Source organism: Nerophis ophidion, linkage group LG24, assembly GCF_033978795.1.
Source record: "Nerophis ophidion isolate RoL-2023_Sa linkage group LG24, RoL_Noph_v1.0, whole genome shotgun sequence".
Taxonomy (NCBI): Eukaryota; Metazoa; Chordata; class Actinopteri; order Syngnathiformes; family Syngnathidae; genus Nerophis; species Nerophis ophidion.
In genome coordinates, this window is record NC_084634.1 from 6674903 (window position 1) to 6746991 (window position 72089).

Sequence of the window (72089 nt, forward strand, 5' to 3'; positions counted from 1 at the left end):
AATAATTTTTTGCCTTAAAATTCAACTTTTACCTTGAAAATCATTGTTTACCTTGAAAATCATCTTTTACATTGAAAATCAGTTTTTACCTTGAAAATCGTTTATTCTACTGGAAAATCGACTTTAACCTTGAAAATCATTGTTTGCCTTGAAAATAAACTTTTACATTGAAAATAATTTTTTCCCTTGTAAATCACTTATTACCTTGAAAATCATTTTGAACCTTGAAAATCCGTTTTTGCCTTGAAAATCAACTTTTACCTTGAAAACCAACATTAACCTTGAAAATCAACTTTTACCTTGAAAATCAGTTTTTGCGTTGAAAATCAACTTTTACCTTGAAAATCAACTTTTACCTTGAAAACCAACATTAACCCTGAAAATCAACTTTTACCTAGAAAATCAGTTTTTGCGTTGAAATTCAACTTTCACCTTGAAAATCTAATTTTACCATGAAAATCAGGTTTTTACCTTAAAAATATTTGTTTTCCCTTGAAAATCAGTTTTTACCTTGAATATTAGTTTTTGCCCCGAAGACCAACTTTCACCTTGAAAATAATTTTTTGCCTTAAAAATCTACTTTTACCTTGAAAATCAGTTTTTACCTTGAAAATTTGTTTTTGCCTTTGAAAATCAACTTTTACCTTGAAAATCAGTTTTTGCCTTGAAATTCAACGATTACCTTGAAAACCAACATTAACCTTGAAAACCAACTTTTACCTTGAAAATCAGTTTTTACCTTGAAAATCAGTATTTGCCTTGAAAATCAACTTTTACCTTGAAAATCAACATTAACCCTGGAAATCAACTTTTACCTAGAAAATCAGTTTTTACCTTGAAAATCAGTTTTTGCGTTGAAATTCAACTTTTACCTTGAAAATCAAATTTTACCATGAAAATCAGGTTTTTACCTTGAAAATAATTTTTTGCCCTTGAAAATGAGTTTTTACCTTGAAAATTAGTTTTTGCCTCGAAGACCAACTTTCACCTCGAAAATCATTTTTTGCCTTAAAAATCTACTTTTACCTTGAAAATCAGTTTTTACCTTGAAAATTAGTTTTTGCCTTTGAAAATCAACTTTTACCTTGAAAATCATTTTGTGCCTTGAAATTCAACTTTTACCTTGAAAACCAGTGTTGACCTTGAAAAATCAACTCTACCTTGAAAATCAGTTTTTACCTTGAAAATCAGATTTTGCTATGAAAATCGACTTTAACCTTGAAAATCAGTTTTTGCCTTGAAAATCAACCTTTACCTTGTAAATAATTTTTGCATTGAAAATCGAATTTAACCTTGAAAATCCGTTTTTGCCTTGAAAATAATTTTTTGCCTTGAAATTCAACTTTTACCTTGAAAATCAAAATTTACCTTGAAAATCAATTTTTGTCTTGAAAATCAGTTTTTACCTTGAAAAACTGTTTTCACCTTGAAAAACTGTTTTCACGTTGAAAAACTGTTTTTACCATCAACATCTGTTTTTGCCTTAAAAATCAACTTTTACCTCGAAAATCAGTTTTTGCCTTGAAAATCAACTTTTACCTTGAAAACCAACATTAACCTTGAAAATCAACTTTTAACTAGAAAGTCAGTTTTTGCCTTGAAAATCATTTTTTGCGTTGAAATTCAACTTTTACCTTGAAAATCAAATTTTACCAGTCTGAGTTAAAATGTATTTGTTTTGTTTGTGTTCCGCAGAAGTCCTGCAGCAGTTTGGTCGTCAAGAAGAGCCGTTTACCAAGTCGCTGGAGGGGAGCTCCACTTTGAAGCAGGAGGAGCCACAACCCCCCCACCTTAAAGAAGAAGAGGAGGAATTGTGGATCACTCGGGAGGGAGAGCGTCTTCTAGGGCAGGAGGAGGCTGATCTCACCAAGTTTCCACTGACTATTATTTCTGTGAAGACTGAAGAGCATGAAGACAAACCACCTGAGTCCTCACAGCTTCATCACAGTCCAAGTGAGGAGAAGAGAGATGTGGAACCTTCCAGAAGCAGCTCCACACAACACATGACAACAGAAGCTGATGAAGACCACTGTGGAGGATCACAAGCAGACAAGCTCTTAGCGCCACTATCAGATAGTGAGGACACAACGTCCGCCATTAATGTAAATATGGAATCGCACATGAGAACACACTCCGGAGAAAAACATTTTAGTTGTTCAGCGTGTGATAAAAGATTCTCCAACAAAAGTAACATGCAAAAACACATGAGGACACACACAGGAGAAACTCCCTACAATTGTTCCGTGTGTGCCAAAGGCTTTGTCATAAACGCTGACTTGACTCGACACATGCGGACGCACACTGGAGAAAAACCTTTTATATGCTCAAACTGCGGCAAAAGGTTTTCCCAAAGTGGAACGTTGCTGTCACACATGAGAACGCACACGGGAGAAAAACCCTTCATTTGCTCAAGCTGCGGCAAAAGTTTTTCTCAAAGCGGAACACTGCTGTCACACATGAAAACACACACCGGAGAAAAGATTTTCAGTTGTTCAGTTTGTGATAAAAGATTCTCTGACAAACGCAATATGCAAACACACATGCGCACGCACACGGGAGAAAAACCTTTCAGTTGTTCTGTTTGCGCGAAAGGCTTTGTGGTAAACTCCAAGTTGACTCTGCACATGCGGACTCACACGGGAGAAAAACCTTTCAATTGCTCAAACTGCGGCAAAACGTTCTCTCAACGGGGAACCATGCTGTCGCACATGAGGACACACACAGGAGAAAAGCTTTTCAGTTGTTCGATGTGCAGTAAAAGATTCTCCAACAAACGTAATATACAAACACACATTAGATCGCACACGGGAGAAAAACCTTTCAGTTGTTCAGTGTGTGGCAAAAGGTTCTCTAACAAAAATGATATGCAAACACACACGAGAACACACACAGGAGACACCCCCTATAGTTGTTCTGTTTGTGCGAAAGGTTTTGTCAGAACCTGTGATTTGAATCGACACGTGCGGACGCACACAGGAGAAAAGCCTTTCAATTGCTCGGACTGTGGGAAAAAGTTCTCTCAAAGGGGAACAATGCGGTCGCACATGAGAACGCACACGGGGGAAAAACCTTTCAGTTGCTCAGTGTGCGACGAACGATTCTCCAACAAAAGTAATATGCAAAGGCACATGAGAACACACAATGGCGAGTAAATGTTCCTTTTTCGAAGTCCTCATCGGATTAACTCCTCAAGAATCACAAAAGGTCTGATGCACAACTTTTTCTTAAAGGGGAACATTATCACAATTTCAGAAGGGTTAAAACCAATACAAATCAGTTCCCAGTGGCTTATTTTATTTTTCGAAGTTTTTTTCAAAATTTTACCCATCATGGAATATCCCGAAAAAAGGCTTTAAAGTGCCTGATTTCCGCTATCTGTGAAGCCACCGTCCATTTTCCTGTGACGTCATCCAGTGATGCCAATTCAAACAAACATGGCTGATAGCACAGCAAGATATAGCAACATTAGCTCAGATTCAGACTCAGATTTGAGCGGCTTGAGCGATTCAACAGATAACGGATGGTTGGAGTATGGAGGCAGATAGCCAAAATGAAATCGAAGAAGAAACTGAAGCTATTGAGCGAATAGCTATTGACGCTTCTCAGCGATCGCCTTCCAACCAACGACTGAGTGAAGCCGGATATCCATACATTTCTGTGCCATGTCTGCCTTAGCATGGCCGGTAAAATGTGCAGGAGCAACTTAAATCCGCCGATTGGTAAGTGTTTGTGTGGCATTAAATGTGGGTGGAGGGAAACGCCGGATGCAAATATAGCTACAAATGTACATACAGCTAGTCAATTAGCTGGCAGTCATGCCGCGACCAAATATGTCTGATTAGCACAGAAGTCAATAACATCAACAAAACTCACCTTTGTGATTTCGTTGACTTTATTGTTGGAAATGCATCTGCAGGATACCCATACATTTCTGTGCCATGTCTGCCTTAGCATCGCCGGTAAAATGTGCAGACCAAATGATCGGGACTTTCGCATTTTGTGACACTGGAGCAACTTAAATCCGTCGATTGGTAAGTGTTTGTTTGGCATTAAATGTGGGTAGAGGGAAAGGCTGGATGCAAATATAGCTACAAATGTACATACAGCTAGCCTAAATAGCATGATAGCATCGATTAGCATGCCGTGCTAATCGATGCACACTCCACGTAAGACAACTTGAATCCTGATCGTGTTGTTACACCCTCCGACAACACACCGACGATGCAAGATGTCTCCAAGGTACGGAAAACAGTCAAAAAAACTGAAAATAACAGAGCTGATTTGACTTGGTGTTTGTAATGTGTTTGAGAAAATGGCGGATTGACTACCTAGGTGACGTCACGATGTGACATCATCGCTCCGAGTGCGAATAATAGAAAGGCGTTTAATTCGCCAAAATTCACCCATTTAGAGTTCGGAAATCGGTTAAAAAAATATGTGGTCTTTTTTCTGCACCATCAAGGTATATATTGACGCTTGCATAAGTCTGGTGATAATGTTCCCCTTTAAGTCCGGACTTTACCCTGGCTGGACCCAGTTGGTACCCAGCCAACCCACCTTATTTTCTTTCAGTTACAGGTAGGAGAAGAAATCATTAGATGGATTTTAATGTTGAATACAGTGATTTTAGTTATGATTCTCAGCCATCCATTAAGGATAATTTCAATAGTGTAACTGGTTAGCGCCTTTACTTGTTATATTAGATCAGGGGTCTCAAACTCAATTCAACTGGGGGCCACTGGACGCAGAGTCCGGGTGAGGCTGGGCTGCAAGAAAAGATTTCTTAAAGGGGAACATTATCAGCAGACCTATGTAAGCGTCAATATATACCTTGATGGTGCAGAAAAAAGACCATATATTTTTTAACCGATTTTTTAACTGAATTTTGGCTAATTAAATGCTGGAAGCGATGACGTCAGAATGTGACGTCGTCGAGGTAATACAGCCGCCATTTTCATTTTCAACACAACAAACATCGGGTCTCAGCTCTTTTTTTTCCGTTTTTTCGACTACATTTTGGAACCTTGGAGACATCATGCTTCGACGGTGTGTTGTCGGAGGGTGTAACAACACTAACAGGGAGGGATTCAAGTTGCACCACTGGCCCGAAGATGCGAAAGTGTCTGCCGCCAGACCCCCTTTGAATGTGCCGGAGTGTCTCCACATTTTACAGACGATGCTAAGACAGACATGGCACAGAGATGTATGGATAACCTGCAGATGCATTTGCAACGATAAATTCAACGAAATCACAAAGGTGAGTTTTGTTGATGTTGACTTATGTGCTAATCAGACATATTTGGTTGCGGCGTGACTGCCAGCTAATCAATGCTAACATGCTATGCTAATCGACACTAACATGCTATTTACCGGCGGTGCTAAAGCAGACATGGCACAGAGATGTATGGATAACCTGCAGATGCATTTGCAACTATAAAGTCAACAAAATCACAAAAGTGAGTTTTGTTGATGTTGACTGCCAGCTAATCGATGCTAACATGCTACGCGAACCGACGCTAACATGCTATTTACCGGCGGTGCTAAAGCAGACATGGCACAGAGATGTATGGATAACCTGTAGATGCATTTGCAACTATATTACGTTTCCTTCCACCCACATTTAATGCGAAACAAACACTTACCAATCGACGGATTTAAGTTGCTCCCGTGTCAAAAGATGCGAAAGTCCTGATCGTTTGGTCCGCACATTTTACCGGCGATGCTAACGCAGCTATTCGGCCATGCTATGGCTATGAATAGCGTCAATAGCTATTCGCTCAATAGCTTCAGTTTCTTCTTCAATATTTTCATACTCCAACCATCTGTTTCAATACATGCGTAATCTGTTGAATCGCTTAAGCCGCTGAAATCCGAGTCTGAATCCGAGCTAATGTCGCTATATCTTGCTGTGCTATTCGCCGTGGTTTGTTTACATTGGCAGCACTGTATGACGTCACAAGGAAATGGATAGTGGTTTCAAAGATAGCGAAAATAATGCACTTTGAAGCTTTATTTAGGGATATTCCGAGACCGGTAAAATTTTGAAAAGAACTTCAAAAAATACAACAAGCCACTGGGAACTGATTTTTATTGTTTTTAACCCTTTTGAAATTGTGATAATGTTCCCCTTTAAAAAAAAATGTTGCATACTCCTCCGCATGTCTAGTTGTGTAATGACGCTTCAAATTGTATCCCTTGTATTTTATTTTGTATTTCTCTGTGCAAATAAGACAGGTCATCTCCTACTATTCCCGGAATTGTCTTTGCTCACCACTAACCTTTCTCTTCACTGCAGGCTTTGAAAAAGACATGTTTGGGGTTGTGGAATATATTTGTATTCAGCCGACGCACGGAGAATAATGTTATTTCCGCAATGTGTGTCGTTCCGTTTTTCCTCCATACAGCAACAGGGCGGTCGGCGGATAATAGCCGGGAAAGTACAGGGATAGCGAGCGCAAAAAAGTGACGGCTCCCGAAGTGTTATCCGGCGTCATATAGAAATATATGTAGTGTTCATTGTGTGAGGTAATGCAAATTAAACAATAAAAAAAACAAATAACGGTTTGAATTGGTCCAGGTTATTGGGGACTGTTATTACTGACGGACAGGTCAGTAACATCGAACATCGAATTTTCAAGGTAAAAACTGACTTTCAAGGTAAAAGTTGATTTTCAGGGTAAAAAATGATTTTCAAGGCAAAAACTGATTTTCAAGTTAAAAGGAATTTTTAAGGTAAAAGTGTATTTTCAAGGCAAAAACTGATTTTCAAAGTAAAAGTTGATTTTCAAGGCAAAAACTGATTTTCAAAGTAAAAGTTGATTTTCAAGGTAAAAGTTGTTTGGTGTGTTCGGGTCCCCTTTTTTTCAGGAACACTAATACCAAAAGTCACAATGTCCGATAGAACTCTAAAAAAACAGGTGTCATGAATACATTTTACTGTTACGCTTGGGTCGCATTTCACTGCGCGGATTGTTCTCCCAAGATGCAGCAGGAACTCTGCAGGCAGGGTGCAGGTAAGACGATGATTCATTCATGCCTTTTTAATGAAAATAGACCTGAAGAGCACCTTATAATCAGGTGCGCCCTATGGTCCGGAAAATACGGTACTATTTATAATAAAATGTACCGGCATCACTCGTAATACTGCCCAGCCTGACTAATAAACCAGAATTTACATCGTTGATGCTTTAAAGGGGAACATTATCACCAGACCTACAGGTGCTGGTCATATTATTAGAATATCATGAAAAAGTTAGTGTGACTGCAGCACATGCTCGTAAGAAAACCCTTGTCTCCATGGCAACGTTTCTGTCTCTTTCCCTTATTAGCCGCTTTTCCACCAATGCAGGGGTAGGCAACCCAGAATGTTGAAAGAGTCATTTTTAACACAACGCCGTCAAGCGGCATTCATATAAAACTTGCGGGCCGCACTAACATTAAACTTTCATATTAATGTGGGGGCCGCAAAATAAAGTCTTGTGTGTCTGAGACCCCTGTATTAGATGCTCTCATTTTAGCGGGCCTACTGAAATGAGATTTTCTTATTCAAACGGGGATAGCAGGTCCATTCTGTGTGTCGTACTTGATCATTTCGTGATATTGCCATATTTTTGCTGAAAGGATTTAGTAGAGAACATCCACAATAAAGTTTGCAACTTTCGCTGTTAAAGGGGAACATTATCACAATTTCAAAAGGGTTAAAAACAATAAAAAATCAGTTCCCAGTGGCTTGTTGTATTTTTTAAAAATTTTTTCAAAATTTTACCGGTCACGGAATATCCCTAAAAAAAGCTTTAAAGTTCTTGATTTTTGCTATTTGCGATGCGACTATCCATTTCTCTGTGACGTCATACAGTGCTGCCAATACAAGCATGACAGTTACCACAGCAAGATATAGCGACATTAGCTCGGATTCAGACTCGGACTTCAGCGGCTTAAGCGATTCAACATATTACGCATGTATTGAAACAGATGGTCGGAGTATGGAGGCAGATAGCGAAAACATAATTGAAGAAGAAATTGAAGCTATTGAGCGAATAGCTATTGACGCTATTCGGCCATAGCGTGGGTGTACCTAATGAAGTGGCCCATAGCATGGCTACCTTATTAGCATCGCCGGTAAAATGTGCGGACCAAACGATCAGGACTTTCGCATCTTGTGACACTGGAGCAACTTAAATCCGTCGATTGGTAAGTGTTTGTTTCGCATTAAATGTGGGTATCTAGTTTCAAATGTACATACAGCTAGCGTAAATAGCATGTTAGCATCGATTAGCGTAGCATGTTAGCATCGATTACCTGGCAGTCATGCCGTGACCAAATATGTCTGATTAGCACATAAGTCAACAACATCAACAAAACTCACCTTTGTGATTTTGTTGACTTAATCGTTGCAAATGCATCTGCAGGTTATCCATACATCTCTGTGCCATGTCTGTCTTAGCATCGCCAGTCAAATGTGGAGACACTTTGGTACATTCAATGGGGGTCTGGCGGCAGATTTCTTGCCAGTGGTGCAACTTGAATCCCTCCCTGTTAGTGTTGTTACACCCTCCGACAACACAGCGACGAGGGATGATGTCTCCAAGGTTCCAAAAAATAGTTGAAAAAAACGGAAAATAACAGAGCTGAGACCCGGTGTTTGTAATGTGAAAATGAAAACGGCGGCTGTATTACCTCGGTGACGTCACGTTCTGACGTCATCGCTAAAAGACCGATAAACAGAAAGGCGTTTAATTTGCCAAAATTCACCCATTTAGAGTTCGGAAATCGGTTAAAAATATACATGGTCTTTTTTCTGCAACATTAAGGTATATATTGACGCTTGCATAGGTTTGGTGATAATATTCCCCTTTAAGAGAAAAGCCCTGCCTTTACCGGAAGTCGCAGACGATGACGTCACATGTTTGATGGCTCCTCACATATTCACATTGTTTTTAATGGGAGCTTCCAACAAAAACAGTTTTTCAGACCGAAAAAAAACGACAATTTCCCATTAATTTGAGCGAGGATGAAAGATTTGTGTTTGAGGATATTGATAGCGACGGACTAGAAAAAAAATAAAATAAAATAATAGCGATTGCATTGGGACGGATTCCGATGTTTTTAGACACATTTACTAGGTTAACTCTGGGAAATCCCTTATCTTTCTATTGTGTTGCTAGTGTTTTAGTGAGTTAAATAGTACCTGATAGTCGGAGGTGTGTGTCCACGGGTGTGTTGACGCCAGTGTCTCAGAGGAGTCGACAGCAGCTATGGACGACACAAGCTCAGCTTTTCTCCAGGAAGAACTGACTTTTTAACCACAATTTTCTCACCGAAACCTGCTGGTTGACATTTGGTGTGGATTCATGTCTGCTTGACCACGCTCTGATCCATAGGAAAGTTTCACCTCCAGGAATTTTAAACAAGGAATCACCGTGTGTTTGTGTGGCTAAAGGCTAAAGCTTCCCACATCCATCAATTCTACTCCAATATTAATTGAACAAATTGCAAAAGATTCAGCAACACAGATGTCCAAAATACTGTGTAATTATGCGGTTAAAGCAGACGACTTTTAGCTGTGTGTGTGTGCAGCGCTCATACTTCCTAAAAACCCGATACATCTCGCGTACACGTCATCATTACACGACGTTTCGAAGATGAAACTCCCGGGAAATTTAAAATTGTAATTTAGTAAACTAAAAAGGCCGTATTGGCATGTGTTGCAATGTTAATATTTCATCATTGATATATAAACTATCAGACTGCGTGGTCGGTAGTAGTGGCTTTCAGTAGGCCTTTAAAGGGGAACATTATCAGCAGACCTATGTAAGCGTCAATATATACCTTGATGTTGCAGAAAAAAGACCATATATTTTTTTAACCGACTTCCGAACTCTAAATGGGTGAATTTTGGCGAATGAAACGCGTTTCTGTTTATCGCGCTGGAGGCGATGACGTCAGAACGTGACGTCGCCGAGGTAACACAGCCACCATTTTCATTTTCAACACATTGTAAACATTGGGTTTCAGCTCTGTTATTTTCCGTTTTTTCGACTATTTTTTGGAACCTTGGAGACATCATGCCTCGTCGGTGTGTTGTCGGAGGGTGTAACAACACTAACAGGGAGGGATTCAAGTTGCACCACTGGCCCGAAGATGCCAAAGTGTCTGCCGCCAGACCCCCATTGAATGTACCAAAGTGTCTCCACATTTTACCGGCGATGACAGACATGGCACAGAGATGTATGGATAACCTGCAGATGCATTTGCAACGATAAATTCAACTAAAATCACAAAGGTGAGTTTTGTTGATGTTGACTTATGTGCTAATCAGACATATTTGGTCGCGGCGTGACTGCCAGCTAATCGATGCTAACATGCTACGCTAATCGACGCTAACATGCTGTTTACCGGCGGTGCTAAAGCAGACATGGCACAGAGATGTATCGATGACCTGCAGGTGCATTTGTAACGATAAAGTCACAGTAATCACAAAGGTGAGTTTTGTTGATGTTGACTGCCAGCTAATCAATGCTAACATGCTATGCTAATCGATGCTAACATGCTATTTACCGGCGGTGCTAAAGCAGACATGGCACAGAGATGTATGGATAACCTGCAGCTGCATTTGCAACTATATTACGTTTCCTTCCACCCACATTTAATGCGAAAAAAACACTTACCAATCGACAGATTTAAGTTGCTCCAGTGTCACAAGATGCGAAAGTCCTGATCGTTTGGTCCGCACATTTTACCGGCGATGCTAACGCAGCTATTCGGCCATGCTATGGCTATGAATAGCGTCAATAGCTATTTGCTCAATAGCTTCAGTTTCTTCTTCAATACTTTCATACTCCAACCATCTGTTTCAATACATGCGCAATCTGTTGAATCGCTTAAGCCGCTGAAATCCGAGTCTGAATCCGAGCTAATGTCGCTATATCTTACTGTGCTATCCGCCATTGTTTGTTTACATTGGCAGCACTGTATGACGTCACAGGGAAATGGATAGTCGCATCGCAAATAGCGAAAATCAAGCACTTTAAAGCTTTTTTTAGGGATATTCGGAGACCGGTAAAATTTTGAAAAAATGCAAGCAGGCCCATAATAATGATAAAGTTTGAAGTATGAGCAATAATAATATGGGTGCTTGCAATGCAAGCGGGCCCATAATAATGATAAAGTTGGAAGTATGAGCAATAATAATATGGGTGCTTGCAATGCAAGCAGGCCCATAATAATGATAAAGTTTGAAGTATGAGCAATAATAATATGGGTGCTTGCAATGCAAGCAGGCCCATAATAATGATAAAGTTTGAACTATGAGCAATAATAATATGGGTGCTTGCAATGCAAGCAGGCCCATAATAATGATAATTATAAGTATGTGAATGGGCGCTTGCATTGCAGCAGGCCCATAATAATGATAAAGTTTGAAATATGAGCAATAATAATATGGGCTGCTTACATTGCAAGAGCCCATTCACATGCTGCTGAGCAGCAGTGAATGGGCGCTTGCAATGCAAGCAGGCCCATAGTAATGATCAAGTTTGAAGTATGAGCAATAATAAAATGGGCGCTTGAAATGCAAGCAGGCCCATGATAATGATACATTTTGAAGTATGTGTAATAATATGGACTGCTTGCATTGCAAGTGACCATTCACATGCTGCAAAGCAGCAGTGAATGGGGGCTTGCAATGCAAGCAGGCCCATAGTAATGATAAAGTTTGAAATATGAGCAATAATAATATGGGTGCTTGCAATGCAAGCAGGCCCATAATAATGATAGTTTTAAGTATGTGAATGGGCGCTTGCATTGCAGCAGGCTTATAATAATGATAAAGTTTGAAGTATGAGCAATAATAATACGGCTGATTGCAATGCAAGCAGGCCCATAATAATGATAATTATAAGTATGTGAATGGGCGCTTGCATTGCAGCAGGCTTATAATAATGATAAAGTTTGAAGTATGAGCAATAATAATATGGGCTGCTTGCATTGCAAGCGCCCATTCACTGCTGCTTAGCAGCATGTGAATGGGCTCTTGCGATGCAAGCAGGCCCGTAGTAATGATCAAGTTTGAAGTATGAGCAATAATAAAATGGGCGCTTGAAATGCAAGCAGGCCCATAATAATGATACATTTTGAAGTATGTGTAATAATATGGACTGCTTACATTGCAAGTGCCAAGAATGGGCGCTTGCAATGCAAGCAGGCCCATAAAAATGATCAAATTTGAAGTATGGGCAATAATATCGGCTGCTTGCATTGGAGCAGGCCCATGACAAAATACAAACTCACCAAATATGGACTACATTTATTGTACTCAACTTTTGCTGAAGCATACATTGCTTATTGCAAAAAGGACATACATATAAAACAATCACAAAACAATATTTATACTACAAAAGAGAGTAAAATGGTTCTAAAAGTGGTCCAGAAGATGTTTCAGATGTGAACCAGTAAGTATGAAGTAAGAGGGATTTAATGGGAGTAAAGTTATGAACAAATGTGTATATCATGGAGTTTAACCATGGAATCATTTACAATTAGAAATATGGAACTCTTTATAATATCGAACCCCTACATAAAACACTCTTATGAATAATTAAAAACTGAGTTATATATATATATATATATATACATACATACATATCTACACATATATATATATATATATACATACATATAAGATTGATTAATATATCCATATATACACACACATATATATATATATATATATATTTTGTTTTTTTTTATTAAATTTGTTTTACAATTAATTTAAAATCCTGCAGATTCATGTGCTGCTGCTGTTCTCACCCTCACACTTGTGTTTTTTACATTGGTACTTATAAGAGAATCGTTCACCACAAAGATCACAACACAACACTTTCTCTCCGGTGTGTGTTCTCATGTGTCTGACAAGTGTTGACCGGTCACAAAAGCCTTTGTTGCAGTTTGAACAGGCATACGGTTTTTCGCCGGTGTGCGTCCTCATGTGCACTTTCAAATTTTGACTAGTCACAAAACCTTTACCACAGATTGAACACGGAAAAGGTTTTTCTCCGGTGTGCATTCTCATGTGTACTTTCAAATACTGTCTTTGCACAAAGTCTTTACCGCAGACTGAACAGGTAAAAAGGTTTTCTCCGGTGTGTATTCTCATGTGTACTTTCAAATTGTGCCTTTGTACAAAACTTTTACCACATACCAAGCAGGAAAAGGGTTTTTCTCCGGTGTGTATTTGCATGTGTTCTTTCAACACATGCTTTCGTGCGAAACATTTACCGCATTCTGAGCAGGAGTAAGGTTTTTCTCCGGTGTGTGCTCTCATGTGTGTTTTCAGACAAGAACGGTAACTGAAAGTTTTGTCGCAGAGAGAACATGTGAAGCGTGTGTTGTCAGCGTGACATGTCTTATCATCTTTAGAGTCTTCATCATCAGTGTCAGGAGAGTGTGACGTTGTGTCCTCACTATCTGATAGTGGAGCTAAGAGCTTGTCTGCTTGTGATCCTCCACAGTGGTCTCCATCAGCTTCTGTTGAGCTGCTGGGAGGCTCCGCCTCTCTCTTCTCCTCACTTCCACCTTCGAACTCATCATCTTCACTCTTCACAGGGACACCAGTCACTGGGAACTCCTCCAACCATTTGACCTCATCATCTTCACTCTTCACAGGGACACCAGTCACTGGGAGCTCCTCCAACCCTTTGACCTCATCATCTTCACTCTTCACAGGGACACCAGTCACTGGGAACTCCTCCAACCATTTGACCTCATCATCTTCACTCTTCACAGGGACACCAGTCACTGGGAGCTCCTCCAACCATTTGACCTCATCATCTTCTCTCTTCACAGGGACACCAGTCACTGGGAACTCCTCCGACCATTTAGGATGCTCTCCCTCCTGACTGATGCTGCGTTCCTCCTCTTCCATTTTAATGTGAGGGGTCTGTGGCGCCTCGTCTTCCTCTTTAATGTAGGAGGGCTGTGGCTTCTCCTGCTCCATCCTAAAGCTCCACCCCTGTCGCTCAGGGAGATGATGTTCCTGACAGACGTCTGCGGGACACGAGAAGACAAACACGTGCGTTTGAGACGTCCAGCTTTGCTCAGTCAAATTAGGGCATTGAGTACGTTTACATGTGCTATAGGAAACCAAGTTGTTGTATGAACAGTGGGGGACAAACACGCCACTCTTTACAGCAGGGGTCTCGAACTCAATTCACCTGGGGGCCACTGGATGCAGAGTCTGAGTGAGGCTGGTTTTTACGGTGCGGCTGTTCCCCCGAATTGTGTTGGTCATTCTTGTTTGGTGTGGGTTCACAGTGTGGCGCATATTTGTAGCAGTGTTAAAGTTGTTTATACGGCCACCCTCAGTGTGACCTGTATGGCTGTTGACCAAGTAAGCCTTGCATTCACTTGTGTGAAAATCCGTAGATATTATGTGATTGGGCTGGCACGAAAAGGCAGTGCCTTTAAGTTTTTTTGGCGCTTGGTACTTCTCCCTACGTCCGTGTACCACTCCGTACAGAGGCGTTTTAAAAAGTCGTAAATTTTACATTTGAAAACAAATACCGATAATTTCCGATACTACATTTTAAAGCATTTATCGGCCGATAACATCTCTACAAATAACAGTTTGTATTGGTCCAGGTTATCGGGGACTGTTATTACTGACGGACAACCCTCGCCTCCATGGCAACATCTCTGTCACTTCCACTCATTGGCCGCTTATCCACTAACGCAGGGGTAGGCAACCCAGAACGTTGAAAGAGCCATTTTGGAGCCGAATAACACAACGCTGTCAAGCGCCATTCATATTAAACTCGCGGGCCGCACTAACATTAAACTTTCATATTAAGGTGGGGGCCGCAAAATAACGTCTCGCGGGCCAATTGCCGCGTGTCTGAGACCCCTGCTTCACAGCATTATGCACAGGAAAAGAAAACCAAGGGATGGGCGATATGGCCTACAATTTATACCGTGATACATTAAACATAGGAGTGATAATAGAATATTTTTAAAACGGTTTACAAAGGCTCCTAATTGAGTTGTTGACATATACAGTAACATTATTTACAATTATATTTTCTATTATTAATCTATTTGTTAATGTACTGTTAATACCTGGCTACTTTATGTTGTAACATGTTTCTATCTACACATCTGTCAAAATGTAATAATCACTTATTTTTTTGTTGTTTGTGTACATTACGTTAGTTTTGGGTGATACTACAAATTTGGGTATCGACCCAATACCAAGTAATTACAGGGGCAGCACTGCTCATACCAATGCTGATACTTCATATTTTCTACATGACTGGTTCTCTAACTTTTTTCACCAAGTACAACCTCTCCAAGCTCTCCCGGTACCGCCAGAATGACCAACAATAAAATACAGTAGCATAGTAGGCCTGAGTATTCATTAAAAACACAGTGGTTTTATTTAACAAGTATTTTCCAACATTTTTGACCAAGGTCCCAATACACACAATTTGAACAATAACAACTGTATGTGAATATAAAAAAGCAAAACACTGTACTTTAATCAAGTGATTATTTGGCATAGCATTAGATGGATCACTGTTCTAAATCATTGAATGATTACGTTTTTGGTCACAATTATCGATTATTATTAATATTTTTCAGAACCTATCGAAAATAGGAACCAGGGGAAAAAAACATTACATGTAAACATTTCTATTTCAAAGCTAACCAAGGCAGAAAGTAGAGAAAATGTCAACACAACTATGGAAAACATCCATCCATCCATCCATTTACTACCGCTTTTCCCGTTCGGGGTCGCGGGGTGTGCTGGAGCCTATCTCAGCCGCATTCGGGCGGAAGGCGCGGTACACCCTGGACAAGTCGCCACCGCATCACAGACCATGGAAACAATCAATGCGATATTGTAAAAATCACATTGAACTCGTAACACTAACCTCTAAAAAATGGAGGCGCAAAAATAAGGACTACGTAAGAAATGCTTAATAAAGTGTAAGAAAATATAGGAAAGCATGAAAATGTAAACATGGAAAAACCTGAAACGAACTATTTTCTGCGGTCTATGTAACATTTACGTTAAGGAACTTATGTTATGCAGTAATTATTATTTAAATAGCATTGGTTTGTCATGACGAAGACCTTGGTGAGGTTTGTTGTCCCGTAATGCGAAGCGACTGGACCGGACATGGCGTGAAGGTAATGACATCTTTTAATATTAACTCGAAAGTACTACAAAAACAAAGGGTATAAACAAAAGGCGCTCACAGCGGAGGTACAAAACTTGGCTATGAGAAGAAAAACTAGCACAAAGGCAGAATTATGGACAAAAAAAAACGATAACACTTACTCTGACAAGAAACAAGCATGAAAAAGAGCGGCATGGATCATCAGCATGAATAACAAGGGTGTAGAGGGTGATGTCGCCAGGCTGACTGCCTGGCAACAACAGGCTTAAAAGGTGATGTGGTGATTGACAACAGGTGCATGAGTCCAAGTGACTCAGGTGTGTGACATGAGGACAGGTGAAAACTATTGGGTCGTCATGGAACAAAACAGGGAGTGAAAAAACAGGAACCGACAGAGTGCAAAACCAAACAGAACATAGCCAATCTCAACATGATCACCAAGACATGACAGGTTTGGTTTAAAAGTGAAAAATTTAAATACAAAATGCATTCCAAATCATTTCGAGTGTGAATCAAAATTATATATGAACTGAAAAAAAACACGGGTGTATTTTTCAAAATTCAACACCCAAACTGTTTGTAAACTGACAACCTTTAGACCAGGGGTGCCCATTACGTCGATCGCGAGCTACCAGTCGACCGCGGGGGGTGTGTCAGTCGATCTCCAGCCAGGCTTTTAAAAAAAATAGACCTAAAAATTAGTGATCATCAATCTTCACCAAGACGTCACTTAAATGACATTCACGGTACCGGAGGGTCTTGTGAGATGACGCTGGCTGCTGCAAGATCATTATTATTAAAATATGACCGAGAGGAAGGCGAGAAACACTTTTTATTTCAACAGACTCTCGCGCCGTACCTTCCGTCAAAACTCTAAAGGCCGACTGCACATTTCCTATTTTCACAATAAAAGCCCTGCTTCATGCTGCCTGCGCTAACTAAATACAGAGTCTCGGAAAACTGGCGTGCACAAGCGATCCCTCAGAAAGCTGGCGTGCACATCACTTGTGCACGCCAGCTTTCCGAGACTCTTATTTTGTTAGCGCAGGCAGCATGAAGCAGGGCTTTTATTGTGAAGATAGGAAATGTGCAGTCGGCCTTTAGAGTTTTGATGGAAGGGACGGCGCGAAAGTCTGTTGAAATAAAAAGTGTTTCTCGCCTTCCTCTCTGTCATTTTTTCATAATAATGAACTGGCAGCAGCCAGCGTCATCTCACAAGACCCTCGGGTGCCGTGAATGTCAATCAAGCAAGCTACGGAATTTGCCGCCAATGTTTTTCTTGTAAAGTGTATGGAAGCTGGATGAATTAGATGCCAAATCCAACCACTTTCATGTGGTATTGTACAGAAAGGACAACTTTTTTTCTCCTCCATTTGAAAATGTGGGCGTTATCATCATTACTGTCTGATTCCAATTAATGCAAGTCATCAGAATCAGGTAATACACCAACTTATATTCTTGTCTTTGTGAAAGAAAGACATCTATATATGTTACACATGCTTGTATTATCATTAAACACATTTAACTTGTTTACAAAAATGTCTCTTTCATAAATAAATAAATATAAATGATATATATAAATGAGGTATATCCCCTCGAGTTGGTCAATTGAAAAGTAGCTCGCCTGCAGAAAAAGTCTGGGCACCCCTGCTTTAGACCTTTGAATGTCAGTTATTGACATATAAACTTGGAAAAGGATTATGTAGTTTACGGAGTCTGTTTATTATGTCTACAGCAGGCCTCAGCAAATATTTTGACTCGGGGGCCAAATTTAGAGAAAAGAAACGTGTCTGCGACAATTAGGAACACTTACACAAAAACTCACATTAATGTCTGATTGAATGCTAAAAACATGACGGACCGCCTTAAAAGAAAGGAATAGAATTGTACATTTTTTTACTGAATGAGACACCAAGAAAGTACATGACAATAATGTGGGATTTACAATATTAACTACGAACGATAAAACACTGAATATTGACAATATATGAACGTCACACCCCCTCTCCATCCACATATTTTACAATCAAGCGAAACTGAACTAAAATGCAACAAACACTCCGAAATATGAACGCGAAAGGTAAAAAAAAACAAAAAACACCTACAATCTGATATACACTATATTGCCAAAAGTATTTGGCCACCCATCCAAATGGGTGTCCTAATCACTTGGCCCGGTGTATAAAATCAAGCAATTAGGCATGAAGACTGTTTCTACAGACATTTGTGAAAGAATAGGCCGCTCCCAGTGATTTCCAGCATGGAGCTGTCATAGGATGCCACCTGTGCAACAAATCCAGTTGTGAAATTTCCTCGCTCCTAAATATTCCAAAGTCAACTTTATTATAAGAAAAATGAAGTTTGGGAACAACAGCAACTCAGCCACCAAGTGGGAGGCCATGTAACTGACAGAGAGGAGTCAGCAGATGATGAAGCGCATAGTGTGAAGACTTTCTGCACAGTCAGTTGCTACAGAGCTCCAAACTCCATGTGACGTTCAAATTAGCCCACGTACAGTACGCAGAGGGCTTCATGGAATGGGTTTCCATGGCCGTTCAGCTGTATCTAAGCCATGCATCACAGAGTCCAAAGCAAAGCGTCGGATGCAGTGGTGTAAAGCACGTTGCCGCTGGACTCTAGAGCAGTGGAGACGCCCTCTCTGGACTGATGAGTCACGCTTACCCACCTGGCAATGTGATGGACCATTCTGGGTTTGGAGGTGGCCAGGAGAATGCTACATTTCAGTCTGCATTGGGAAATTTGGTAGAGGATGAATTATGGTGTGGGGTTGTTTCTCAGGAGTTGGGCTTGGCCCCTTATTTTCAGGTAAAGGAACTTTGAATGCTCCAAGATACCAAAACATTTTGGACAATTCCATCATGGGATCGCACTTCAAGTTCAAATGTGAGTAAAGGCAGGTGGCCAAATACTTTTGGCAATATAGTCCATCTGATATATCACTAAGATTGAGAACTTTGTTGGAAAAATCTCCTTCCGCGTCTGTCCCTGACACCCGCATGTCAGGCTGGCTGCTCTGGAAACACTCTGTGGAAACGCTCCCCACCCACACTGCTTGGTGCCTCGTCTGAGCTGCTGTGACTTAGATTACCATATTAACTAATTAGATTACTAGTATTTAGTATATAATGCAAAAGCGCAGATTCCAACCATTGAAATACTTCGTTGGTTGAGGTGGGCGGGGTTGGGAAGGCGGGGGTGTATAATGGAGCCAGGAAGAGTTAGGGCTGCATGGGATTCTGGGTATTTGTTCTGTTCTGTTTATGTTGTGTTACTGTGAGGATGTTCTCCCGAAATGTGTTTGTCCTTGTTTGGTGTGGGTTCACAGTGTGGCGAATATTAGTAAGAGTGTTAAAGTTGTTTATATCACAACCTTCAGTGTAACCTGTATGGCTGTTGACTAAGTATGCCTTGCAATCTCTTACATTTAATGACAAAAGCAGCGAAATGCATGGTGTAAAAGTGGGCGCCATGACATGTTGTAGAGGACGTTAAAAGTATAGCCGTCACGGCACGCCCTCAATATTGTAGTCCGGGTGAAAATCGGGAGAATGTTAGCCCCGGGTGATTTCCGGGAGAGGCACCAAAATCTGTAAACCTCCCGAAGCCGGAGCCGCGGGTTGCCGACCCCTGGTATAGTTCAAGACTTACGGTCTTTAAAAAACAACACTGCACATAATAATTGCAGCTACACTTTCTATCTTAAAGAACTTATTTGGGAATGTCCTTTTGCGGCCAGCGGCGGGACTTGTGGGACTCGAACCCGGTAGGTATTTTTGTACATTTTTGGGACTTCTGCCGACTATTCTCACTTTTCTCCCCGCCTCTCCGTGGGATTTCGCTGGGCGCCCCCGGGCCTTTATTTGCCCAGGCTTGGTCTACAGCAGGGGTCGGGAACCTTTTCGGCTGAGAGAGCCAAGAATCCAAATATTTTAAAATGTATTTCCGTAAAAGCCATATAATATTTTTTTCAACACTGAACACAACTAAACGCGTGCATTTTTTAGTAAGACCAACATTTCTAGAGTATAATAGGTCTATTATTCTTTGTAATAACATTGTTATTCTGAAGCTAACTGTGGAGGGGGCGTGGCCTGCGGGCCTGCAGCGAAACGGGGTGTTGCCAGGACCGGCCTCGAAATCAGCGACAGGTGCGTAGATGTTCCCACCTGGGCCTTGTTATCTAATCACCTGTCGCTCTGTTTTTAAGCAGCAGCCAGGAGGAGAGACGGGTTTGGGGCTGGAGCCAGAGTGCGAGCGAGAACGAAAGGGAAAAAGACAATTGCTGGAATGCAACTGAGAGACTTATTGAAAAATTAAAAAAAATATTGTAACCCTGAAACAGGCTCTCATGTCGGTGCTTGGTGGTCTGAAGAGCCTCCAGGAGTGCAAGCCCTAAACTAAGCAATAATAATTAAATCACTTCTTACCCTTAATGCAACTTCTTGAATAAGTGCGGTACAAAAAAGGATGGATGGATTCAAATGCATGAGCATGTTTTGTATTTTCAACATTATTTTTAACACTTTGATTACAATTGGAAATATTCATTACTTATCGTGTTAAGCAATGTCAGCTCAGATTTATCTGAGTGCCAGATGCAGTCATCAAAAGAGCCACATCTGGCTCTCGAGCAGTAGGTTCCCTACTCCTGGTCTACAGTATAGTTCTGTAGTACATATTGTCGTTTGTGCTATGGCGCCATCTTGTGGTCGAGTTTGTTCACTGCAGGTGTTGTGGGTTGAAAGCGCGATTCCTTTTTCTGAATGCCTTGAACCGGACGTATAAATTCCGTGCTGTCTAATAGTAGTCAGTAGCTGTTCTTCTCGTATGGTTTCTTCAATCATCTCTACAAAAATTCCAATTCACTTAAGTTGTCTTTCGTCGTGTTTTCATGCATATTTGTACGCATACTTGCCAACCCCAGAGTCCCGAATTTTCCTTGAAAATCTCCCCATTTCCTCCCGGACAACATTATTGCTACACCTTCCTTCACTGCGCACCGTTTCCGGCCAAACAATAACGGTTACCTCGAAGTCAAGGATGGCAATAAGATCAGAAGAAGAAGTAGAAGAAGTAGAGACATCATGTCTCAGACATGGCGAGTAAAGCCTGGTCCATACCTTCCTGCAAGGCTTCTCGGTCAGTAGAAGCATTTAAGTCTCACCTTAAAACTCATCTGTATACTCTAGCCTTTAAATAGACCTCCTTTTTAGACCAGTTGATCTGCCGCTTCTTTTCTTTCTCCTATGTCCCCCCCTCCCTTGTGGAGGGGGTCCGGTCCGATGACCATGGATGAAGTACTGGCTGTCAAGAGTCGAGACCCAGGATGGACCGCTCGTCGGGACCCAGGATGGACCGCTCGCCTGTATCGGTTGGGGACATCTCTACGCTGCTGATCCGCTTGAGATGGTTTCCTGTGGACGGGACCCTCGCTGCTGTCTTGGATCCGCTTGAACTGAACTCTCGCGGCTGTGTTGGAGCCACTATGGATTGAACTTTCACAGTATCATGTTAGACCCGCTCGACATCCATTGCTTTCGGTCCCCTAGAGGGGGGGGGTTGCCCACATCTGAGGTCCTCTCCAAGGTTTCTCATAGTCAGCATTGTCACTGGCGTCCCACTGGATGTGAATTCTCCCTGCCCACTGGGTGTGAGTTTTCCTTGCCCTTTTGTGGGTTCTTCCGAGGATGTTGTAGTCTTAATGGTTTGTGCAGTCCTTTGAGACATTTGTGATTTGGGGCTATATAAATAAACATTGATTGATTGATTGATGTACGTACCCGTATCTGTTGTCCTATAGGCCAGTGTTTTACGACCACTAGTGTGCCGCGGGAGATTATGTCATTTTACCTATTTTGGTTAAAAATATTTTTTGCAAACCAGTAATTATAGTCTGCAAATGATGTGTTGTTTTTGAGAGTCGGTGCTGTCTAGAGCTTGGCAGAGTAACCGTGTAATACTCTTCCATATCAGTAGGTGGCAGCCGGTAGCTAATTGCTTTGTAGCTGTCGGAAACAGCGGGAGGCAGTGTGCAGGTAAAAAGGAGTCTAATGCTTAAACCAAAAAATAAACAAAAGGTGAGTGCCCTTAGGAAAAGGTATTGAAGCCTATGGATGGCTACGGAAAACTAAACTAAAACTGAACTGGCTACAAAGTAAACAAAAACAGAATGCTGGACGACAGCAAAGACTTACTGTGGAGCAAAAACGGCGTCCACAAAGTACAACCTACAATGTTCCCACAATGAAGGATAAACACAACTGAAATATTCTTGATTGCTAAAACAAAGTAGATGCGGGAAATATCGCTCAAAGGAAGACATGAAAACTGCTACAGGAAAATACCAAAAAAAGAGAAAAAGCCACCAAAATAGGAGCGCAAGACAAGAACTAAAACCGACACACAGGAGAACGGCAACAAAACTCAAAATAAGTCATGGCGTGATGTGACAGTTGGTGACAGTACACCTACTTTGAGACAAGAGCTATAGTGATGCATGCTTGGTTATGCTTTAAAGTCGTATCCAAAAATTGTGACAACAACTATTTACTGTCAACTGAGTTTCGTTTTCTAATGATTTCTGCCGGTGGTGTGCCTTCGGATATTTTCAATGCAAAAAATGCTCCAAAAAGGTTGAAAAACACTGTTATAGGCTGTTTTCATTTCCTTTAGATGATTACTTTTATTTTCTCTCTCAGGACAACACGGAGAAGCTAATGCATGCTTTTATTTCCTGTCGCTTAGACTATTGTAATGTCCTGCTCTCGGCCTTCCCAAAAAGAATATCAGAAGGCTACAATTATAACAACACCGGGCGCACATTACACCAGTTTTAATAATCGATGCATTGGCTCCCTATCTGCTTCAAGGTCAATTTTAAAGTTCTATTTTTATTTATTTTTCTATCTTAATGGCCTCGCGCTTTCTCATCTATTTGATTTAACGTCCCTCCACAGTGCAAACCCATTTCGAAGTCAGCAATCCTCGCCTCCATGGCGGCAAAGAGACCAAGTCTATCACTAGAGGACAAGGACTAGCTAAACATGCTCACCCACACACTGTAGGAGCATATGCTAACTGCTAAGCTAGAGCTCTTAAATGTAAACAAAGATGTATACAAATATCAACAGTAACGATACCAAGTACAATAACGATACCAAGTACAACGTACAGTAGGTGTTATAGCATCATTTGACACAGACTTCTCCAGGATTTTCCACTTTTTCATTATTTATCCATTACCTTTTGTCACAATGTTTGCAAACGCTGTCCTCCACACTGTCTTTTGAGGCCTTTTAAGGAAGATATTTCAATAGGATTTAAGACATCCTAAGGCCTTAAATTGAAATGATTAGTGAACAAAGTGAACAGTCCAGTTGTGATGGACTGAATGCCCTGAGAATAAAATATGTGGATGTTGTGCTTACTTGGACTGTGATGAAGCTGTGAGGACTCAGGTGGTTTGTCTTCACAGTCTTCGGTCTTCACAGAGACAACAGTCAGTGGAAATTTGGTGGGATCAGCCTCCTCCTGCTCTGGAAGACACGGTCCCACCTGGGTGATCCACACTTCCTCCTTTTCCTCTTTAACGTCGGGGGGCCGCTGGTTGTCTGTTGAGTAAATAAGTAAATAAAGATTAAGGGAGAAGAGAAATAGTTTTGACTGACACTGTTAACACAATGAGATTATATGTGAAGTGAAGTATATTTATATAGCGCTTTTCTCTAGTGACTCAAAGTGCTTTACATAGTGAAACCCAATATCTAAGTTACATTTAAACCAGCGTGGGTGGCACTGGGAGCACGTGGGTAAAGTGTCTTGCCCAAGGACACAACGGCAGTGACTAGGATGGCGGAAGCGGGAATCGAACCTACAACCTTCAAGTTGCTGGCACGGCCACTCTACCAACCGAGCTATACCGCCCCACAAGTGTGTGGCTCAACAACCAATGAAAACACAGGAAAGTCTTCCTTTTGTTCCAGCCACTAAAATTACTTCAAAAGTGGTACAGTGATTAAAAAAAAATCGCAATTCGAAAAGCCTTCAGAAATACGAGCCAGCAATGATCGAGGCATTTCTAACTTTGCACTCACTGGTATAAATTGTGGAACCATTTTTTTCTGCATTGCTTGTATTTGATCACATGATTTCTTCCCGGTGTCATGATCCGTGGCCTGGATCATGTTTTGTTGTGATCTGTTAGTGTTAGTTCCTGTCTTTTGTGCACCCTTGTTTGTTTTAGTAACCGTGGTTACTTATAATTTCTACCTGCGTCTGATTAGTGTTTGCCCGCTCACCTGCTGCCCGAGCACTAATCCGAGGCATTATTTAAGCCCGCCTTTGCCAGTCAGTCTGCCTAGCGTCATTGTTGGCTTCATGTCTGGTCCACGTAAAGATTTGTTTATTTCATGCCACAGTTTCGTGAGTATTCCATGTCCATAGTTTATGCTAAGAGTTTGCATCACGCAACAGGTAACGACAGTTAGTTTTGATTCCTCTTGATCTACCAGCTTCCACGCTAGGCGCTATAATTTGATTCCTGTTTTAGATGCTCACTTCCATGCTAGGCTCTACTTTGCCTTGCCATCCATGCTATCGGCACGCTTTTGGTGTTTCCTGTTTTTTCCCCGCATGATTTATGATGAATAAATTGTCTGGTTGTATCTGCTGCTTTAATGTCTTTAATGTCCTATGTGTTCTTTGATGTTTGATGTTTCCCTCTTACACACATGTAAGAGGGGTGTGTACTATGGCTACAAGTTGTTTTTTCCCCTTGGCCTCAGTCTGCACCCCCTCTCCAGGGCCCAGGCTAAGACCGATTTTTTTGTTTTATTTTAATCTTCTATTTTTTTCTCCCCCCCTTGTTTACCTGTATCTCATCTTTTTTTGTAAGGGGCGCTGGAAGCCGGCAGACCCGTCAGCGATCCTGTTCTGTCTCCCTTTAATGTTTGTCTGATCTTGAATGGGATTGTGCTGAAAATTGTAATTTTCCTGAAGGAACTCTCCTGACGGAATAAATAAAGTACTATCTAATCTAATCTAAATAATTTCCTACCTGAACAGTGTCCGGAATCTGTCTGCATCTTGGGAGAAGGAATCCCAGCATAACATTGCGACCCGATCGTTACACCCGGAAGTGAAAACCAGGGGTGGTCAACCACGCCAAGATGGCTGTTGTACAGCAAGTAGCTTGCAGATTATATGAGTACAAAAGAGGCTTAAATCTTTCTGCAAAAAGCAGATATGAGGAAAAAATCTAACGATGGAATGGAAAAGATTCCTGTGCTTGACCGAGTGATATCAAGGATTATACATCAGTCGCGTAAACAGAAATATCGAACTATTATACTACAGACATCATTCTACACGACAAAACTAGTAAAATCATGGAGGTCCACAACTTCTTTGTGAGTACCTGCGTCAAGGACATTGGTATCAAGACTCTCTCGGATAAATCACGCAACATTTTTGCTCGGGTAAGTTTGCATCTCATGATTAACTTTGCGTCTACTTCCATGTTTGTTGCTGTTGTATGTGCTGTTTACGACTGCCATGTTTTTCCCCGTCTTTATCAAAATATAACTATAGATGTCAACATAGTGTATGTTTTGAAATATTCATTTATGATTGTTTATCAAAATATAACTATATATGTCAACATTGTGTATGTGTTGAAAGATTCATTTATGATTGTTTATAGGGCTGGGCGACGTGGCCTTTTTTTTAATATCACGATATTTTTAGGTTATATCGCGATGTACGATATATATTATATTTTGCCTTGGCCTTGAACGAACACTTGATGCATATAATCACAGCAGTATGATGATTCTATGTGTCTACATTCAAACATTCTTCTTCATACTGCATTAATATATGCTACTTTTAAACTGTCATGCAGAGAGGGAAACCACAACTAAGTCAATTGACCAAAAGTGTATTTATTAAAGTTATTAGCAGCTAACGTAGCCCAGTCTGCTACCTCTCTGTTGGGCGAGGGCGTATACGTATGTGACGTATGACGTGACAGTATGTGACCTATGTAAGAATGTGCGCCTGCTTGTCTGTGAAGAGAGACAGGAAAGAGTGGGAAGAGCCTGTAGTGTAATGGCCGCAGCTAAAAGCAACTGCGTGAGAACGTATACTCGAATATTACGATATAGTCATTTTTTTTATCGCACAGAGACAAACCCGCGATATATCGTATACATCGATATAGATTAGATTAGATAGTACTTTATTTATTCCGTCAGGAGAGTTCCTTCAGGAAAATTAAATATTTTTCAGCACAATCCCATTCAAGTTTAGACAAACATTACAGGGAGACAGAACAGGATCGCTGACGGGTCTGCCGGCTTCCAGCGCCCCTTACAAAAAAGATGAGATAAAGGTAAACAAAGGGGGGGAGGGGGGGGGAGAAAAAAATAGAAGATTAAAATAAAATTTTAAAAATCGGTCTTTGCCTGGGCCTTGGAGAGGAGGTGCAGACTGAGGCCAAGGGAAAAAAACAAATAAATAAATAAAAAAAACAACAACAACTCATAACCATGGTACACATCCCTCTTCCATGTGTGTAAGAGGGAAACATCAAACATCAAAGACCACAGAGGACATTAAAGACATTAAAGCAGCAGATACAACCAGACACTTCTACATACAGCTATGAATAAAAAGTAAAAGAAACATATCCACTGTGGTGGCCTCTGCGGTGTTCCACGCCATCGTCCGCTGGGGTAGAGGGAGCGTGGTCAGAGACAGAAGCAGACCCAACAAAGCAACCAAGACAGCCGACTCCACTCTCGGCCAGTGTCCAGTCCGCATGGATGAGCGAGGATGCGTCCAAGGTGACTGAGGTGTCCGACACCTGCTCACCCAGCCAGGACACCGCGAAGCCTCTCCGTCCCAGCGCTCAGTGCTAGCTCCGCAGTCCTGTCCCCTCATCCGCATCTCCTCCAGTACATCCAAACATACTCTGGTGTGGCAGACACCCAGCAGCTGGTCTCCATGGCCAAAAGGCTCCCGGGAGGCAGATCCAGAAGTCCACAAAAAAAGCACCACAGAGGTCACGAAAGTGCCACCCCTTGTCACACAGTCCCAAAGGGTCCCGGACCAAAAGGCAAAAAAATATAATAAGACATCAAAACAAGAGGGAAACACAAAAGGATGATACAAGAGCACAGAGCTCCTGCCTACAGCAGCCACTACAGCAGCGCCATCTTGGAAAAATATCACCCAGCCCTAATTGTTTATCAAAGTATAACTGTAGATGTCAGCATTGTGTATATGCTGAAAGATTAATTTACGATTGTTTATCAAAATACAATTATATATTAGGGATGCACCGAAATGAAAATTTGTGGCCGAAGCCGAAGCCGAATAAAATTTAAACGCTTGGCCGAATACCGAATACCAAATAATGAATGCAGTTTTTCAAAAAAAAAATTATATTGCATAAATAGCCTAGAATAAATATTTAGACATGGTTTTCAAATAAAGTATTTTTTTATTGAATATTGACATTTTTTTAATATTCCAGTAGCCTTTGCTTTTCAAAAAAAAAGCACAAAGTTTTTCATTTATATTAGGCCTTCAAACAAAACATGCATTCCAAAAAAATAATAAAGTGCATTAAAGTGGATAAACCCACAACAAATGAAGTATTGTCCTTTTGACAAAAGTTTGCTTAGCCACAGTAGATATGCTAATAATGTAAACAGAAGGCTTAAGTAAATCTCAATTAAGTGTGTGCTTGTAACCTCATACACTTATACAGGTAGCCTACACAACAGGCTAATAATGTCAACAGAGGCCCCACTAAATCTCAATAAGTGTGTGCTTGTAACCTCATACACTTACACAGGTAGCCTACACAACAGGCTAATAATGTCAACAGAAGGCTTAAGTAAATCTCAATTAAGTGTGTGCTTGTAACCTCATACACTTATACAGGTAGCCTACACAACAGGCTAATAATGTAAACAGAAGGCTCAAGTAAATCTCAATTAAGTGTGTGCTTGTAACCTCATACACTTATACAGGTAGCCTACACAACAGGCTAATAATGTCAACAGAAGCCCCACTAAATCTCAATAAGTGTGTGCTTGTAACCTCATACACTTATACAGGTACACAACATATCCCAACGTCACTGCACGTTGGTTGATTGCGTCACCGCGTCAAAAACTTGCGTCACACGCCACTATTCGGCCTTGTTTTTAACTCATTCCACCGAAGGCCGAATCTGGCTTTTTTTACCATATTCGGCCGAATATATTCGGTTATATTAGGTGCATCCCTATTATATATGTTAACATTGTGTATGTGCTGAAGGATTCATTTATGATTGTTTATCAAAACAAAACTGCATATGTCAACATTGTGTATGTGCTGAAAGATTCATTTATGATTGCTTATCAACAAATAACTATAGATGTCAACATTGTGTATGTGCTGAATGAAAAATCTATGATTGTCTATCAAAAAATAACTATAGATGTCAACATTGTGTATGTGCTGAAAATTCATTTATGATTGTTTATCAAAACAAAACTGCATATGTCAACATTGTGTATGTGCTGAAAGATTCATTTATGATTGCTTATCAACAAATAACTATAGATGTCAACATTGTGTATGTGCAGAAACATTCATTTATGATGGCTGCCTTTGGTAAAAAAAACTCAAGTCTTTTAGGTTTTGCTCACATTTGCTTTCTTTTAATAAGCCGAGTTGGTGCTTTTTGAAACACTCGTAGCAAAAATATGTTTAAGAAATTCAGATAATATCAAGATAATACTTAACGGAAAATAACCGTTAAAATTATGTCAAACAAACCTTTAACTAAGTGAACACTGCAAACTTGTGCATTCATGGTTTCCTCGTAGCATCTTGCACTCTTCCGCCCTTCTTGATTACCTCTCCAGGAACTGTTTATCCTTATTGCGATTTGGGCATTTTTTCTTCGAAAAAGGCTAAGTGATGCCTAGTACCTATTGGAAATATAGCTAGCTTGATTACCACAGATATTTAATACGTGAGTCGATCGGGACGTCAGTAAATTCCAAGCAATAGATGTTGACATTTTACGCCAGGGGTAGGGAACCTATGGCTCTAGAGCCAGATGTGGCTCTTTTGATGACTGCATCTGGCTCTCAGATAAATTTTAGCTGACATTGCTTAACACGATAAGTAATGAATAATTCCGCTGGTAGTCATAGTGTCGAAAATAACGTTCAAAATATAAAACATTCTCATGCATTTTAATCCATCCATCTGGTTTCTACCGCACCTGTTAAAGAAGTCACATTAATGGTAAGAAGTATTTTATGTATTGTTGGTTCGCTTCAGAATAACAATGTTATTAAAAAGAATAAGAGACTTATTATACTCTAAAAATGTTGTTTTTTCCTAAAAAAATGCACACATTTAGTTGTGTTCAGTCTTAAAAAAATATTATATGGCTCTCATGGAAATACTTTTTAAAATATTTGGCTTGTATGGCTCTCTCAGCCAAAAAGGTTCCCGACCCCTGTTTTACGCCTAAACTTTATATCTCTAACGATAACCTTGTAATGGTATATATAGTCCTAACCATAACTTAAATATAATGAAAATAAATAAAAACATATTTTCATCCATCCATCCATTTTCTACCGCTTATTCCCTTTCTTGGGGTTGGCGCCTATCTCAGCTACGACCGGGCGGAAGTCGGTGTACACCCTGGACAAGTCGCCACCTCATCGCAGGGCCAACACAGATAGACAGACAACATTTACACTCACATTCACACACTAGGGACCATTTAGTGTTGCTAACCAACCTATCCCCATATTTTCAAAACTACCTAAATAACAGAAATACTCTGTTTTTGTCTTCATATAAGATCATTTTCTTCATTGGGTGATGATGTTGGCTGGGCCAAAAGGAACTCTTCCAAAAACATATTTTACTATGTGGTGTTTTTATACCTAATATCTCCATCAACTATTCTTCCTTAGAGCACATTCGCTTGGACATAATCTACGTCACCTTTATTTTATTTTCATAAATCAAGTGTTGACTACTTTGTTTATTGAAAGATGATTGACAATAGATGTTTATTTTATTTTTATTTTATTTTTCTACCTCGGTAGAAGCATTTAAGTCTCACCTTAAAACTCATTTGTATACTCTAGCCTTTAAATAGACTCCCTTTTTAGACCAGTTGATCTGCCGTTTCTTTTCTTTTTCTTCTATGTCCCACTCTCCCTTGTGGAGGGGGTCCGGTCTGATCCGGTGGCCATGTACTGCTTGCCTGTGTATCGGCTGGGGACATCTCTGCATGCTGATCCGCCTCCGCTTGGGATGGTTTCCTGCTGGCTCCGCTGTGAACGGGACTCTCGCTGCTGTGTTGGATCCGCTTTGGACTGGACTCTCGCGACTGTGTTGGATCCATTGTGGATTGAACTTTCACAGTATCATGTTAGACCCGCTCGACATCCATTGCTTTCCTCCTCTCTAAGGTTCTCATAGTCATTATTGTCACCGACGTCCCACTGGGTGTGAGTTTTCCTTGCCCTTATGTGGGCCTACCGAGGATGTCGTGGTGGTTTGTGCAGCCCTTTGAGACACTAGTGATTTAGGGCTATATAAGTAAACATTAATTGATTGATTGATTGATTTTCATTTATTGATGCATGTAAGTCAGACTGGGGAAGTGAAAGGCACAATAAAACTCCGAATTATGTTGATTACAATGTAAAATAAATTTGGTGACAGTGTGAGTTTTGTGTAAACATGTTGATACACATTGTTACAAACTGAGAGGAACATCAACCTCTCGTAAATATTGTGTGTCTGAAACTAACTTGTTTTCATCCTTAAAAGACAATTCATCTTCATATAGACAATCTATTTAAGAATAGTGTTAATAATGAAATATGACGTTAGTAAACATGTGAGAGTAAGAAGTAAACAAACCTGTTTTGTGTAACACAACTTGATGTTTCTTGAAAACAGCGTCCAGTAGTTGATGTTGTCGCTCCTTCTCCTCTTTTGTTGGACAAAGTTCCTCCTCGTACTCTGCTATGGTTCTTTCGCACATTTTTCACACAATCACAAGACTTTACACTCACACTTGATCTCTGCTGAGCGATGTGTTTTCATCCCTTCCGCTCGTTTTTGTTAGCTGCTAACACGCTAAGCTAACTAGCGAGCTAAGCTAACACGAGGAGCTGCAAAGTGGCTCAGACTAATGTACCCAAATACAAACAATAATAAAATATGTTTACTCTATCAAACGACATAAATGTGTACATGTCCGTACTGATTAAGAACACACGACTATAATAAACCCAACGACTTCTCCGTCAAACGCCATTTTGTTTTATCTTCGTCCTGTTCAGTTCACGTACAGGGTTGTCAGATCTCGCGAGACAAAGAGGCAACAAGCTTCTTTTTTATTTTTTTATTTTGCTAACATGATAGCAAAAATACTTTTTAACGATCTCAAAATAAAAAATTAACGTCCATTGTACATTTTCAAGATAAATATTTTCAAATTATCTTCACTATAGTCCTCAAACATTGAACAACATATCGAAAGAATACTCACATAGAGAAATACATATCGAAATAAATTAGAAAATGTGAGGGATAACACTTAAGGAATAAAACAAAACAAGAAACTAATAAAAATGCATCTATCCATCCATTTTTCTACTGCTTGTCCCTTTTGGGGTCGTTAATTATTTTTGATGTCTTTTAAAATATGGGATATTTTCAAGACCTTTTTAATTTTCTTTGTCAATATTAGTGAGTTTTATATATATATATATGTGTGTGTATGTATTTATATAAATATATGTATATATATACACATATATACATACATATGTATATAAATATGTATATATGGATACATATATATATATATGTATATATACATACTGTACACACACATATATATATATATATATATATATATATATATATACATACATATGTATATAAGTATGTATATATATACATATATAGATACATATGTATATATATATATATATATACAAATATATACATATACACATATATATATATATATATATATACACATACATACTGTACACACACACACACACATACATATACACATTGATTGACTAATATTGACAAAGAAAATTAAAAAGGTTTTGAAAATCTCCTATATTTTAAAAGACATAAAAAAATAATAATTAACGACCCCAAAAAGGACAAGCAGTAGAAAAATGGATGGATGGATGCATTTTATTAGTTTCTTGTTTTGTTTTATTCCTTAAATGTATCTTCTATCACTTGACCCTCTATTGTGTGCCCCACAATACGAAGGTCCTGGGTTCGATCCTGAGTTGGGATCTTTCTGTGTAGGGTATGCATGTTCTCCCCGTGACTGCGTGGGCTTCCTCCCACTTCCAAAGACATGCACCTGGGGATAGGTTGATTGGCAACACCAAATGGTCCCTAGTGTGTGAATGTGAGTGTGAATGTTGTCTGTCTATCTGTGTTGGCCCTGCGGTGAGGTGGACACTTGTCCAGGGTGTACCACGCCTTCTGCCTGTGTGCAGCTGGGATAGGTTCCAGCACCCCCCGCAACCCCGTAAGGGACAAGCGGTAGAATACGGATGGATGGGTGGCGTTTTCCGCGGCTGTTCACACCAGCACACTTGTGCTTCTTACATTGATACTTATAAGAGAATCTTTCACCACAAACATCGCAACCCAACACTTTCTCTCCGGTGTGTGTTCTCATGTGTCTGATAAGTGCCGATCGGTCACAAAAGCTCTTGTTGCAGTTTGAACAGGCATACGGTTTTTCGCCGGTGTGCGTCCTCATGTGCACTTTCAAATTTTGACTCGTCACAAAACCCTTACCACAGATTGAACACGGAAAAGGTTTTTCTCCGGTGTGCATTCTCATGTGTACTTTCAAATTGTTTCTTTGTGCAAAACTTTTACCACATACTAAGCAGGAAAAGGGTTTTTCTCCGGTGTGTATTTGCATGTGTTCTTTCAACACCTGTTTTTGTGCGAAACATTTACCACATTCTGAGCAGGAATGAGGCTTTTCTCCAGTGTGTGTTCTCATGTGTGTTTTCAGATTATGACGGTAATTAAAAGTTTTGTCGCAGAGAGAACATGTGAAGTGTGTGTTGTCAGCGTGACATGTCTTATCATCTTTAGAGTCTTCATCATCAGAGTCAGGAGAGTGTGACGTTGTGTCCTCACTATCTGATAGTGGAGCTAAGAGCTTGTCTGCTTGTGATCCTCCACAGTGGTCTCCATCAGCTTCTGTTGAGCTGCTGCTCGGAGGCTCCGCCCCTCTCTTCTCCTCACTTTCACCTTTGACCTCATCATCTTCACTCTTCACAATGACAGTCAAGGGCAACTCTCCCAACCATTCAAGATCCTCTCCCTCCTGACTGATGCTGTGTTCCTCCTCTTCCTCTTTAAAGTGAGGGGTCTGTGGCGCCTCGTTCTCCTCTTTAATGTAGGAGGGCTGTGGCTCCTCCTGCTCCATCCTGAAGCTCCACTCCAGTTGCTCAGGGAGATGATGTTCCTGAGAGACATCTGCAGGACACAAGAGAAACACGTGCTTTTGAAATGTCCAGCTGTGCTCAGTCACATTAGGGCATTTCAGTACGTTTACATGTCGTAAAGAAAACCAAGTCGTTGTATGAACTGTCAGGTTCAAACACTGATGGCATCTATTAAACAAGACAAGAAGCAAGGAATTAAACAAAGACGGAATACAATTTGGCTCAATGAGGAGGAAAGCGTACACCTGTACCCTCGTACCCATGCTCTGATGAAAGATTGTACGCCTCCTCTTTTATTTTGACACAAAAGTTATTTGTGTTCACATCTGAAGATGAGAACCACAGAAGGCCGTATGATTTTAAACATCCAAGAGCGCGAACAAATTTGAAACAAATGTGCGTGTCTGTTGTTGGTGTGAAAGCATGGAATCCTCTAAACAAAGACTTAAAAAGTTGTAAGAATATCTTTGTATTTAAAAAGGGTTATAAAAAGAGAAAACTGAAATTATATCAAACTGAGTTTTGATTTAGATTGGACGCGTCATTGTGAAAGTGCTCAAAGGAAAATGGAAAAGTGTGTTGGAGTTTGGGTGTTGTTGGAGGGAACAGTTATAAAGTCATCTAAAATACTGTAATTTGTGTTAAAAAAAAGGGGCAGATAAATATAAGAATATTATTCTTCCATCTGCTCCATTCTGATCATGGAAATGTATAAGAAAAAAAAACAATGAAAGTGTCAATTGTACGTGGTTTGTAAATATGCGTTTTCATGAAAGGAATACAAATAAATGATGATGATGACTTTCCTTGATTACATGGCAACAGCAGTTTCTGAAGGGACAGGGGTGGTAAACAGCCATTGATTACAAACAGTTCAAATAAAAGGTTGTAAACAGTTCAAAGAAAAGGTCGCCTGGAGGGGGGTCTGGCCCTGCTTCCTCTCCGCTTTGTAGTTCTCGGGTCAAGAAAAAATATTTCTGTGGATTACTATACATCAAAGAAACATAACTCTCAGGTCGCTCCCCATCTTACACAGTGGAGTTTTACAAGCCTTTTGTTTGGTAGGATCAAAGACAGCTTTGGTCTTCTCGCCAGAAACTCGTGGCAACTCAAAGTTTTGTGAACTGTCCCAAAATCTCTGTGGGGCACAAACACAACACTATTTACTACATTAAAACACAGGATTAATAACGCCCACACGGTTTTTTGAGGCCTTTCAAGGAAGATATTTTAATACAATTTAAGACATTTTAAGGCCTTACATTGAACTGACTAGACTTGAAGCCTACTTGGATGAGAGGCCAAATGTCTTCTAAGACAAAGTGAACAGTCCAGTTGTGATGGAGTGAATGCCCTGAGAATAAAATGATATGTGGATGTTGTGCTTACTTGGACTGTGATGAAGCTGTGAGGACTCAGGTGGTTTGTCTTCACAGTCTTCGGTCTTCACAGAGACAACAGTCAGTGGAAACTTGCTGAGATCAGCCTCCTCCTGCCCTAGAAGACACGGTCCCACCTGGGTGATCCACACTTCCTCCTCTTCCTCTTTAACGTGGGGGGGCTGCCGGGAGTCTGTTGGGTAAATAAGTAAATAAGATTAAGAGAAAAGAAAAATAGTTGTGGACTGACAATGTTAACACAATGACATTATTTGTGTTCTCATGTGTGTTAAAAGTGTGTGGCTCAACAAGCAATAAAAACACAGGAAATACTTAATTTTGTCACAGCCACCAAATTACCCTGAAAGTGATACAGTGAGTACAAAATCAGGTTCGGAAAATTTGAGGTGAGGCAATTGGAAAAACCTTTATAAGTAGTGAAGCGAATTGTGAATTATATTTATATAGCGCTTTTTCTCTAGTGACTCAAAGCGCTTTACATAGTGAAACCCAATATCTAATTTTTACATTTAAACCAGTGTGGGTGGCACTGGGAGCAGGTGGGTAAAGTGTCTTGCCCAAGGACACTACGGCAGTGACTATGATGACAGAAGCGGGGATTGAACCTGCAACCCTCAAGTTGCTGGCACAGCCGCTCTACCAACCGAGCTATACCGCCCCAAGTAGACATTTCTACAAAACCCAAAAGTAGTGAAGTTGTTCATCCATCCATTTTCTACCGTGCACCGGGGGATAGGTTGATTGGCAACACTAAATTGGCCCTAATGTTTGAATGTGAGTGTGAATGTTGTCTGTCTATCTGTGTTGGCCCTGTGATGAGGTGACGACTTGTCCAGGGTGTACCCCGCCTTCCGCCCGATTGTAGCTGAGATAGGCGCCAGCGCCCCCCGCGACCCCGAAAGTGAATAAGCGGTAGAAAATGGATGGATTTGCAAATCCTTTTCAACCTATATTCAATTGAATAGACTGCAAAGACAAGATAGTTAACCTTCAAACTGGAAAACTTTATTTTTAGCAAATATTAGCTCATTTGGAATTTGATGCCTGCAACATGTTTCAAAAAAGCTGGCACAAGTGGCAAAAAAACACTGAGAAAGTTGAGGAATAAAGTTAAAGTTAATGTTCCATTGATAGTCACACACACTAGGTTTGGTGAAATTACCCCCTGCATTTGACTAATTCCCTTGTTCCACCCCCTGGGAGGTGAGGGGACCAGTGAGCAGCGGCGGTGGCCGCGCTCTGGAATCATCTTAGGGATTTAACCGCCAATTCCAACCCTTGATGCTGAGTGCCAAGCAGGAAGGTAATGGGTCCCATTTTTATAGTTTTTAGTGTGACTCAACTGAGGTTTGAACATGCCCCTAAAGCTGACCAACACGCCGGACTGTAGTCAGTTGGAAGCGTGTCTTAGTGAAATTAAACAACGGATGTCCGCTAATTTTTTGCAACTTAACGCCAAAAAAACGTAAATGCTGATTATCGGTCCTGCTAGACACCGACCTCTATTTAATAATACAACTTTAACATTTGACAACCAAATAATAAAACAAGGTGACTCGGTAAAAAATCTGGGTATTATCTGCGACCCAACTCTCTCCTTTGAGTCACACATTAAAAGCGTTACTAAAACGGCCTTCTTTTATCTTCGTAATATCGCTAAAATTTGCTCCATTTTGTCCACTAAAGACGCCGAGATCATTATCCATGCATTTGTTACGTCTCGTCTCGATTACTGTGACGTATCATTTTCCGGTCTCCCCATGTCTAGCATTAAGATGTGACTTTAAGGTTTTACTAATTACGTATAAAATACTACACGGTCTAACTCCGTCCTATCTTGCCGATTGTATTGTACCATATGTCCCTGCAAAAAATCTGCGTTCAAAAGACTCCGGCTTATTAGTGATTCCTAAAGCCCAAAAAAAGTCTGCGGGCTATAGAGCGTTTTCCGTTCGGGCTCCAGTACTCTGGAATGCCCTCCCGGTAACAGTTCAAGATGCTACCTCAGTAGAAGCATTTAAGTCTCACCTTAAAACTCATCTGTATACTCTAGTCTTTAAATAGACCTCCTTTTTAGACCAGTTGATCTGCTGCTTCTTTTCTTTTTTCTCCTATGTCCCCCCCTCCCTTGTGGAGGGGGTCCGGTCCGATGACCATGGATGAAGTACTGGCTGTGCAGAGTCGAGACCCAGGATGGACCGCTCGTCGGGACCCAGGATGGACCGCTCGCCTGTGTATCGGTTGGGGACATCTCTACGCTGCTGATCCGCCTCCGCTTGAGATGGTTTCCTGTGGACGGGACTCTCGCTGCTGTCTTGGATCCACTTTGAACTGAACTCTTGCGGCTGTGTTGGAGCCACTATGGATTGAACTTTCACAGTATCATGTTAGACCCGCTCGACATCCATTGCTTTCGGTCCCCTAGAGGTGGGGGGGTTGCCCACATCTGAGGTCCTCTCCAAGGTTTCTCATAGTCAGCATTGTCACTGGCGTCCCACTAGATGTGAATTCTCCCTGCCCACTGGGTGTGAGTTTTCCTTGCCCTTTTGTGGGTTCTTCCGAGGATGTTGTAGTCGTAATGATTTGTGCAGTCCTTTGAGACATTTGTGATTTGGGGCTATATAAATAAACATTGATTGATTGATTGATTGAACTCACAACCTACCGATCTCAGAGCGGAAACTCTAACCACTAGGCCACCGAGCAGGTAAAATGCTCATCAAACACTTATTTGGAACATCCCATATGAACAGACTAATTTGGAACAGCTGGGTGCCATGATTGGGTATAAAAGCAGCTTCCACGAAATGGTCAGTCATTCACAAACAAGATCAGGGCGAGGGTCACCACTTTGTCAACAAATGCGTGAGCAAATTGTCCAACAGTTTAAGAACAACATTTCTCGACCAGCTATTGCTCGGAATTTAGGGATTTCACCGTCTATGGTTCGAAATATCATCAAAAGGTTCAGAAAATCTGGAGAACTCACAGTAAGGCAAAAAAAACAACTTTGAATTGCCGTGACCTTAGATCCCTTAGGCGGTACTGCATCAAAAAGCGACATCAGTGTGTAAAGGATATTACCACATGGACTTAGGAACACTTCAGAAAACCACGGTCAGTAACTAGAGTTGGTCGCTACATCTGTAAATGCAAGTTAAAACTCTACTACTACGGGCGGATACACTTACTGTTTATACCTACTCAGTGGCCTAGTGGGTAGAGTGTCCGCCCTGACATCGGTAGGTCGTGAGTACAAACCCCGGCTGAGTCATAGCAAAGACTATGAAAATGGGACCCATTACCTCCCTGCTTGGCACTCAGCATTAAGGGTTGGAATTGGGGGTTAACTCACTATAAATGATTCCCGGGCGCGGCACCGCTACTGCCCACTGCTCCCTTCACCTCCCAAAGGTCAAATGCAGAGAATAATTTCGCCACACCTAGTATTGGTACATTGGTACTTTAACTTTTTTTTTTAATTATAAAAAGCGAAAGCCATTTTTCAACAACACCCAGAAACGCCGTCAGCTTCACTGCCCCCGAGCTCATTTAAGATGGACTGATGTTCTTTCCATAAATCAAGTGTTGACTACATTGTTTATTGAAAGATGATCGACAACACATGTTTACTTTCACTCATTGATGCATGTAGGTCAGAATCAGGAAGTGAAATTAGCCATGAAACTATTAATTATATTGATTACAATGTAAAATATATTTAGTGACTGTGTGAGTTTTGTGTAAACATGTTGATACACATTGTTAAAAACTGAGAGGAACAGCAACCTCTCATAAATATTGTGTGTCTGAAACTGTCTTGTTTTCGTCCCCAAAAGACAATTCGCCTTCCTATATATCAGGGGTCACCAACCTTTTTGAAACCAAGAGCTACTTCTTGGGTACTGATTAATGCGAAGGGCTACCAGTTTGATACACACTTAAAAATATTGCCAGAAATAGCCAATTTGCTCAATTTACCTTTAATAAATAAATAAAAAAAATAAAAATAAAAATAAAAATAAAAAATATATATATATATATATATATATATATATATATATATATATATATATATATATATATATATATATATATATATATATAAAATGGTTATTTCTTTCTGTCATTCCGTTGTATATTTTTTTTCCTCATACGGAAGGTTTTTTTGTAGAGAATAAATGATGAAAAAAAGAGGAGAAAACACGACAAAAATTAAAATTAAAATTTGAAACATAGTTTATCTTCAAATTCGACTCTTTAAAATTCAGAATTCAACCGAAGAAAATGAAGAGAAAACTAACTAATTCAAATCTTTTTGAAAAAATTAAAAAAAAAATTTATGGAACACCATTAGTCATTTTTCCTGATTAATATTAGTTTTAGAATTGTGATGACATGTTTTAAATAGGTTAAAATCCAATCTGCACTTTGTTAGAATATATAACATATTGGACCAATCTATATTTCTAACAAAGACAAATCATTATTTCTTCTACATTTTGCAGAACAAACATTTTAAAAGAAATTCAAAAGGCTTTGAAATAAGATTTAAATTCGAGTCTACTTTTTTTTTTCTTTATATTTATATAGCGCTTTTCTCTAATGACTCAAAGCGCTTTACATAGTGAAACCCAATATCTAAGTTACATTTAAACCAGTGTGGGTGGCACTGGGAGCAGGTGGGTAAAGTGTCTTGCCCAAGGACACAACGGCAGTGACTAGGCTGGCGGAAGCGGGAATCGAACCTGCAACCCTCAAGTTGCTGGCACGGCCACTCTACCAACCGAGCTATACCGCCCTACGGATTGTCTAGATTTGTCAGAATAACTTTTTGGAATTTTAATCATAAGTTTGAAGAAATATTTCACAAATATTTTTCGTCGAAAAAACAGAAACGAAAATGAAGATTTGAATTCAAATGTATTTATTATTCTTTACAATAAAAAAATACAACATTATGTGAACATTGATTTAAATTGTCAAGAAAGAAGAGGAAGGAGTTTAAAAGGTAAAAAGGTATATGTGTTTAAAAATCCTAAAATCATTTTTAAGGTTGTAATTCTTCTCTAAAATTGTCTTTCGGAAAGTTATAAGAAGCAAAGTAAAAGAATAAATGAATTTATTTAAACAAGTGAAGACCAAGTCTTCAAAATATTTTCTTGGACTTTCAAATCCTATTTGAGTTTTGTCTCTCTTAGAAATAAAAATGTCGAGCAAAGCGAGACCAGCTTGCTAGTAAACAAATACAATTTAAAAAATAGAGGCAGCTCACTGGTAAGTGCTGTTATTTGAGCTATTTTTAGAACAGGCTACTCATCTTGTCCTTACGGGCTACCTGGTGCCTACAGGCACCGCGTTGGTGACCCCTGCTATACACAATTTATTTAAGAATAGTGTTTATAAATAAATATAAATTTAGTAGAAATGCGAGAGTAAGAAGTAAACAAACCTGTTCTGTGTAACACAACTTGATGTTTCTTGAAAACAGCGTCCAGTAGTTGATGTTGTCGCTCCTTCTCCGCTTTTGTTGGACAAAGTTCCTCCTCGTACTCTGCTCTCCTTCTTTCGCACATTTTCACACAATCACAACACTTTACACTCACACTTGATCTCTGCTTAGCGATGTGTTTTAATCACTTCCGCCCGTCTTTGTTAGCAGCTAACACGCTAAGCTAACTAGCAAGCTAAGCTATGCTAACACGAGGAGCTGCAAAGTGCGCACGGACTAATGTATACGAATACAAACAATTAAAAAATATGTTTACTCTATCAAACGACATAAATGTGTACATGTACGTACGGATTAAGAACACACAACTATTATAAACACAACAACGTCTTCTCCGTCAAACGCCATTTTGCTTTTTCTTCGTCTTGTTTAGTTCACGTACAGGGTTGTCAGATCTCGCGAGAGAAAGAAGCAACGTGATAGTTCCTCATTATCTTCGTTATAATCCTCAAAGATATTGAAACAATACTAGCATATAGAAAGAAAAATCCAAAGAAATGGGAAAATGTGAGGGACAACACTTAAAAAATAAAGAAAACAGACAAAATAGTACATTATTAATAATAATAATCAGAAATAAAAAAATATATATATAAAACAAAAACAATATATATATATATATATATACACATATAGGGAGTAATCCTTTTTTATTTTGTATTTAATTGATGTATTTGCAAATACTATTTTGCTTTTCTGCTGTTTCTTTTTTTTGGGGGGGGGGGTTATAAACAAAAAAATATATTTTGACATTTAGGGCAGACAACACAAAACTAAGAAAGCATTAATTATAATTTTATGTCTTTCAAAATATGGAACATTTTCAAGATCTTTTTAATTTTCTTTGACATTAGTCAGTAATATATATATATACATATATATATATATATATATATACAGTATATATATATATACATATGTGTGTGTGTGTGTGTGTGTGTGTGTGTATATATATATATATATATATATATATGTATATATATATATATATATATATATATATAGTGGGGCACAAAAGTATTTAGTCAGCCATAGATTGTGCAAGTTCTCCCACTTAAAATGATGACAGAGGTCTGTCATTTTCATCATAGGTACACTTCAACTGTGAGAGACAGAATGTGGAAAAAAAATCCAGGAATTCACATTGTAGGAATTGTAAATAATTTATTTGTAAATTATGGTGGAAAATAAGTATTTGGTCACTTCAATCAAGGAAGATTGCTGGCTCTCACAGACCTGTAACTTCTTTTTTAAGAAGCTCTCGTTACCTGTACACCCTGGACAAGTCGCCACCTCATCACAGGGCCAACACAGATAGACAGACAACATTCACACTCACATTCACACACTAGGGACCATTTAGTGTTGCCAATCAACCTATCCCCAGGTGCATGTCTTTGGAGGTGGGAGGAACAGTCAAATGGAAAAAATGCAAACACCACACAGAAAGACCTCGATCCTGGGGATCGAACCTAGGACCTTTGCACTGTGAGGCACACAGTTCCACACCTCAAATGATGTATAAAGTGGTGAACCACTAAAGTGTGAACCAGTAAATATGAACTAAGAGGGATTTATGTGTACCCAAAAGTAAAGGTATGAACACATGTAAAACAATTATGTATATAATATAAAGGAGTTAATCTATGGAATCATTCTATCCATTCATTTTCTACCGCTTATTCCCTTTGGGGTCGCAGGGGGAGCTGGTGCCTATCTCAGCTACAATCGGGTGGACACCCTGGACAAGTTGCCACCTCACCGCAGGGCCAACACAGATAGACAGACAACATTCACACTCACATTCACACACTAGGGACCATTTAGTGTTGCCAATCAACCTATCCCCAGGTGCATGTCTTTGGAAGTGGGAGGAAGCCGGAGTACCCGGAGGGAACCCACGCATTCACGGGGAGAACATGCAAACTCCACACAGAAAGATCCCGAGCCCGGGATTGAACCCAAAACTACTCAGGAACTTCGTATTGTGAGGCAGACGCACCAACCCCTCTTCCACCGTGAAGCCCTGCGGAATCATTCACAATTACAAAATAAAAGTATGTATTTCTTCATTATTCCAAAGACCTTGTGGAGGGGGGCGTGGCCTGCAGACCTGCCGCAGAACCGGGTGTTTAATCTTTCCATGTATATATTGTCCTTTGGACCCCCTGTTAAAAGCTTCTTTTAGCTTATTTGGGGGAACCTTTCACGTACCAACATCTTTAAATGATGACATTCACCATTATTGTAATTGTTATATGGTATTGTGAATAAACGTGTAAACTAAACTAAACTAAACTTGTGTTCAAGGAACGGCCTCCAAGACAGCGATAGGTGAGTGGATGGCCCAGGTGAGCCTTGTCATCTAATCACCTATCACCTTTATTAGCAGCAGCCGGAGCGAGACACGGTGTTGGACCTGGAGTGAGAGCGAGAGACGGACATAAAAAAAAAACATTTGGCTGAAAAGCAAAACACTAGCACTTTGTGATGGAAATAAAACAGTGTTGTAACCCTGATCCGGGCTCTCGTGACAATGTTTGGTGGTTCAAGGAACCCACTGGAGGTCTGCAGACCTATATAAAACACTAATATGAATTAGTATAAAAGAGAGTAATAAATATCTGTATACACATAAAATGCTGATTATATGTAGCATGTTGAATCTTTGTTCATTTTTAAATAAAAGTACACAATGTAGTGTTATGTATGTACATCATTACGTACCGGAAACTACAACAGGGCGGGATGTTCTCTGTAAAAATACATTGTAAAGTGGGCGCCAGCTTGAAATCCGTGTAAATGTTGCAAACAGCCCCTTTATTGGTAAAAGCATATGAACAAAGTAGTGGTTACACACACAACAATGACGTCACATTTAATACGTGCGGATGTTTTTAGACATCCAAACGAATCAAAGCCTTGACAGTTCATTTCAAATTCTCCTGTCAGGTTCAAACACCGATGACATCTATTAAACAAGACAAGAAGCAAGGAATCAAACAGAGACAGAATTCAATTTAGCTCATCGAGGAGAAACGTCTGGGCTGTGCTCTTTGTACAGTCTTCCACCACGCTCTGGCAAAAAGTTGCATGCCTCCGCTTTTATTTGGACTTTCCCTGATTACATAGCAACAGCTGTTTTTTAAGGAGAGACGGGGTCGTAAAAAGCTGTTGCACTCGGTCCCAAAACAGTTCAAAGAAAAGATGTCTGGAGCTTGCATTAAGTCAGGAGTCGGGAACTTTTTTGGCTAAGAGAGCCATGAAAGCAAATATTTTAAAATGTATTACCGCGGGAGCCATAAAATATCTTTTTTTTAACACTAAATACAACTAAATGCCTGCATTTTTAAGTAAGACCAACATTTTTAGAGTATAATACGTCTTGTATCCTTTTTAATAAGATTGTTATTCTAAAGCTAACCAATAATAAATAAAATACTTCTTACCATTAATGCAACTTCTTGAACAGGTGACGTAGTGAAGTATATTTATATAGCGCTTTTCTCAAGAGACTCAAAGCGCTTTACATAGTGACACCCAATATCTAAGTTACATTGAAACCAGTGTGGGTGGCACTGGGAGCAGGTGGGTAAAGTGTCTTGCCCAAGGACACGACGGCAATGACTAGGATGGCGGAAGCGGGAATCGAACCTGCAACCCTCAAGTTGCTGGCACGGCCACTCCACCAACCGAGCTATGCCCGCCCGGTGCGGTAGTAAATGGATGGATGGAATAAAATTTATGAGAATGTTTTATATTTTGAACGTTATTTTAAACACTGTGATTACCAGAGGAATTATTTATTTTATATGGGGTGGCATAGCTCGGTTGGTAGAGCGGCCGTGCCAGCAACTTGAGGGTTGCAGGTTCGATTCCCGCTTCTGCCATCCTAGTTACTGCCGTTGTGTCCTTGGGCAAGACACTTTACCCACCTGCTCCCAGTGCCACCCACACTGGTTTAAATGTAACTTAGATATTGGGTGTCACTATGTAAAAGCGCTTTGAGTCACTTGAGAAAAGCGCTATATAAATATAATTCACTTCACTTCACTATATTGTGTTAAGCAACGTCAGCTAAGATTTATCTGAGATGCAGTCATCAAAAGAGCCACATCTGGCTCGAGAGCCATAGGTTCCCTACTCCTGCGTTAGGTCCTGCTTCCTCTCCGCTTTGTAGATCTTAGGTCAAGACAAGATCTTCCTGTGGATTACAATAAATCAAAGAAACCGACACCTTCATGTCACATCCCATCCTACACAGTGGGGTTTTACAAGCATTTTGCTTGGTAAGATCAAACACAGCTTTTGATGGCAACACAAAGTTTTGTGATAACTTATCTGCATTTGCTGCTGCTTTTCTCACCAGAACACAGTGTTGTATATTAATGTGTATAATTGACAGAAAAAGGCACTAATCTCAACCATCTAATCTATAAATGGTAGAATCGTATTTACAATATTGTGTTACACACACAACAATGATGTCAAATGTGTTATATACACAAACCCCGTTTCCATATGAGTTGGGAAATTGTGTTAGATGTAAATATAAACAGAATACAATGATTTGCAAATCCTTTTCAACCCATATTCAGTTGAATATGCTACAAAGACAAGATATTTGACGTTCAAATTGATAAACTTTTTTTTTTGTGTGTGCAAATAATCATAAACTTCAGAATTTGATGCCGGCAACACGTGACAAAGAAGTTGGGAAAGGCGGCGATAAATACTGATAAAGTTGAGGAATGCTCATCAAACACTTATATGGAACACCCCACAGGTGTGCAGGCTAATTGGGAACAGGTGGGTGCCATGATTGGGTATAAAAGCAGCTTCCACGAAATGCTAAGTAATTCACAAACAAGGATGGGGTGAGTGTCACCAATTTGTAAGAAAATTGTCGAACAGTTTTAGAACAACATTTCTCAACGAGCTATTGCAAGGAATTTGGGGATTTTACCATCTACGGTCCGTAAAATCATCAAAAAGTTCAGAGAATCTGGAGAAATCACTGCACGCAAGCGATGATATTACGGACTTTTGATCCTTCAGGCGGTACTGCATCAAAAACCGAAATCAGTGTGTAAAGGATATCACCACATGGGCTCAGGAACACTTCATAAAACCACTGTCAGTAACTACAGTTGGTCGCTACATCTGTAAGTGCAAGTTAAAACTATACCATGCAAAGCCAAACCCATTTATCGACAATATCCTGAAACGCCGCCGGCTTGCCTGGGCCCGAGCTCACCTAAGATGGACTGGTGCAAAGTGGAAAAGTGTTCTGTGGTCTGACGAGTCCACATTTCAAATTATATTTGGAAACAGAGGACGTGGTGTCCTCCAGAACAAAGAGGAAAATAACCATTCGGATTGTTATAGGCGCAAAGTTCAAAAGCCAGCATCTGTGATGGTATGGGGGTGTATTAGTGCCCAAGGCATGGGTAACTTACACATCTGTGAAGGCACCATTAATGCTGAAAGGTCCATACAGGTTTTGGAGCAACATATGTTGACATCCAAGCAACATTATAATGGACGCCCCTGCTTATTTCAGCAAGACAAGTGTTACGATAGCGTGGCTTCATAAAAAAAAAAAAAAAAGAGTGCGGGTACTTTCCTGTTTCCCATCGAAAATGTGGCGCGTTATGAAGCGTAAAATATGACAGCGGAGACCCCGGACTGTTGAACGACTGAAGCTCTACATAAAACAAGAATGGGAAAGAATTCCACTTTCAAAGCTTCAACAATTAGTTTCCTCAGTTCCCAAACGTTTATTGAGTGTTGTTAAAAGAAAAAGTGATGTAACACAGTGGTGAACATGCCCTTTCCTAACTACTTTGGCACGTGTTGCAGCCATGAAATTCTAAGTTAATTATTATTTACAAAAAAAAAAAAGTTTATGAGTTTTTACATCAAATATGTTGTCTTTGTAGCGCATTCAATTGAATATGAGTTGAAAAGGTTTTGCAAATCATTGTATTCTGTTTATATTTACATCTAACACAATTTCCCAACTCATATGGAAACGGGGTTTGTACTGATGTTGTTAGAAAGTCAAGGTTAACAAAGTTTTGACACTTTATTTCAAATCCTGCAGCTTCATTTGCTGCTGCTGTTCTCACCAGCACACTTGTGTTTCTTACACTGGTACTTATAAGAGAATCGTTCACCACACACACTGCAACTAAACACTTTCTCTCCGGTGTGTATTCTCATGTGTCGTCCAAGTGTCGCTTGGTCACCGAAGCTTTTGTTGCAGTTTGAACATAAAAACGATTTCTCACCAGTGTGCGTTCGCATGTGCACTTTTAAATTCTTCTTATGTGCAAAACTTTTGCAACAGATCGAACAGGTAAAAGGTTTTTCTCCGGTGTGTACTCTTGTGTGTCTCTCCAAATGGTACTTTTGAGGGAATGTTTTATTGCAAACTGAGCATGGGAATGGTTTTTCTCCGGTGTGCGTTCTCATGTGTGTTTTCAAATCGTGACTTTGTAAGAAACCTTTAGCGCAGACTGAACAAACAAAAGGTTTTTCTCCAGTGTGTGTTTTCATGTGCACTTTCAAGTTTTGACTTTGTACAAAAGCTTTACCACAGACTGAACATAGAAAAGGTTTTTCTCCGGTGTGCATTCTCACGTGTACTTTTAAATGCTGTTTATGTACAAAACCTTTACCACATTCCGAGCAGGAAAACTCGTTTTCTCGGGTGTGTATTCTCATGTGTACTTTCAGATCACAGCGGTAATTAAAAGTTTTGCCGCAGTGAGAACATTGAAAGTGTGTGTTGTCAGTGTGACATGTCTTAGCTTCTTTAGAGTCTTCATCATCATGTTCTCCGCTGTGTAATCTTTTGTGTCTTTTCAAACACTGACTTTGTGTAAAACTTTTGACACAGATTGAACAGGAGAACGGCTTCTCTCCAGTGTGTATTCTCATGTGTACTTTCAAATTCTGACTTAACACAAAACTTTTACCACATACTGAGCAGGAAAAGGGTTTTTCTCCAGTGTGTATTTGCATGTGTTCTTTCAACCCGTTTTTTCTTGAAAAACATTTCCCACATCCTGAGCAAGAAAAAGGTTTTTCCCCGGTGTGTGTTCTCATGTGTACTTTCCGATAGCTATGACTAAAAGTTTTGTCGCAGTAGGAACACGTCAGGTGTGTGTTGTCAGTGTGACATGTCTTATCATCTTTAGAGTCTTCATCATCAGTGTCAGGAGAGTGTGACGTTGTGTCCTCACTATCTGATAGTGGAGCTAAGAGCTTGTCTGCTTGTGATCCTCCACAGTGGTCTCCATCAGCTTCTGTTGAGCTGCTGCTCGGAGGCTCCGCCTCTTTCCTCTCCTCACTCTCACCTTTGACCTCACCATCTTCACTCTTCACAGGGACACCAGTCACTGGAAACTCCTCCAGTCCTTCAAGATGCTTCTCCTCCTCTTTAATGTTGGGGCTCAGTGGGTCCTCCTCTTCCTTTTTAAGGTGCAGATTCTGTGGCGCCTCGTCTTCCTCTTTAATGTGTGGGGGCTGCGGCTCCTCCTGATCCATCCTAAAGCGCCACTCCTGCTGCTCAGGGAGAACATTTTTTTCGTCTGCAGGACACGAGAGGACAAACACATGCTTCAGAACTGTTCAGCTTTGCTCAGTCACATGACACATTCAGTACGTTTACATGTACTATAGAGAAAGAAGCTATCGTATGAACACGCAGCGCTTTACAACATTATTCACAAGTAAATAAAACCAAGCCGTGTGGGGGACTTTTTTTTCTTCTACCAAGTATGGCATTAAATGTTTATTGCAATATACAACCCCCGTTTCCATAAGAGTTGGGAAATTGTGTTAGATGTAAATATAAACGGAATACAATGATTTGCAAATCCTTTTCAACTCATATTCAGTTGAATGCACTACAAAGACAAGATATTTGATGTTCAAACTCATAAACTATATATTTTTTTTGCAAATAATAATTAACTTAGAATTTCATGGCTGCAACACGTGCCAAAGTAGTTGGGAAAGGGCATGTTCACCACTGTGTTACATCACCTTTTCTTTTAACAACACTCAATAAACGTTTGGGAACTGAGGAAACTAATTGTTGAAGCTTTGAAAGTGGAATTCTTTCCCATTCTTGTTTTATGTAGAGCTTCAGTCGTTCAACAGTCCGGGGTCTCCGCTGTCGTATTTTACGCTTCATAATGCGCCACACATTTTCGATGGCAGACAGGTCTGGACTGCAGGCGGGCCAGGAAAGTACCCGCACTCTTTTTTTACGAAGCCACGCTGTTGTAACACTCGTCTTGCTGAAATAAGCAGGGGCGTCCATGATAACGTTGCTTGGATGACAACATATGTTGCTCCAAAACCTGTATGGACCTTTCAGCATTAATGGTGCCTTCACAGATGTGTAAGTTACCCATGCCTTGGGCACTAATGCACCCCCATACCATCACAGATGTTGGCTTTTGAACTTTGCGCCTATAACAATCCGAATGGTTATTTTCCTCTTTGTTCTGGAGGACACCACGTCCTCTGTTTCCAAATATAATTTGAAATGTGGACTCGTCAGACCACAGAACACCTTTCCACTTTGCATCAGTCCATCTTACATGAGCTCTGGCCCAGCGAAGCCGGCAGCGTTTCAGGATGTTGTTGATAAATGGGTTTGGCTTTGCATAGTAGAGTTTTAACTTGCACTTACAGATCTAGCGACCAACTGTAGTTACTGACAGTGGTTTTATGTAGTGTTCCTGAGCCCATGTGGTGATATCCTTTACACACTGTTGTGGGTTTTTGATGCAGTACCGCCTAAGGGATCAAAAGTCCGTAATATCATCGCTTACGTGCAGTGATTTCTCCAGATTCTCTGAACCTTTTGATGATTTTACCGACCGTAGATGGTAAAATCCCTAAATTCCTTGCAATAGCTCGTTGAGAAATGTTGTTCTAAAACTGTTCCACAATTTGCTTACAAAGTGGTGACCCTCACCCCATCCTTGTTTGTGAATTACTTAGCAGTTCAAGGAAGCTGTTTTTATACCCAATCATGGCACCCACCTGTTCCCAATTAGCCTGCACACCTGTGGGATGTTCCATATAAGTGTTTGATGAGCATTCCTCAACTTTATCAGTATTTATTGCCACCTTTCCCAACTTCTTTGTCATGTGCTGCTGGCATAGAATTCTAAATGTAATGATTATTTGCACACAAAAAATGTTTATCAGTTTGAACGTCAAATATGTTTTCTTTGTAGCATATTCAACTGAATATGGGTTGAAAATATTAATTGTATTCCGTTTATATTCCGTTTATATTTACATCTAACACCATTTCCCAACTCATATGGAAACGGGGTTTGTATAAATTCTGATCGGGCTGCACAGCTGTTAGAATAATTATGTTTTGCATGAAGGCCGTTGCTATAGTTGTTATTTATTGTGCTCCAGTTAGACTTTTCTATCTGTGCAAGGACAAAACTTCTTATCTTCCATTGCAGTGATTTAGGGCTATATAAGTAAACATTGATTGATTGATTGATATGAGGGGTGGCCTCAGCCGCAGATGTGATCTTTGTTTTAGCCCGCCAACAGCCAAGGACTTCAAGCACCTCAACGAAGATAAGACGACAGCACGCAGACGTAGCAGAGACAAGGCGAAATCGCAAGGCCCCCCAGCACATCCCGTCACGTATTGTGCGTACTGGAGCTGCTTTGCATATGTGTGACCACTCCTTTTAGAGGCGGCCTCTGTGATGTTTACTGGGGAACTCCTGAATAAATAGAGGAACGCCGGAGCTGTACTTTAGAGCGTAGGGCGAGACTCTGACTGAGTGTGCAGCTCCATGTGTTCTCCTCATGAGCTAAATTCAACTCTTGTCTCTGCATGATTCCTTGCTTTTTGTCTGTTTAAGAGATGTCATCGGTGTTTGAACCTGACAACAGTTAATTAGTTTATGTAATTATTTTCAATGAAATTGAAAGTAAAAGTAAGATACTTTGATATATTCTAAGAAACTCTAAGGCCTTAAGTTCAAATGATTAGATTCAAGACTTGAAGTCTATGAGCATGAACTGATGAAGCCTACTTGGATGAGAGGCCAAACGTCTTCTAAGACAAAATGAACAGTCCAGTTGTGACGGAGTGAATGCCCTGAGAATAAAATATGTTGATGTTGTGCTTACTTGGACTGTGATGAAGCTGTGAGGACTCAGGTGGTTTGTCTTCATGCTCTTCAGTCTTCACAGAGACAACAGTCAGTGGAAACTTGCTGAGATCAGCCTCCTCCTGCCCTAGAAGACACGGTCCCACCTGGGTGATCCACACTTCCTCCTCTTCCTCTTTTATGTGGGGCTGCTGCTGGACGTCTGTTGGGTAAATCAGTAAACAAAGATTGAGAGAGAAGAGAAATAGTTTTTGACTGACAGTGTTAACACAATGAGATTATTTGTGTGCTGTGTTAAAAGTGTCTAGCTAAACAATCAATAACACAGGAAAAAGTTCCTTTTGTCAAAATGCGGACCAACTTGAAAAGCCTTCATAAGTACGAGCCAGAATTAGAGATGTCCAATAATATTATCGGCCTGTAAATGCTTTAAAATGTAATATCGGAATTTATCGGTTTCAAAATTATCGGTATCGGGTTCAAAGAGTAAAATGTATGACTTTTTTAAACGCCACTGTGTACACGGACGTAGGGAGGAGTACAGAGCGCCAAAAAACCCTAAAAGCACTGCCTTTGCGTGCCGGCCCGGTCACATAATATCTATGGCTTTTCACACACACAAGTGAATGCAAGGCATACTTGATCAACAGCCATACAGGTCACACTGAGGGTGGCCGTATAAACAACTTTAACACTGTCACAAATACGCGCCCCACTGTGAACCCACACCAAACAAGAATGACAAACACATTTCGGGAGAACATCCGCACCGTAACACAACATAAACATCCATCCATCCATGTTCTACCACTTATTCCCTTTTGGGGTTGCGGGGGGCGCTGGCGCCTATCTCAGCTACAATCGGGCGGAAGGCGGGGTACACCCTGGACAAGTCGCCACCTCATCGCAGGGCCAACACAGATAGACAGACAACATTCACACTCACATTCACACACTAGGGACCATTTAGTGTTGCCAATCAACCTATCCCCAGGTGCATGTCTTTGGAAGTGGGAGGAAGCCGGAGTACCCGGAGGGAACCCACGCATTCACGGGGAGAACATGCAAACTCCACACAGAAAGATACCGAGCCTGGATTTGAACCCAGGACTGCAGGACCTTCGTATTATGAGGCAGACGCACTAACCCCTCTGCCACCGTGAAGCCCCACAACATAAACACAACGGAACAAACACCCAGAACCCCTTGCAGCACTGACCCTTCTGGGACGCTAAAAATATACACCCCCTGCGACCTTCACCCCCCTCCCCCACCTCATCAACCTCCTCATGCTTTCTCAGGGAGAGCATATCCCAAATCCAAAGCTGCTGTTTTGAAGCTCTTTAAAAATAATAATGCACTTTGTGACTTCAATAATAAATATGGCAGTGTCATGTTGGCATTTTTTCCATAACTTAATGTTGATTTATTTTGGAAAACCTTGTTACATTGTTTAATGCATCCAGCGGGGCATCATAACAAAATTAGGCCTAATAATGTGTTCATTCCACGACGAGTTGAGTTTATACCAAAATGGATACATGGATGATACAGCAGAGGATTGGGAGAATGTCATGTGGTCAGATGAAACCAAAATAGAACTTTTTGGTATAAACTCAACTCGTCGTGTTTGGAGGAAGAAGAATACTGAGTTGGATCCCAAGAACACCATACCTACTGTGAAGCATGGGGGTGGAAACATCATGCTTTGGGGCTGTTTTTCTGCTAAGGGGACAGGACGACTGATCCGTGTTAAGGAAAGAATGAATGGGGCCATGTATCGTGAGATTTTGAGCCAGTGAGAGCTTTGAATGGTTGACCAAATACTTATTTTCCACCATAATTTACAAATAAATTCTTTAAAATTCCTACAATGTGAATTTCTGGATTTTTTTTTCACATTCTGTCTCTCACAGTTGAAGTGTACCTATGATGAAAATGACAGACCTCTGTCATCATTTTAAGTGGGAGAACTTGCACAATCGCTGGCTGACTAAATACTTTTCTGCTCCACTGTACATGTCAGGTGATTTGAAAAACGATATATACCAAAAAATGGGGGGTATATTCACTATGTACATGAGATCACAAGAACATTTGAAAAGTATATGAATAAGAAGACATCCTTATTCATATACAGAGCACTTTCAGTAAGTCGGCCTGGTCAGTAAGGAGCACATATATGTGGAACTCAGTACCAGAGGAGGTTAAACTGGTCAAAATTTACAAGACCTTCAAAAAAAAATAGAAAATGTGGCTTATCAACGCCTGCAGCTCCCAGCACTAAAATCTGAGCCTGTTTTGATGCTAAGATAAATGTTATTTAGTGATGTTGTATTGTAAGCATTTAAGTCTCACCTTAAAACTCATTTGTATACTCTAGCCTTTAAATAGACTCCCTTTTTACACCAGTTGATCTGCCATTTCTTTTCTTTTTCTCCTATGTCCCACTCTCCCTTGTGGAGGGGGTCCGGTCCGATCCGGTGGCCATGTACTACTCGCCTGTGTATCGGCTGGGGACATCTCTGCGTTGCTGATCCGCCTCCGCTTGGGATGGTTTCCTGCTGGCTCCGCTGTGAACGGGACTCTCGCTGCTGTGTAGGATCCGCTTTGGACTGGACTCTCGCGACTGTGTTGGATCCATTATGGATTGAACTTTCACAGTATCATGTTAGACCCGCTCGACATCCATTGCTTTCCTCCTCTCCAAGGTTCTCATAGTCATCATTGTCACCGACGTCCCACTGGGTGTGAGTTTTCCTTGCCCTTATGTGGGCCTACCGAGGATGTCGTGGTGGTTTGTGCAGCCCTTTGAGACACTAGTGATTTAGGGCTATATAAGTAAACATTGATTGATTGATTGATATTTTTTCTCATACTGTATATGTATTGTGTGCTTTTTTTTTATTTTCGCTCTCTTTCTTGTCTTTTTAAATTGTAGTTTCACTGCCTTTTTTACATCACAGCCAGGGCACTACAGGTGAAAACTAGTCTTCTGGCTAGTTCTGAATTTTTTAACCATGTGTAGTCATGCGTTTTTTGACATTGCATTGTCCCCTTTGAAATAAAATCATCCATCCATTTTCTATCGATTGTCCCGTTCGGTGTCGAGAGGGGTGCTGGAGCCTATCTCAGCTGCATTCAGAAGGTTGGCGGGGTACACACCCTGGACAAGTCGCCCCCTCATAGCAGGCCCAACACAGATGGTGGAGGGGGTCCGGTCCGATGACCATGGATGAAGTACTGGCTGTCCAGAGTCGGGACCCAGGATGGACCGCTCGCCTGTATCGGTTGGGGACATCTCTACGCTGCTGATCCGCTTGAGATGGTTTCCTGTGGACGGGACTCTCGCTGCTGTCTTGGATCCGCTTGAACTGAACTCTCGCGGCTGTGTTGGAGCCACTATGGATTGAACTTTCACAGTATCATGTTAGACCCGCTCGACATCCATTGCTTTCGGTCCCCTAGAGGGGGGGGGTTGCCCACATTTGAGGTCCTCTCCAAGGTTTCTCATAGTCAGCATTGTCACTGGCGTCCCATTGGGTGTGATTTTTCCTTGCCCTTTTGTGGGTTCTTCCAAGGATGTCGTAGTCGTAATGGTTTGTGCAGTCCTTTGAGACATTTGTGATTTAGGGCTATGTAAATAAACATTGATTGATTGATTGATCGTACTTGCCAACCTTGAGACCTCCGAACTCGGGAGATTGGGGGGTGGGGGTGTAGTTGCGGGGGCGGGGTTGAGGTACAGGCAGCATACCCCTTCCCCTTTGAGCTGTCCTGGATGAAATGAAATTCTTTTTATCCAATCATTTCGGAACTGGCAAGCGTACTTCTTCTTCTTACTCGTTGTCACCATGTCTCTTCTTTGTTCTTCTGCTTCGTCTCCTTCTTGTTGCGTGTGCAGTTGCGCACTGAGCTCCAAAAGCCGTTGATGCTATTATAGCTTCCCGGAAGAGTTAGTGCTGCAAGGGGTTCTGGGTATTTGTTCTGTTGTGTTTATGTTGTGTTACGGTGCAGATTTTCTCTCGAAATGTGTTTGTCATTCTTGTTTGGTGTGGACTCACAGTGTGGCGCATATTTGTAACAGTGTTGAAATTGTTTGAGGCCACCGTCAGTGTGACCTGTATGGCTGTTGACCAAGTATGAATTGCATTCACTTGTGTGTGTGTGTGTGTGTGTGTGTGTGTGTGTGTGTGTGTGTGTGTGTGTGTGTGTGTGTGTGTGTGTGTGTGTGTGTGTGTGTGTGTGTGTGTGTTTGAAATCAACGTTATCATTAAACCAGTTTAAAGATCATACAACAGGGGTAGGGAACCTATGGCTTTAGAGCCAGATGTGGCTCTTTTGATGACTGCATCTGGCTCTCGGATAAATCTGAGCTGACATTGCCTAACACAATAAGTAATGAATAATTCCACTTGTAATCACAGTGTTAAAAATAATGTTCAAAATATAAAACATTCTCATGCATTTTTAATCCATCCATCCGTTTTCTACCGCACCTGTTCAAGAAGTTGCGTTAATGGTAAGAAGTTATTTATTTATTATTGGCTAGTGTGGGGCTTGCCCTCCTGGGGGTTCTTCAGACCCCCAAGCACCGACATGAGAGCCTGTTTCAGGGTTACAATATTGTTTTATTTGTCAATAAGTCTCTCAGTTGCTTTCCAGCAATAGTATTTCCAGCCCCAACCCAGTCTCTCCTCCTGGCTGCTGCTTATAACAGAGCAACAGGTGATTAGATAACAAGGCCCAGATGGGCCTTGTACGCACCTGTCGCTGCAGGCCCGCAGGCCACGACCCCTCCACAGTTAGCTTCAGAATAACAATGTTATTACAAAGAATAAGGGACCTATTATACTCTAGAAATGTTGGTCTTATGCGTTTAGTTGTGTTCAGTGTTAAAAAATATATTATATGGCTCTTACGGAAATATATTTTAAAATATTTGGCTTTTTGGCTCTCTCAGCCAAAAAGGTTCCCGACCTCTGTCATACAACGTGTCGGCATTTCTTGACATCCTCGAGTAAAGATCATTGTTAAACCCGTCCAACGCTACATTGTTGTGTGACTGGGCCAGCACGCTGTTTAAATGGAGGAAAAGCGGACGCCTGGACAAGCATGCGGCTGTTAAGGGGTGAAGATTTCAGGTGAGAGATGATGCTTAAGGCAGTGCCTTTAAGGCCCGCCCCCAATATTGTTGTCCGGGTGGAAATTGGAAGAAATTCGGGAAAATGGTTGCCCCGGGAGATTTTCGGGAGGGCGCACTGAAATTCAGGAGTCTTCCAGGGAAATCAGGAGGGTTGGCAAGTATGACACAGATAGATAGACAACATTCACACACTAGGGACCATTTAGTGTTGCCAATCAACCTATCCCCAGGTGCATGTCTTTGGAGGTGGGAGGAAGCCGGAGTACCCGGAGGGAACCCACGTTGTCACAGGGAGGACATGCAAACTCCACACAGAATGATCCCGAGCGCTGATACCGAAGTACATGTCAATCTACTTCCTTAATGACCGCCATAACCACAACACCAGGGGGAGCTCCACAACCCACGTCAAACCCAGATTCTGATCTAACGAAGGTCTTAACTCATTTTCCTTCAATGCCACATCAACAGGTGTAAAAGTAAGTGCATCTATACCCTCCTTCAAAACCGCACTAAAAGAACGCCTCCAGGCAACTACGACCCTTGACTAACACCTTCCCCCCACCACATCCCACCTCCCCGGATTGTAAATAATCAAATATAATATTCAAATGTATATACTTGTTCTTATGCTTTCTGAGCTCCCTATTATGTTCACTGCTGGCTGTCCATATCCTACCAAGTCAGACCTACACTGTTTCAATGTCCATTTCTCAGATGATATTATTGTTGATGACTGAAATGGTGATATCAACCAACCCCCGGATTGTAAATAACGTAAATATTTCAATGTATATACCCTGATGATTAACTTGTGTGATGACTGTATTATGCCGATAGTATATATTTGTACCATGAACAGAGTAACGTGGACCCTGACTTAAATAAATTGAAAAATGTGTTCGGGTGTTACCATTTAGTGGTCAATTCTACAGAATATGTACTGAACTGTGCAATCTACTAATAAAAGTATCAATCAATCAATCAAGGATCGAACCCAGGACTTTCGTATTGTGAGGCAGACGCACTAACCTCTCTTCTACCGTGTTGCCCGAATAAACTCCATCCATCCATCCATCTTCTTCCGCTTATCCGAGGTCGGGTCGCGGGGGCAACAGCCTAAGCAGGGAAACCTAGACTTCCCTTTCCCCAGCCACTTCGTCTAGCTCTTCCCGGGGGATCCCGAGGCGTTCCCAGGCCAGCCGGGAGACATAGTCTTCCCAACGTGTCCTGGGTCTTCCCCGTGGCCTCCTACCGATTGGACGTGCCCTAAACAACTCCCTAGGGAGGCGTTCGGGTGGCATCCTGACCAGATGCCCGAACCACCTCATCTGGCTCCTCTGGATGTGGAGGAGCAGCGGCTTTAATTTGAGTCCCTCCCGGATGACAGAGCTTCTCACCCTATCTCTAAGGGAGAGGAAACTCATTTCGGCCGCTTGTACCCGTGATCTTATCCTTTCGGTCATGACCCAAAGTTCATGACCATAGGTGAGGATGGGAACGTAGATCGACCGGTAAATTGAGAGCTTTGCCTTCCGGCTCAGCTCCTTCTTCACCACAACGGATCGGTACAACGTCCGCATTACTGAAGACGCCGCACCGATCCGCCTGTCGATCTCACGATCCACTCTTCCCCCACTCGTGAACAAGACTCCTAGGTACTTGAACTCCTCCACTTGGGGCAGGGTCTCCTCCCCAACCCAGAGATGGCACTCCACCCTTTTCCGGGCGAGAACCATGAACTCGGACTTGGAGGTGCTGATTCTCATTCCGGTCGCTTCACACTCGGCTGCAAACCGATCCAGTGAGAGCTGAAGATCCCGGCCAGATGAAGCCATCAGGACCACATCATCTGCAAAAAGCAGAGACCTAATCCTGCGGTCACCAAACCGGAACCCCTCAACGCCTTGACTGCGCCTAGAGCGCCGAATAAACTCATCGTAATCTTAATCTCAACATTATTAACTTTATTGAGCAAAAATAAAATAATAAAATACATTTTTTAAAAACTAATTCCAAAACTACTTCAGTCATATATGTTTTGTCAACATATGAAATATTTATCTTCCCTTTTTTGTGATTTTGGTGGCTGGGTCAAAATAAAACCAAAGCGCTGCATCACTCTCACAAGACCATTCGCCTTCAATTTGACAATCTATGTACAAAAAAAAAGTGAATAATGAAATATAAAGTTAGTAAACATGTTAGAATAAGAAGTAAACAAACCTGTTCTGTGTGACACAACTTGATGTTTCTTGAAAACAGCGTCCAGTAGTTGACGTTGTCGCTCCTTCTCCTCTTTTGTTGGACAAAGTTCCTCCTCGTACTCTGCTCTCGTTCTTTCGCACATTTTTCACACAATCACAACACTTTACACTCACACTTGATCTCTGCTTAGCGATGTGTTTTCATCACTTCCGCCCGTCTTTGTTAGCGGCTAACAAGCTAAGCTAACTAGCCAGCTATGCTAGCACGGGGAGCTTCATGTCAACGTGCACTCAGACTAATGTATCCGGATACAAACAATTAATAACGATGTTTACTCTATAACACGACACAAATGTGTACATGTACGTGCTGAATAAGAACACAGTGCTGTATTAATTATAACGTCTTCCCCGTCGAACGCCATTTTGCTTGTTCTTCGTCCTGTTTAGTTCACGCGCAGTGTTGTCAGATCTCGCGAGAGAAACAAGTAACACGTCTATTGTACATTTTCAGAATAAATACACTATTTCCGTTATAGTCCTCGAACATTAAAAAGGGTATTAAAACAACACTGACACGAAGAAAGAACAAATAAAAGAAACGGGGAAAAATATTATCCGTTACTTATTCATTCGTCTTTGATGGTAGTCTTTTTTTAAGTCTTGTAGAATGTGGTAGGTTTGCATTCACCTGACGTCACTTCCGGCTCATTGCCAAAGCGAGTCTCGAAGTGGTAGACCACGATTTTTTTTTTAAATTATTAAACAACAAACATACATTTATAATTCACACAAAAACAAAGCCCTTTCAACATCAAATCAAGAAAACATAAGAAAATACAGATAGAGCATTAAAGGCCTACTGAAATGAGATGTTCTTATTTAAACGGGGATAGCATGTGTCATACTTGATCATTTCGCGATATTGCCATATTTTTGCTGAAAGGATTTAGTAGAGAACATCCAGGATAAAGTTCGCAACTTTCGGTGCTAAGAGAAAAGCCCTGCCTCTACCGGAAGTCGCAGACGATGACGTCACATGTTGATGGTTCCTCACATATTCACATTGTTTTTAATGGGAGCCTCCAACAAAAAGTGCTATTCGGACCGAGAAAACGACAATTTCCCCATTAATTTGAGCGAGGATGAAAGATTCGTGTTTGAGGATATTGATAATGACGGACTTGAAAAAACAACAAAAAAAACGCGATTGCATTGGGATGTTTTTAGACACATTTACTAGGATAATTCTGGGAAATCCCTTATCTTTCTATTGTGTTGCTAGTGTTTTAGTAAGTTTAACAGTACCTAATAGTCGGAAGGGTGTCTCCACGGGTGTGTTGACCTGCAATGTCTCAGGGAAGTCGACGCCAGCTATGGACGGCACAAGCTCCGCTTTTCTCCGGTAAAAACTGACCTTTTAACCACAATTTTCTCACCGAAACCTGCTGGTTGACATTCGGTAGGATCCATGTTCGCTTGACCGCGCTCTGATGCATAGGAAAGTTTCACTTCCAGGAATTTTAAAAAAGGAATCACCTTGTGTTTGTGTGGTTAAAGGCTAAAACTTCCCAACTCCATCTTTCTACCGTGACTTCTCCATTATTAATTGAACAAATTGCAAAAGATTCAGCAACACAGATGTCCAAAATACTGTGTAATTATGCCGTTAAAGCAGACGACTTTTAGCTGTGTGTGTGTGCAGCGCTCATACTTCCTAAAAACCCGTGACATCTTGTGTACACGTCATCATTACACGACGTTTCGAAGACGAAACTCCCGGGAAATTTAAAATTGTAATTTAGTAAACTAAAAAGGCCGTATTGGCATGTGTTGCAATGTTAATATTTCATCATTGATATATAAACTATCAGACTGTGTGGTGGGTAGTAGTGGCTTTCAGTAGGCCTTTAAATATAATAAATAATGATAATAACAAAAAATATGACAACGAAAAAAAACACGAAAAAGGCCTACGTACATCACTTTAAATGTTTTTAACAAAGAAAGCAATTTAAGGACTTTTGTACTCTAAATCATTCTCCAAGATTTGATTGATAATGGTAAGGTAGGCCAGCTAGTGTCTGTTGTCATAACGTTTTTTGATTGATTGATTGAAACTTTTATTAGTAGATTGCACAGTACAGTACATATTCTGTACGATTGACCACAGAATGGTAACACCCCAATAAGGGTTTCGCCTGTGAGGAGGGGCTCATGGCAGCAGCCGCTGCTCATTAACGACATAAACTGAAGCCTGATGCGTTGATTGATTGAAACTTTTATTAGTAGATTGCACAGTACAGTACATATTCTGTACAATTGACCACTAAATGGTAAGTGTTTAAGTCGGGGTCCACGTTAAAGGGGAACATTATCAGCAGACCTATGTAAGCGTCAATATATACCTTGATGGTGCAGAAAAAAGACCATATATTTTTTCAACCGATTTCCGAACTCTAAATGGGTGAATTTTGGCGAATTAAACGCCTTTCTGTTTAACGCGCTGGAGGCGATGACATCAGAATGTGACGTCGCCAAGGTAACACAGCCGCCATTTTCATTTTCAACACATTACAAACACCGGGTCTCAGCTCTGTTATTTTCCGTTTTTTTGGAACCTTGGAGACATCATGCCTCGTCGGTGTGTTGTCGGAGGGTGTAACAACACTAACAGGGAGGGATTCAAGTTGCACCGCCGGCCCGAAGATGCGAAAGTGTCTGCCGCCAGACCCCCATTGAATGTGCCAGAGTGTCTCCACATTTTACCGGCGGTGCTAAAGCAGACATGGAACAGAGATGTATGGATAACCTGCAGATGCATTTGCAACTATAAAGTCAACGAAATCACAAAGGTGAGTTTTGTTGATGTTGACTGCCAGCTAATCGATGCTAACATGCTACACTAATCGATGCTAACATGCTATTTACCGGCGGTGCTAAAGCAGACATGGCACAGAGATGTATGGATAACCTGCAGATGCATTTGCGACTATATTACGTTTCCTTCCACCCACATTTAATGCGAAACAAACACTTACCAATCAACGGATTTAAGTTGCTCCAGTGTCACAAGATGCGAAAGTCCTGATCGTTTGGTCCGCACATTTTACCGGCGATGCTAACGCAGCTATTCGGCCATGCTATGGCTATGAATAGCGTCAATAGCTATTCGCTCAATAGCTTCAGTTTCTTCTTCAATACTTTCATACTCCGACCATCTGTTTTAATACATGCGTAATCTGTTGAATCGCTTAAGTCGCTGAAATCCGAGTTTGAATCCGAGCTAATGTCGCTATATCTTGCTGTGGTATTCCCATTGTTTGTTTACATTGGCAGCACTGTATGACGTCACAGGGAAATGGATAGTGGTTTCGAAGATAGCGAAAATAAGGCACTTTAAAGCTTTATTTAGGGATATTCGGAGACCGTTAAAATTTTGAAAAAAACTTCAAAAAAATACAACAAGCCACTGGGAACTGATTTTTATTGTTTTTAACCCTTTTGAAATTGTGATAATGTTCCCCTTTAATCAATTCATGGCGTGCTTTCATGCTTTCAAAACATCCCTGAAAAAAGTGTGCAAGTCACTTTTTGAGTTAAAAGCTTGGCAGATTTATCAAAAAAAGTCAGTAGAGAGAAAGCACCGCAGTGGTTGTGGGATATATTCCCCTCACTTTGTAATTCATACATCACATTCACAGCTCAGCCGCCACTGTTTAAACAAACGCATGCAATCATATAATAAATGGCACTTTTCACTCTATTAGTCTGAAGTCTTTTATTTTCACACTTTTACTCTTTTTTTCCCACTTCATTGACATTTCTAAAAGTACATTTAAAATGTTCCCCTCTCAATGCTTTCACGATACTTTCCTTTGCGCGCGTTTCAAAAAAAACTCCACGTCGGAACACTCGAAAGGGAAACTTGCGAATGTCCAGGAAATTGGAACGCCAATTTTGTCAGGCTCGGGCTGTGGATGTTTGTGCTTCCTCGATGAAAGGATGATGTGGGACTGGTCAGGCATGAATGTAAGTACATGATATTTATTAAATAAACAAACAAACTACAAAAAGGCAACCCAAGGACGCGCTCTGTGGCGGATAATAAACTATACTAAACTTCAAACAAAACAGCACAATGGCATGACTATATACGAACAAAACAAAACTAGCACTGTGGCATAAATACACAAACTTACACGGCATGGAACTGTGGACGAGGACGTGAAGGTTTGAACAGCGTGGGTAGGGTGCGTGCGTGTGTGAGAAGATCCCAGTGTAACAGGTGGTCTTTTCCTCTGCGTTGTGTGTTTTTTATGGAAGACGACCGACACCATGGGTTTCTCCACTGCACTTTACTGATAACACAGAATACAATCGTCATCAAAACTTTGTGCCATCGTCGAGCCCCTCTCCCGTTATCGTAGACAAAAAGGGCAGGCATAGTTACATACACAGTAAAATAAAAACATACCTGATAACACAGAATACAATCGTCATCAAAACTTTGTGCCATCGTCGAGCCCCTACACAAATATATAATAATGAACAAGAAATGAATTAAAGTTCTTAACAAGACATTTTCTGTCGTCGCATGATCACCTACCTCTCCCGATTTCGTAGACAAAAAGGGAAGTTGGAGGGCGTGTCTAACGCATATAAAAAGACAGGTGTCACAGTAATTATTGCAGTAGGAGGGACAACGAGACAATGGTTCCACATTGACAAAATATCAAACAATATTCAGGTATTTAGATTAGATTAGATTAGATAGTACTTTATTTATTCCGTCAGGAGAGTTCCTTCAGGAAAATTAAAATTTTCAGCACAATCCCATTCAAGTTTAGACAAACATTACAGGGAGACAGAACAGGATCGCTGACGGGTCTGCCGGCTTCCAGCGCCCCTTACAAAAAGAAGATGAGATACAGGCAAACAAGAGGGGTGGGGGGGTTGGAATAGAAGATTAAAACAAAATAAAAAAATCGGTCTTAGCCTGGGCCCTGGAGAGGAGGTGCAAACTGAGGCCAAGGGAAAAAACAACAACTCATAGCCACGGTACACATCCCTCTTCCATGTGTGTAAGAGGGAAACATCAAACATCAAAGAACACAGAGGATATCAAAGACATTAAAGCAGCAGATACAACCAGACACTTCTACATACTAGCTATGAATAAAAAGTAAAAAAGAAACATATCCACTGTGGTGGCCTCTGGGGTGTTCCACGCCATCGTCCGCTGGGATGGGGGGGGGGGCATGGCCAGAGACAGGAGCAGACCCAACAAAGCAACCAAGACAGCCGACTCCATTTTCGGCCTGTGTCCAGTCCGCATGGATGAGCGAGGATACGTCCAAGGTGACTGAGGTGTCCGACACCTGCTCACCCAGCCAAGACACCACGAAGCCTACATGTAACTTACATATTTTGTGTAAATATAACAATAATAAAACATTAGAAAATACATTTACAAGACATAATTGACCCTGTTCCACCAGGACGAAGACAAGAAAAAGAGTGACTTAAATAGCTGTGATCATTAGTGAAAACAGGTGTGAGGCTGAGAACAGGGACGTGACAGGTGAAAACTAATGAGTTGGCATGGAAACAAACAAAACCAGGAAGTGCAACACGTGACTGAATGTCCAAAAACTAAAACGTATCATGACCAAAACACAACTTACAGGCGTGACAAATTTAGAATTCAGTGTCACCAACACATTGCAAGATTGTTCACACGTTTAGTGAAGTCATGATCTGGCACCTGCCCACAGTGCCAAAACCAGCAGTAATTGGTGTACTGACCATGGCATTATCAATCAATCAATCAATCAATGTTTACTTATATAGCCCTAAATCACTAGTGTCTCAAAGGGCTGCACAAACCACTACGACATCCTCGGTAGGCCCACATAAGGGCAAGGAAAACTCACACCCAGTGGGACATCGGTGACAATAATGACCCAGTGGGACGTCGGTGACAATGATGACTATGAGAACCTTGGAGAGGAGGAAAGCAATGGATGTCGAGCGGGTCTAACATGATACTGTGAAAGTTCAATCCATAATGGATCCAATACAGTCGCGAGAGTCCAGTCCAAAGCGGATCCAACACAGCAGCGAGAGTCCCGTTCATAGCAGAGCCAGCAGGAAACCATCCCAAGCGGAGGCGGATCAGCAGCGCAGAGATGTCCCCAGCCGATACACAGGCAAGCAGTACATGGCCACCGGATCGGACCGGACCCCCTCCACAAGGGAGAGTGGGACAATACTGTCCTCCATTGGCCTGCAGACTCCCCTGACCTGAACCCATACAGAATTTGTGGGGTATTGTGAAGAAAAAGCTGAAAGACACCAGACCCAATAATGCAAATGAGCTAAAGGTGTCACAACAGGGTTTGGTTTAAAGTTGTTTCTCCGATGCAGAGAAGTATTTGCACGAGCGAGACGTGACCGTGAGTACATTTTCTTTTATTTAATACTATAACTAATAAGACAAACAAAAGGCACGCACGAGGGCGGAAGTACAAAACTAGGCTGTGAAACAAAAAACTGCAAACATGAAACAAAAACACTTGCTCGATTGGCATGACTGATAATGACTATAAACAAAACTAGCACAATAGCATAAATACACAAACTTACAAGGCATGGAACCGGACGAGGGCATGAAGGAGGTGCAGCAAGGGTAGGGTGCGTGCGTGTGAAGATCCCAGAATGAAGACAAGAAAAAGAGTGAATTAAGCGAAAACAGGTGGGGCTGAGAACAGGGACGTGACATGACAGGTGAAAACTAATGAGTTGGCATGGAGACGAAAACAAACCAGGAAGTAGCAAACGGAGGTGGGTAGAGTAGCCAGAAATTGTACTCAAGTAAGAGTACTGTTACTTTAGAGATGTATTACTCAAGTAAAAGTAAGGAGTAGTCACCCAAATATTTACTTGAGTAAAAGTAAAAAGTATGTTGTGAAAAAACTACTCAAGTACTGAGTAACTGATGAGTAACCTGATTGTTTAATGATTACGGCAACAAATAATGCACAAAAACATAAAAATAGCAATGAGCAAATTCAGAGCCAGGAATATCTCTTAAGCAACTAAAACAATAATATATATTAAAAAATAGTACATTAAAATAAAAAAAAATGAAGGCACATTGAGCCACAATAACTTAACAGCACCATAGTGTCACGTGGGGGTCGCATTTTAATGCGGGATCGTTCCTCCAACGCAAACATGGACACTTCGGACAACAACTAAAAGGTAAGAATGATTTAATAACAAAACACTGGTACAAAAACAGACGAAAAGAAACGCGTGGCGAAAGCACAGAAGCTAATGCTAACACTAGCACAGGATCAGGTAACAAGAAATCTAGAATTACCAACGAAACAGTTGCATACCGCAAACAAGGGACCAAGACCGACTGACGGGACAAGGCAGGCTTAAATAAGGAAGTAATTAACAAAAACAGGTGTGCGTCTGGAACCCTCAGCAGGTGAAATTAATATGTTGCCATGGTGACCAAACTGACTCACAAAAAGGTACACAAACAACAAAGGGAGTCCAAACTAACAGAAAATAACTAAACTAAACATGATCCAGACTACGGATCATGACACATAGCCTCAGTAGGCATTCATTGATTTGATTGATTGATTGATTAAAACATGTATTAGTAGATTGCACAGTACAGTACATATTCCGTACAATTGACCACTAAATGGTAACACCCCAATAAGTTTTTCAACGTTAATCAATTACTTAATAAATGACCAAGTCGAGGTGATCTACCTCATATATATACATCCACTTTATAGTTATTTATTTTGCCGTTTTTGTTCACATGTTGAAGGTGTTTTAATGAATATACATGCATGTTTAACATATAGATTCCTATCTTTCATGAAGACAAGAATATAAGTTGGTGTATTACCTGATTCTGATGACTTGCATTGATTGGAATCAGACGTCCAAGTTTTCAAATAGAGGAGAAAAAAAGTTCCTCTTTTCTGTCTAATACCACATGAAAGTCGTTGGTTTTTGGCATCTTATTTGTCCAGCTTCCATATTCGTTTTTATACACTTTACAAGAAATACATTGGTGGCAAACTCCGTAGCTTGCTAGCTTGTTTGCGCTGGCTTTCGGAGACTCTTATTTTGTTAACGCAGGCGCGATGGAGCGGCGCTTTTATTGTGAAGACAGGAACTGTGCGATCAGTCTTTAGGCTTTTGACGGGAAGTACGGTTGAAATAAAGTGTCTTTTTTTCCTTTACACTTTTGATTGATTGATTGAAACTTTTATTAGTAGATTGCACAGTACAGTACATATTTCGTACAATTGCTCACTAAATGGTAACACCCCAATAAGTTTGTCAACATATTTAAGTCGGGTTTTACGTATCACGGTCATGTGACCGCCTGGCTCTGTTTGATTGGTCCAACGCCACCAGTGACTGCATGTGATTGGTGAAACGCAGGCATGCGTAGATCCTACTTTGAAGCTCTGTCATTAACCAAAACAAACATTAATAGATCGATTAAAAAAGTACCGAGTAGCGAGCTTAATGTAGATAAATGGAAAGGGAGTAAAAGTAGCGTTTCTTCTCTATAAATATACTCAAGTAAAAGTAAAAGTATGTTGCATAAAAACTACTCGTAGAAGTACAATTTATCCCAAAAGTTACTAAAGTAAATGTAACGGAGTAAATGTAGCGCGTTACTACCCACCTCTGGTGCCAAGAAGGAACCAAATGTCCAAAAAACCAAACCGAACATGACCAAAACAAAACATGATACATAGGTGTGACAAAAGGCCGCCATTGAAGCATCCTGGGCATCCATAACACCTCAGCAATGCCACAGGCCGATTGCCTCCATGCCACGCCGCATTGATGCAGTAATCCGTGCAACAGGATTCCCAACCAAGTACTGAGTGCATTAATTGACATTTTCAAATGTTTTATTTTGTTTTGCTGTTAAAAATCTTTTTTTTTTTTACTTGGTCTGAGGAAATATTCCATAATCAGTAATAAAACTGATGAAACACTCATTGTTTACAGCCATATCCTATTTAAAAAACAACAGAAACTTATTAGTGATTCCTAGAGCCCAAAAAAAGTCTGCGGGCTATAGAGCGTTTTCCGTTCGGGCTCCAGTACTCTGGAATGCCCTCCCGGTAACCGTTCGAGATGCTACCTCAGTAGGAGCATTTAAGTCTCACCTTAAAACTCATCTGTATACTCTAGCCTTTAAATAGACCTCCTTTTTAGACCAGTTGATCTGCCGCTTCTTTTCTTTCTCCTATGTCCCCCCCCCCTCCCTTGTGGAGGGGGTCCGGTCCGATGACCATGGATGAAGTACTGGCTGTCCAGAGTCGAGACCCAGGATGGACCGCTCGTCGGGACCCAGGATGGACCGCTCGCCTGTATCGGTTGGGGACGTCTCTACGCTGCTGATCCGCTTGAGATGGTTTCCTGTGGACGGGACTCTCGCTGCTGTCTTGGATCCGCTTGAACTGAACTCTCGCGGCTGTGTTGGAGCCACTATGGATTGAACTTTCACAGTATCATGTTAGACCCGCTCGACATCCATTGCTTTCGGTCCCCTAGAGGGGGGGGGGTTGCCCACATCTGAGGTCCTCTCCAAGGTTTCTCATAGTCAGCATTGTCACTGGCGTCCCACTGGATGTGAATTCTCTCTGCCCACTGGGTGTGAGTTTTCCTTGCCCTTTTGTGGGTTCTTCCGAGGATGTTGTAGTCGTAATGATTTGTGCAGTCCTTTGAGACATTTGTGATTTGGGGCTATATAAATAAACATTGATTGATTGATTGATATATTGTCACTTTAGTAGGTAGACATATTTATGTTGCACTTTACTGTTTGTGTGTTCTTTTTGTCCACGCATGGAAGAGTGCCAAACAAAATTTCGATTCCTTTTTATGTCTTTACATGTAAAGAAATTGACGAATAAAGCTGACTTGACTTGACTTAGAATAATAAAAGGCTTGCAATATTTCAGTGGATGTGTAATGAATCCAGAATGTATGACATTTTTGTGTTTTTAGTTGCATTACAGAAAATAAAGGACTTATCACAATATTCTAATTCTCTGATTAAGTCCTATATATATATACATTACATTTGGACATTGTAAAAGTGTAAAACACAAATTCTGACGTAGATAATATTGAAATAAGAATAAAAGTAGTCACATTTTGAGTATGGGTAGGGGCCAAATGTCGTGCCAGAAACCTGAGGGTTCCAGGTTCGCTCCCCGCCTCTTACCATCCAAATCGCTGCCGTTGTGTCCTTGGGCAGGACACTTCACCCTTGCCCCCAATACCGCTCACACTGGTGAATGAATGATGATTGATGAGTGATGGTTGAAGGGGCCGTAGGCCAGCGTTTCTCAAGGTGTGGGGCGGGCCCTACTGGTGGGGAATAGAGACATGACAGGTGGGGCACGAGGAATGGGAGGAAATTTCACTTTAAATTAAAAAAAAATATATATATTCTTAGATTATTATTTTTTTTACTATGCTTTCATTTTCTATACACACTGTAAATAACTTAGAGATTCTGTCTGTGGAATCCGTTATGTAAATAAATGTGAATTACTTATTTTTCCTCTAGGCTTTAAATTTGTAGGTAGGAGCGAAAGTTTGACAGATATAGCAACAGTAACTAATGGGGGCGGGGCTAAGCGGAACAATCTTTCACGCGGACGGGTAGCAGGCTAATGTGTGGACCACAATTACACAAAATGGACACATTTGTGACTCGCGCCTCAAAGGTCGTCAAATCAGAGCCAGCGCCTGCAGAGAAACAAGAATTTGACGGGCTTAATTAACCTAAAAGCCAAACGAAAAAAAAAAATATGATGAAGGGTGTCTTGCTCTTGGGTTCACGGCAACGGTGGTGGGGGCAGAAGAGAGACCCTTCTGTGTTCTGTGTCTAAAACCGTTTGCATGAGACCCAACAAATTAAAGGGACACCCTGAGACCACACACCCCAATCACGTCAATAAGCCACTTGATTTCTTTCAAAGAAAACTAGCAGAATAGTTATTTTATTTATTATTGAACTTGAGGTTATTTCATGTTATTGAGTTTGAATGTATACAACTTGAATGTTACTTGATGTTCAATACATTTAAAAATGTTAAGCTTGGCATTAGCGTTCTGTTTGGGCGATGGGGGCAGGTGGGGCTTGAAAACCCCCCCTTGTCCAAAGTGGGGGATGACAAAAAAAAGTTTGAGAACCACTGCCGTAGGCGCAAACTGTCAGCCACGCTTCCGTCAGCTGTGGTTACAAAAGTAGCTTACCACCACCAGGTGTGAATGAATGATGGGTTCTCACTTCTCTGACTAGCGCTTTGAGTGTCTAGAAAAGTGCCATATAAATCTAATCCATTATTAGTATGATTATTATTATTAAGTTGGAAATTAAAGACCTTCGAAGACCTCCTCAATCCCACCAACACGTCTTCCTATGAGGAAGCAGTGCCTGGGGAATCTGTGGTGGACTCTCCTATTTCTGGGGCTGAGGTCGCTGAGGTAGTTAAAAAGCTCCTCGGTGGCAAGACCCCAGGGGTGGATGAGGCCCGCCCGGAGTTCCTTAAGGCTCTGGATGCTGTGGGGCTGTCTTGGTTGACAAGACTCTGGATTGGCAGACCGGGGTGGTGGTTCCTCTCTTTAAGAAGAGGAACCGGTGGGTGTGTTCCAACTATCGTGGGATCACACTCCTCAGCCTTCCCGGTAAGGTTTATTCATGTGTACTGGAGAGGAGGCTACGCCGGATAGTAGAACCTCGGATTCAGGAGGAACAGTGTGGTTTTCGTCCTGGTCGTGGAACTGTGGACCAGCTCTATACTCTCGGCAGGGTTTTTGAGGGTGCATGGGAGTTTGCCCAACCAGTCTACATGTGCTTTGTGGACTTGGAGAAGGCACTAGACCGTGTCCCTCAGGAAGTCCTGTGGGGAGTGCTCAGAGAGTATGGGGTATCGGACTGTCTTATTGAGGCGGTCCGTTCCCTGTATGATCAGTGTCAGACCTTGGTCCGCATTGCCGGTAGTAAGTCGAACACATTTCCAGTGAGGGTTGGACTCCGCCAAGGCTGTCCTTTGTCACCGATTCTGTTCATAACTTTTATGGACAGAATTTCTAGGCGCAGTCAAGGCGTTGAGGGGTTCCGGTTTGGTGGCCGCGGGATTAGGTCTCTGCTTTTTGCAGATGATGTGGTCCTGATGGCTTCATCTGACCGGGATCTTCAGCTCTCGCTGGATCGGTTCGCAGCCGAGTGTGAAGCGACCGGAATGAGAATCAGCACCTCCAAGTCCGAGTCCATGGTTCTCGCCTGGAAAAGGGTGGAGTGCCATCTCCGGGTTGGGGAGGAGACCCTGCTCTAAGTGGAGGAGTTCAAGTACCTAGGAGTCTTGTTCACGAGTGGGGGAAGAGTGGATCGTGAGATCGACAGGCGGATCGGTGCGGCGTCTTCAGTAATGCGGACGTTGTACCGATCCGTTGTGGTGAAGAAGGAGCTGAGCCGGAAGGCAAAGCTCTCAATTTACCGGTCGATCTACGTTCCCATCCTCACCTGTGGTCATGAGCTTTGGGTCATGACCGAAAGGATAAGATCACGGGTACAAGCGGCCGAAATGAGTTTCCTCCGCCGTGTGGCGGGGCTCTCCCTTAGAAATAGGGTGAGAAGCTCTGCCATCCGGGAGGAACTCAAAGTAAAGCCGCTGCTCCTCCACATCGAGAGGAGCCAGATGAGGTGGTTCGGGCATCTGGTCAGGATGCCACCCGAACGCCTCCCTAGGGAGGTGTTTAGGGCACGTCCAACCGGTAGGAGGCCACGGGGAAGACCCAGGAACCGTTGGGAAGACTATGTCTCCCGGCTGGCCTGGGAACAAGGCCAGCCGGGACTTCCCTCTCCCTGGGGAGAGGGAAGTCTGGGTTTCCCTGCTTAGGCTGTTGCCCCCGTTACCCGACCTCGGATAAGCGGAAGAAGATGGATGGATGGATGGAGATGGAAATTAAATATATATCTTATAAAAAACAAAACATGTAAAATATAAGCAATATTAAATAGAACAAAATACATACTCAACAGATATTAACTACATTTATTGTACCCAACTTTTGTTGATGCATACATTCTTTGTTGTATAAAGGTCTGGGGACATACATATACAACTTATTATCACAAAACATTTTTTTATTAGAAAAAGGACTAATAAAGATAATTAATAACATGGATTATCCAGATCCAACAAATCATTCATAAAGTAAATGGTCTTGTATGAAACACAACTGCTCAAATGATTTATGAAGTAAATAATATGCTTCCAGAAGTGGTCCAGAAGATGTTTCAGATGTAAACCAGTAAATATGAACTAAGAGGGATTTATGTGTACTCAAAAGCAGTGGTCCCCAACCTTTTTGTATCCGCGGACTGGTCAACGCTTAATAATTTGTCCCGCGGCCCGGGTGGTGGGTGTCCTTTTTTTTTTTTTTTTGTCATGAAAAAGGGAGGTTTTTGTGGTTGGTGCACTAATAGTTAGTGTATATTGAGTTTTTATGTTGATTTAATTTAAAAAAAAAAAAAAAAAAACTTTTTATTTTTTTATTTTTAATAAAAATTCATAAAAAATTATTCTGCGGCCCGGTACCAATTCTTCTGCGGCCCGGTGGTTGGGGTCCACTGCTTTAAAGCAAAGGTATGAACACTTGTAAAATAAAAAGGAGGTAACCTACGGAATAATTTACAGTTAGAAATAAAAATATGTCACACTATTTTCCCAAAACTTTATAAAACACATATTAATAAGTCTAAAGGTGAATTATAAATATCTATATACACATGTTGTTTTTGTATGCAACATGTTTTGTACTGTTTA

General features: G+C 41.0%; 2 protein-coding genes across 8 annotated transcripts in view; one reads left to right on the forward strand and one right to left on the reverse strand.

Annotated features, from left to right (window-relative positions):
- Nucleotides 1–5968, forward strand: part of LOC133542621 (zinc finger protein 33B-like) — a 33955-nt gene extending 27987 nt beyond the window's left edge. The window contains exon 7 of the mRNA XM_061886901.1: nt 1696–5968. Coding sequence (XP_061742885.1) covers nt 1696–3152 — 1457 coding nt within the window. The 3' untranslated portion in view covers nt 3153–5968. The remainder of the gene's footprint in view (nt 1–1695) is intronic.
- Nucleotides 5969–12292: 6324 nt separating this feature from the next.
- Nucleotides 12293–58653, reverse strand: LOC133542480 (zinc finger protein 771-like). 7 transcript variants are annotated; one of them, XM_061886664.1, is made up of 4 exons: nt 31155–31599; nt 23624–23806; nt 13700–14043; nt 12293–13639 (listed from the first exon to the last, which is right to left on the reverse strand). In XM_061886664.1, the coding sequence occupies exons 1-4, from the start codon at nt 31276–31278 to the stop codon at nt 12785–12787; spliced, it is 1506 nt and encodes a 501-aa protein (XP_061742648.1). In that variant the 5' UTR covers nt 31279–31599; the 3' UTR covers nt 12293–12784. The 7 variants fall into 7 exon arrangements, with proteins under 7 accessions (XP_061742648.1, XP_061742647.1, XP_061742646.1 ...); XM_061886663.1 differs by lacking the exon at nt 31155–31599 and adding an exon at nt 58202–58653 and having other exon boundaries at nt 12293–14043; XM_061886662.1 differs by lacking the exon at nt 31155–31599 and adding an exon at nt 40598–41043 and having other exon boundaries at nt 12293–14043.
- Between the last annotated feature and the right edge of the window lie 13436 nt (nt 58654–72089).

What these genes read in the sequence shown, in the direction of transcription:
- LOC133542480 (XM_061886663.1), bottom strand. Translation starts at nt 58,325, where the DNA reads ATGTGCGAAAGAACGAGAGCAGAGTACGAGGAGGAACTTTGTCCAACA. An exon ending in AGTTGTGTCACACAGAACAG is followed by an intron (nt 23,807 to 58,201) that starts GTTTGTTTACTT and finishes TTTACTCAACAG; the next exon opens with ACAACCAGCGGCCCCCCGAC. An exon ending in ACAGCTTCATCACAGTCCAA is followed by an intron (nt 14,044 to 23,623) that starts GTAAGCACAACA and finishes CGTGTCCCGCAG; the next exon opens with ACGTCTGTCAGGAACATCAT.